The sequence below is a fragment of the Anomaloglossus baeobatrachus genome, chromosome 6 (assembly GCF_048569485.1).
Source record: "Anomaloglossus baeobatrachus isolate aAnoBae1 chromosome 6, aAnoBae1.hap1, whole genome shotgun sequence".
NCBI lineage: Eukaryota > Metazoa > Chordata > Amphibia > Anura > Aromobatidae > Anomaloglossus > Anomaloglossus baeobatrachus.
The window spans coordinates 407,617,944-407,690,032 of record NC_134358.1 but is presented as its reverse complement, the minus strand read 5'-3'; positions in this window follow the sequence as shown (position 1 = coordinate 407,690,032).

The window sequence follows — 72,089 nt, the reverse complement described above, 5'->3', positions numbered from 1 at the left end:
GCAGCGGTGAGACAAAAGTCAATAGACTAGCCTCTGATGGGTAAAAATTGGGTCTGGAGGAAACAAGGGAAAAGGGGCTGATGGATCGAGAAATTGAAGGAACAGTCAACTTCAATGGAGGAAGTCTTACAGTTAGGGATGAGTGAACCCATAGGTTTGCTAGTTAGAAATTTAGTTTTGGGCTTAGACATTACCAAAGTTGACCTCAGACCCCATATAAATCAATATTGACATGAACTTTGGTGCTGTAAAATGCCTGTAAAATGGTTGTAGTAAGGTCTAGGGGGCTGAAAAAAGGAAGCAAAATAAAGCTAAGAGTAGGAGACTGCGCTGCAAACAAATGTGTATAGGAAATAAATAAAAAAAAAAAAGACTACTGGTAATATCAGGCTGAGAAGGCCCATGGTCATTTGACCCTTTCCAGCTTAAAAATAGAAGCCTGTAGCCGCCTGAGAAGTGGTGCATCCATTAGATGAGCCACTTATGGCACTTTTCCCAGCTCTTACATACTGCCCTGGTGCGGTAGCAGTTGAGGTTATACTTTTGGGAATGATTTCAGCTGTGAATTGACAGCTGGCATCAAGACCAGAGGTGAGTAATGGAGAGGGATCTATTAGACACCCCCATTACTAACACAGTAAGTGTACAGTTAAAATAAAAAATTAAACAAGGGAGCGCATGTGAAGGTTCTGGGAGATAGCGGTGAGGAGGAGAAAAAGAATCTGCTCACCTGATGTGGTTGTGCAGCCCTCGCACAACCACGGTATAAGGCGGGAGTGTGATGTCAGAGCTCTTCTAACCTGTTAGCCCACGATGTCCATCCAGGGAAGCAAATTCCTGAAGAGCTGGTCACATGACAGATCACTGGGCGTCTCTGGTAATCTGACCTCCGTATCAAGCAGCTCTTGCCATGAACCAACAGAGGGGAAGATCAGCAGTAAAGTATAGAAGCACGTCATCCACCTGATGAAGATATTGTGTATATCGAAAAGCGTTGTGGCTGATAGAAAACAATAAATTCTAAAAAAATTAATCTAATACTGTGGCCTCCTTAGCGCCGTGCTTCTCAGACCGTGCTTCTATGCTTTACTACAGTTAAAATAAAACACACACAGAAATAAAATAGTTGATTTGAATAAAGACTTTCCCACACTCCTTTGTTCACTAAGTTTTTCATTTAATAACTTCCTCGAAGTTAGAACATAATCCAATGGTGAGAAAAGATTACCACACACTCCCTCATTTACCAGTTTATTCATTAAAAAGAAATCCTCAAAGTTCTGATATAATCCAATTGTGTAATATCCCACGATGCCCATGGAATCCTATGGAGCCTCGTTCTGAGAAATTCCCTACCTGTCACTAACTGCAAGTGATATTTGGAGTCTCATTCTCAGAATGTTCTCAGAATGAGGCTCCATAAGTCACTCATGGTCAGCCGAAGAGCCGGAATGTCTCTGAAGCATGAGAAAATTAGGGTCTGACTAGGAGTGACCTATGGAGCCTCATTCTCAGAACAAGGCTCCATGGAATTTGATGGGAATCATGGGATATTACATTATTGTGTCGGAACTTAGAGGAGTTTTTAAAATTAAGAAATTAGTGGACGAGGGACTGTGGGATAATCTATATTCAAATAGGCATTTTTTTCGTGTGTGTTTTTTTAACTATAAACTTACTGAATTAGAAATGGGTATCTGACAGATGCCTATCAATTGCTAACCCCTTGGCTTAATGCTTGCTGTCAATTCCCAGCTGATATCAACCTCAAAAATATTACCTCTATTACCACCACATCAGGGCAATCGGGAAGAGCTGTGCTGCTTTTTATTAATATTTTTTCTGATAATAGCAGCCCCCAGCTGTCTGCTTTACCTTGTCTAGTTATCAAAAATAGGGGATCCCCAATGTTGTTTTTTTTAATTACTTAAATAAATAGTTTGAAAAAACAATGTAGGATCCCCTCTATGTTTGCTAACCAGCCAAGGTAAAGCAGACAGCTGAGGTCTGCAGCCCACAACTGTCTGCTTTACCTGCTCTGGTTATCAAGAATTGGGGAGATCCCATGTGATTCTAATTTTATTTTGTTAACAGAAGCATAGAGGCATCTTTCCAATGCCAAACAACTCATTTATTGGCTGCCCTGCAGCCTTTCAACAAATTTAATTCAGAATCCAAACAGCACCTGAAAGCTGAATTCAAACACAGACTTCCATGAAAACTCTGTGTTCAGGTTTGAACCTCAGACACTAGGTGTCCAGTATGAACCCCGAACACAACAGTTAGCTACTGATGATATGGGGTTGTTTCACAGCCATAGGTGTTGGATACTTGACCTGGATTGATGGTGGTGTCAATGCTGAGCTATGTGTGAGTATCCTACAAGATGAGCTACTTCGTACCCTCAAGTACTATGCGTATGAAAAGGATGAAAAAGAAATGGTTCAATGACAATGAAGTAGAGGTACTGGATTGGACTCCCAGACCTCAGACCTCAACCCAATTGAAAACTTGTGGGTAGAGTTGAAGGAAAATCTGTGTACATATCCTGGTGAGTTGAACAGTATGTACAGTTAGGTCCAGAAATATTTGGACAGTGACACAAGTTTTGTTATTTTAGCTGTTTACAAAAACATGTTCAGAAATACAATTATATATATAATATGGGCTGAAAGTGCACACTCCCAGCTGCAATATGAGAGTTTTCACATCCAAATCGGAGAAAGGGTTTAGGAATCATAATGCTCTGTAATGCATAGCCTCCTCTTTTTCAAGGGACCAAAAGTAATTGGACAAGGGACTCTAAGGGCTGCAATTAACACTGAAGGCGTCTCCCTCGTTAACCTGTAATCAATGAAGTAGTTAAAAGGTCTGGGGTTGATTACAGGTGTGTGGTTTTGCATTTGGAAGCTGTTGCTGTGACCAGACAACATGCGGTCTAAGGAACTCTCAATTGAGGTGAAGCAGAACATCCTGAGGCTGAAAAAAACGAAAAAATCCATCAGAGAGATAGCAGACATGCTTGGAGTAGCAAAATCAACAGTCGGGTACATTCTGAGAAAAAAGGAATTGACTGGTGAGCTTGGGAACTCAAAAAGGCCTGGGCGTCCACGGATGACAACAGTGGTGGATGATCGCCGCATACTTTCTTTGGTGAAGAAGAACCCGTTCACAACATCAACTGAAGTCCAGAACACTCTCAGTGAAGTAGGTGTATCTGTCTCTAAGTCAACAGTAAAGAGAAGACTCCATGAAAGTAAATACAAAGGGTTCACATCTAGATGCAAACCATTCATCAATTCCAAAAATAGACAGGCCAGAGTTAAATTTGCTGAAAAACACCTCATGAAGCCAGCTCAGTTCTGGAAAAGTATTCTATGGACAGATGAGACAAAGATCAACCTGTGCCAGAATGATGGGAAGAAAAAAGTTTGGAGAAGAAAGGGAATGGCACATGATCCAAGGCACACCACATCCTCTGTAAAACATGGTGGAGGCAACGTGATGGCATGGGCATGCATGGCTTTCAATGGCACTGGGTCACTTGTGTTTATTGATGACATAACAGCAGACAAGAGTAGCCGGATGAATTCTGAAGTGTACCGGGATATACTTTCAGCCCAGATTCAGCCAAATGCCGCAAAGTTGATCGGACGGCGCTTCATAGTACAGATGGACAATGACCCCAAGCATATAGCCAAAGCTACCCAGGAGTTCATGAGTGCAAAAAAGTGGAACATTCTGCAATGGCCAAGTCAATCACCAGATCTTAACCCAATTGAGCATGCATTTCACTTGCTCAAATCCAGACTTAAGAAGGAAAGAACCACAAACAAGCAAGACCTGAAGGCTGCGGCTATAAAGGCCTGGCAAAGCATTAAGAAGGAGGAAACCCAGCGTTTGGTGATGTCCATGGGTTCCAGACTTAAGGCAGTGATTGCCTCCAAAGGATTCGCAACAAAATATTGAAAATAAATTTTTTTTTTGGGTTTGGTTTATTTGTCCAATTACTTTTGACCTCCTAAAATGTGGAGTGTTTGTAAAGAAATGTGTACAATTCCTACAATTTCTATCAGATATTTTTGTTCAAACCTTCAAATTAAACGTTACAATCTGCACTTGAATTCTGTTGTAGAGGTTTCATTTCAAATCCAATGTGGTGGCATGCAGAGCCCAACTCGCGAAAATTGTGTCACTGTCCAAATATTTCTGGACCTAACTGTATCAATATTGGGAATGTGTAGAAGAGACATGGGGTCAGATTTCAGTCGAGACATGCTTGAATTTTATCTAAAGCATGCTCAGAAGGAATCAGGCAGTGTTAATAGTCAAAGGTGGATTTACAGTATATTAAAATAATAAAAATAAAAATTAAGAGTTTTAGATGGAAAACAGTAACAATGCAATGACATCACAAGAATCTGCATGACTAATCATATGCTAAAAAGTTGCAAGTCACAAATTTGTATGAGACAGCCAAGATGATTCACTGCAAAATGAAGGTAGTCTCACATATAAAGCTGTAGTGCAGGGGTCTCAAACGCATGGCCCGTGGGCCTCATGCGTACCCTAGGCTTCTTTTTGCAGCCCGCAGGTCCGCGGACCACATGACGATCACGTCTATTGAGCACAGTAGTCAGCTCTTTATTTCATTTGAATAAAATGCTGGCTCCGTTCAGAGCCCTCTTCAGAGCTGTACCCAAGGCAGCCATCGGCCGATCACAGGCCAGCAGCTGACATAGAGATATGACATCACGTGCTGGACTCTGATTGGCCATTAGCCGCCATTGGTTTAGGGTACAGAGAGCTCTGTGCGTTGCCAGTAGTTCATTTAAATTAAATAAAGTGCTGACTACTGCGCGCATTGGCTGCGATCGTCACAGGGTCCATGGGCTTGCGGGCTGCAAAAAGCAGGGAGGAGTACACCGAGAGAATGGAGGACAGGTGAGAAGAATCTTTTTTACGTACATGAAGAAGCATATAAGGAGAAATTACTACAGGATGGGACCTTACTATAAGATGGGGACAAGAATGGGGCACATTACTACAGAATAGGGACCAGAATGGGCACATAACTACAGGATGGGGACCAGTATGGGCACATTACTACATGATGAGGACAAGGATGGGCACATTACTACATGATGAGGACAAGGATGGGCACATTGCTACAGGATGGGGACAAGTATGGGCCCATTACTACAGGATGAGGACAAAGATGGGCACATTACCACAAGAAGGGGAAAAGGATAATCACTATACTGCAAAAAGTGACCATGGACGAGCACATTACTACAAGGATGGGCACATGACTACAGGATGGGGACAACGATGGGCACATTACTACAAGATGGGGAACAGAATGGGCACATTTGTAGAGGATGGAGACCAGAATAGGCCCATTACTATAAGAAGGGGACCAGGATGGTCATATTACTACAGGATGGGGATAAGGATGGGGACATTACTACAAGATATTGGCCAAAATTACTATATGGGGCTAATTGTAAAACCATATTACTAACAAAAAGGGGATGAATTGTAGAAAAAAAAATTCTAAATAAAGGAAGAAAATTTCTTTCTAGCATTAAAAATGCTTTTTTTATATATCAACTAAAGTAAACAAAAAAGTGCATGTTATCGCTACATCCATAATGATTCAAGCTATAAAATTGTACTATAACCCATACAATGAATCCCATTTAAAAAAAAAAAAAAATAGCAGAAAATTAAAAAAAGTGATCCACAGGTGTATAGAAAAAATTATATAGTATTAATAAAAATGTAACTTTGTCCTGCAAAGAATACGGCCCCCAAATATTATATATAACAATGTGCGGCCCATATATACAGCCAAGTTTAAGACCGCTGTTGAAGTGGAAGGGGAGACATGTAGCCTGATACTCAAAAACAATCTAAACATTGTTACCCTGTTGCTCGTCATTGTAACATGAAGGTCAAAATGTGTCATAAAAGAAAATCATTTGACTTTTAGCTGAATCTTTGGTTCAAACATGTTCATTTCATTAGTGTGTATGTATGGCTGGTTGTAAACACTTTTGATGTCATGCAACATCTGGAAGTATTGGAGCTACTTTTTTGAACATCATGTAAGTTCTCGATCATAACTATAAGTGGTAAACGTTTTGTAGAACATAATCAGTAAATTAATAGTAAAATAGGATATGAAATTGATACAAAACCATCATTATCATAAGAAATTTATTTACATATTTTGAAATCATACCTGAGGCGAGATTCGCTGCTATTATTTTAATTGGAGGAAGAGATAATGATTGAGAGGGGAGTGTCTGAGTAGTGGATAATCGCTTAAATTTGTTATTTATACTAGATTTTAATTTTATTAAAAAACTGTACCTTCATTGAATATATCAATATTGCATCCAAATATGAGAAATTGAGCTAAGCGAATTTGTTCAAAACAGTTCGCAAATCTCAAATTTGACTCAAGCTTTGCCCATTGCGATTTGGATTTGGATTCCAGAACACTGTTCTCAAAATTGGAAAAATTCTGCCTTTTTTTTGGTAAACATTTGTATTTGCACTAATGCTTTTCTTCTACCTTATTATGACCTCGGTAGAATAGTGGTTCTGTATGATGAGCGGGGGACATGTTTAATGAAGAAACGGGGTGGGGAGATGTCAGAAGAGAGGCAGACTGCCTCTTTTTTTTAGTTCTTAACTTAATGTGTGGATGTTCCATCAGCCAATCAGGGAGCAGAAATCCTCCACAACATTCAGACACAAGGGCTTGTGTCACTGGCTGCCTAAGGTGGGCTTTGCACGTTGCGACATCGCAAGCCGATGCTGCGATGTCGCACGCGATAGTCCCCGCCCCCGTCGCAGGTACAATATCTTGTGAAAGCTGACGTAGCGAAAATTATCGCTTACCCGGCTTCTCATGCACTCACCTGCCCTGCGACCATCGCTATGGCCAGCGACCCGCCTCCTTATTAAGGGGGCGGGTCGTGCGGCATCACTGCGGCATCACACGGCAGGCGGCCAATCGGAGCGTAGGGGCGGAGATGAGTGGGATGTAAACATCCCGCCCACCTCCTTCCTTCCGCATATTCTACGGAAGCCGCGGTGATGCCGGTAGGAGATGTTCCTCGCTCCTGCGACTTCACACACAGCGATGTGTGCTGCCGCAGGAGCGAGGAACAACATCGGACCGTCGCATCAGCGTAATTATGGATTACGCCGATGCTGCACCGATGATACAATTAAGACGCTTTTGCGCTCGTTAATCATATAATCGAGCCCTTACACACTACGATGTTGCATGCGAAGCCGGAAGTACGTCATTTTCAATTTGACCCCACCGACATCGCACCTGCGATGTCGTAGTGTGCAAAGCCCGCCTAAGTCCCATGACCCTCTACATATAACAAATGGACATGTAGCGTCGGCACCATTTTGATACTGCTACAGATTGGGGAGGGTGCTACTGCATATATTTCACTGGATATAAAAAGTAATTGATAACTCTGTGCTCCTGGTACATTGAGATATGTTAGCATATACATGATTGATAATCCTGTGGTCCTGCTGTGGTGCCCTGGACTAGCCAGGTCGTCACAGGTAAAACACACTCACACCCCCACCCCCCAGACAGTAACATTAGTCAGACACAAAACCCTTGTTGCCTCCCTCCAGGGTCTGATGTCCACACCAGGTGGGGCAGAGCCAGGTGGTTGGCCCCACCCACCGAGGAGTTCCCATGCCTGGAGGCGGGAAAAGCAGACAGATAGTCTAGGAGGTTGAAGTGAGAGGAGTAAAGTGGAGAGTGTCTGGGTTTGTGGCCCAGACACTGACAGCAAGGTTGGCAGACGGTGGTGGCCGTCTGCAGGAGTGGTGGATCAATGTGGAACCGTAGGACCGGGGACCACCAACCCCTACCCATGGAGAGGGAAAACAACATCCCAGCTGCTCCCTACCATCGCTCCCAGGATCCCAGTCAACAGCAGCGGTGGTGCCCATTTTCACCACAACCCGTGGGTGGCGTCACGGACTAAATCCCCAAACCAAACCCCCCCCTTTTCACTCACGGGCGAGGAGCGCCGCTCGAGTCCTTGTATCCGGCCCACCGCTCAGGCCACCGAGCAGCAGCAGCAGCGCCGGACCCGAGCGTTAGCGAGCGCAGTGTCCCGCCGCCCGCGACAACTTGGCGTCACGAACAGGATAGAACCAATCTACCTACCGGTAAAAGTGTGCCTTGCAGTCCCCGCCGGTGGCGTCCGGCCGAAAAATTGAAAGCGCCGCCATATTTGGCACAAAGATTTCCCGCTCGAGCGTCTTCCCCAAGCAGGGAAGGCGCGAAAAGCGAAGCCCCGCCCCCAAAGCGGAAGTGCTAAAGAGAACCAAGGGGGGACGGGAAAAAGATGTCTGCGCCCGATGGAGCCGTCAGAGGAGTGGCGGTCGCAGCTGCAGCAGCGCCCGTAGATGGAAACGGGCTAGCCCATGCTCCGGCCGCAGGAGCAGGGGAGGCCGTGGGCCCAGCGGTGTCCCAGGTGATGCCGTTCTCCCTGCCCTATGTACCCGGTGCTACCTGGCTACCGCAGTACGATGCCTGATGCTTTGCAGGTGTTCCAGAAAAAGATTAGCCCGGTCCTCGATTTATATCCCATGACTGATAGGCAACGGGCAGCGGTGGTGCTAGGGCAGCTAACCGGCGTGGCTGAGCAGGAGATAGAGACCTGGACCGACGCAGATTGGGCCTCAGTGACTACCATTTTCGAGAAGCAACAAATTGCTTTTGAGACCCGCACGGAAGCGGAGCTGCGGATGCAGTTTTATCAGTGCCGACAACGGCCTGCGGACAATATAAGAGACTCTGCCCTGCGCTTGCAAACAGCCCTCTGTACCCTGAAGCGGGTGGACACTTTTAATACTGCGGACAGCAATAAGATGCTAGTGGAACAATTCCTGCAAGGGCTGGGGTCCGCGGAAGACCACAAGCAGCTACGGCTGTAGGCCCGAGAACACCCCAATCTAGACTTTGCAGTGCTGAAAGAGCGGTCCATCCAGGGCGGGCAAGAGAAGGTGATCACCTATGCCAGCAAAAAACTTCGGCCCACGGAAAGGAACCCCGAGAATTACAGCTCCTCCAAGCTTGAGTTCCTAGCCCTGGTGTGGGCCATTACCGAGTGGTTCCGCCATTACCTCGCAGCAGCCAAGTTCACCACCTATATGGACAGTAATCCGTTAACCCATCTGGACATGGCCAAGCTGGGCGCGTTGGAGCAGCGGTGGGTGGCCAGTCTGTCTAACTATGACTTCATGATCAAGTACCGAGCCGGCCGCAAGAACACCAAAGCGGACGCGCTATCCCGGATGCCCCACCTGCCGGATGAGGGGTCGGAAGACGATGATCTCGAAGAAACCGAGTTGCCCGCATTCCACCGGCCACCAGTCGAGAAGTTGCATGTCAAGCAGCAACAGGTGAGCTTGGACCCGCTACCCAGTCAGGGTTGGAGAGAAGCCCAAGACCAAGCGCCTGCCGTCCAATTGATCAAGACCATGATTGAACAAGGCTCTGCTGAAATAGACCTTGCTGCTCCTCCCGAGGCCCAATGGCTGTGGAAACAACGAGTCCGGCTGCATCTGTGCCAGGGGAAGCTGTATCAGGAACTGATCAACCCGAAGACTCATGAGAAGGTTCGTCAGCTGGTGGTCTCCCAGGCTAGCGTGCCCACAGTTCTACGAGCTTACCATGACGGTGCCGGGCACTATGGGTGGAAGAAGCTGGAAATGCTGTTGAGAGAGCGGTTCTATTGGAGTGGGATTCGGGAGTCTGTAGAGGCCTGGTGCTGAGAGTGTGGTCCCTGTGCACTGAGAAGAAAGGACGAAGCCCACCAGAAGGCCCCAATACGACCAATCATTACCCATCAACCGCTGGAGTTGGTCGCCCTGGACCATGTCAAACTCTCCCCTAGGCGAAGTGGGTACACCTACGCCCTGACCATCGTAGACCACTATTCAAAGTTCATGGTGGTTGTCCCAGTCAAAGATCTGACGGGCCGTACCGCAGCTAGAGCATTCCAGGCCTACTTTTGCCGACCGCATGGGTACCCGGAGAGGGTGCTTACCGATCGGGGCCCGGCTTTTGAAGTGGAGGTGTTTCAAGAATTCTGCCAGTTATACGGCTGTAAGTAGATTCGGACCACGCCATACCATGCCCAGACTAATGGCATGTGTGAGAAGATGAACCATCTGGTCCTGGGTCTCCTTAAGACGCTACCGTTAGAAGAGCGGAACCTGTGGCCAGAAAAGCTGTCTGACCTGGTAGACATGTACAATAACATTCCCTGTAGCTCGACCAAATGCACCCCAGCGTATCTGATGAGAGCCCGACCGGGCCGGTTACAGGTGGACCTGGAAATGGACTTGGAAGCTCCAGAGGCCCTTCCTTCGACTGCTGGTTGGGACACTCGGCGGAGAGCGCAGTACCGACAAGTCCAGGAGTACGTGGAAAGGAATCTGTGTCGGAGCCGGGAACAGCAAGAACAGTACTTCAACAAGCGGGCTCCAGCTGGTCCCTTTAAACCTGGGGATGTAGTGCTAAAACGATGATGACCAGTGGGAGAAAACCCCGTATGTCATACAACCCACTGAATGGGAGAATGAGAAGGCCTACCAGATCAGTCGTGACCAGGGGAAGACTTCGGCCACCGTTTCCAGGGACCACCTGAAGAGGTGCCCATTTCCATTGAGGGTGGCAGCTGAAGTTCCGGCCCCCAGACCAACCGGGGAGAAAGAAAGAAGGGGGTTCAACTGGGTAATGGGTGACTTCCCAGCGGACTGGCCTACGCAGAATGGCGCGGTGATTATTCCGGTGATAATGTTCCCACAACACATGGAAGAAACGGAGACGCCCGCCAGTGAACCGCTCAAACAAACGCCCAGGGACGCACCTATACCCCCTCCCCTTGGGTCTCCACTCGCCATACCTGCCATCAGGGAAGAGGAACTGACTGTCTCCTCTGTCCCCTTGCCCTCCACTGATAACATTGGGCCCAGAAGGTCCACACGCCCCAACCAAGGTCGACCCCCACTTAGGTACAGGGAAACTACCATCTAGGGGTGTCGTATGTTAATTGTGTAAATATGTGAGTGAATGAAAATTAATCAATCTGAAAAATCACCTGATTACCGTCCGAGAAGAGAACCGTCCCCGTTGGGACTGGAGTTGTCCTTGCTCAGTTAACACACCCCATACCCACATGAGAAACTCCTCATGAACATGGCCAAGAACTAGCAGGCCACCCACGAACTGGTGGGTTTGTAAAAAGTGTTGTGGGATGGATACCGTTGCCTCCTCTGGAGAGGCAGATTGGAGGAAGGGCCCGCAGCAGAGCAGGCTGGGGCCCAGCCACCACCAGGACCGGTGGCCATCCTCCGGGGGTCAGGGGTCCCCCTGGACGTGGGGTCCCCTGAAGTGACAGTCGGGTGCGAGTAACCGTACCCGTTCCCGCTTGGTCAGCCTGAACCTGGACTGGGGTCAAGGGGTACTGCCCTCTTCTTAGGGGCACCATCAGGGCTAGGTTGCTTGGGTGGGAGAGAGGAAGACATCCGTCCGTCTGTCTGTGATTAAAAATGTTTTATATGTGCAACGTTAAAGTGACCAAAAGAATGCTTATGTTTTAAATGTTTACCGTTTACATGTTATTTATATTTTTTACAGTTTTGAAAAATAATACCGGTGATGGACGGGCAGCCCGCGGACGGTCTGCATTTCACCAAGGGGGAATGTGGCGCCCTGGACTAGCCAGGTCGTCACAGGTAAAACACACTCACACCCCCACCCCCCAGACAGTAACATTAGTCAGACACAAAACCCTTGTTGCCTCCCTCCAGGGTCTGATGTCCACACCAGGTGGGGCGGAGCCAGGTGGTTGGCCCCACCCACCGAGGAGTTCACAGGCCTGGAGGCGGGAAAAGCAGACAGATAGTCTAGGAGGTTGAAGTGAGAGGAGTAAAGTGGAGAGTGTCTGGGTTTGTGGCCCAGACACTGACAGCAAGGTTGGCAGACGGTGGTGGCCGTCTGCAGGAGTGGTGGATCAATGCGGAACCGTAGGTCCCTGCAACCCTGCACCTCACCGACCCTGCCTCCCCGTCACACCACCGGGCCCCGGGACCACCAACCCCTACCCACGGAGGGGGAAAACAACATCCCAGCTGCTCCCTACCATCGCTCCCGGGATCCCCGTCACCAGCAGCGGTGATGCCCATCTTCACCTTAACCCGTGGGTGGCGTCACAGACTAGATCGCCAAACCAAACCACTCCCTATTCACTCACGGGCAAGGAGCACCGCTCGAGTCCCCGGATCCGGCCCACTGCTCGAGCCACTGAGCAGCAGCTGCAGCGCCGGACTCGAGCGTTAGCGAGCGCAGCGCCCTGCCGTCCGCGACACTGCCACAAATAGATGTTTCAGCATATAAATACTGATTGCTAATTCTGTGTTCCTGGCACAAATAGAAATTTTAGCACATAAATAATGATTGAAAATTCTGTGGTTCTGCCACTAATGGAACGTATCGCATTCAAATATTGATTGTTAATTCTGTGATCCTGCCACAAATAAACATTTAAGCATATAAATACTGATTGCTAATTCTGTGTCCCAGGCACGAAAAGACATTTCAGCACATAAATACCGATTGATAATTCTGTGGTCTTGCCACAAATAGACATTTCAGCATATAAATACTGATTGCTAATTGTGTTCCCCTGACACAAATAGATATTTCAGCATATAAATACTGATTGTTAATTCCATGGTCCTGCCACAAATAGACATTTCAGCATATAAAACTGTCGTTAATTTAATGACAGGTGACTGACAGGTGTGGACCTAGGGTTATGAAACAGCTAGTTAAAAGAGGAGAAGGATACATCAAATATGAGTGGGAAATACCAAGGTTGTGATGAAAGGGGGAATAGGCATAGCGTTGGAGGTGTCCATGGCGTAGGTGGTAATGCTACTAAAATCTCTAATGTACAAACACCGACTCGTTCTATCCAAAGACAACTGACAACTTCTGTTACTGGACAGGCTACTCAATTCCCTATCTTTGGCAGCCACACAGCGATATGACTTGTAGATGAGGCCCAAAAAGAGCATGTGCTGCACTGCAGTGTATGGCAATTGCTGCATCAAGTGGCCTCTCCTCCTCTTCCTGCAACTCAATATCCCACACAGTACAGTTCTCAGAGGTCAGAGATAGCACCCCAATTACTCTTGTTTGCCCCCTGTGTCACAGCTCTTCAACCACCCAAGTGACTGTGGGGAACCACACATGGATGAGTCAGCAGAGCTGTGCACACATTCTATTCCATCAGAGGTATGCTCCACAGATTCACAGACTCAAGAGGAGGAAAGCATCTGCGCTGATGCCCAAAATCTTTGTCAGTTGGATCTAGAGCCTCACTCACCTCACTTCACTCACTCACCTCAATATTTCTTAAGTTAATAATCTAGGAAGCTAATGGCTGTGCTTTGAGCTGTTTTTTTCAGGTGTTGTCTATGCTTTTGGTTTTGCCTCCAATTGAATTCAATGTTTGGTTAAGTTCGTCGAACTGTTCAGTGAACAACAGGAAAATCGATGAACTGACCAAACCGACCTTGGCAGATTCACTGATCTCTAATAAGAAACTTTATAGAATACTTTATGAGGCCTCCGGCACACATCCGTTAAAACCACGCACGTGTAATACGGGCCGTTTTTCAGGTCCGTGATCAGTTTTTTTGTCCATTTTTATGGTCCGTGTGGGCTCTGTATGACCGGCGTATGCTAGCCGTGTGTGCATGTGATGTTTAACTGACGTGTGAATGTTGTTTCCGTGTGAAATGTTCCGTGTTCAATGTAAAATGTCGTGTTTGATTACCCGCTGACAGCAGACAGAGTTGCGCGCTGAGAATGAACTCGGGAGAACTTCACCCGACTTCATTGTCATACCGCGGCTCTGTCTGTGTCGCGTACTGATTAGCGGTCACCCGTGAAGGACTCACCGGTGACCGCTAATCCCCTGAGTGACTGTAGTGAGCAGCGCGATTAGCGCTGCTGTCACTCAGGTTACCCGCGGCCAGCTTGAGTCCACCCCCCGTGACCGCAACTCACCTGTGACTTTATCGCTGTCACTCGGACGACTTGCAGTCACAGGTGGAGGATCCAGCGGTGGTCGCGAGTTACCTCAGTGACAGCACAGATGATCGCGATACTCACCTCAGTTGCTGCAGGATCTGGCAGGAGCGGCGGTGTTCTCCTGCAGCTCTTGTCACCTTCATGTAGCAGAGCTGGAAGCGACACGGGACCTCCGTGGATTACGCCGGACATTGATGGGTATTTGGGGCATAATAAATTGGTGAACGAGGGTTTTTTTTAGTGTTTATTATTTCAAATAAAGGATTTTTCGTTGTGTCTGTTTATTTACTGTCACATACAGATTAATCATGGAAGGTATCTCGGGGAGACGCCTGCCATGATTAATCTAGGACTTATTGGCAGCTATGGGCTGCCATTAACTCCTTATTACCCCGATTGCCAACGCACCAGGGCAAATCGGGAAGAGCCGGGTAGAGTTCCAGAACTGTCGCATCGAATGGATGCGGAATTTTTGGGTGGCTGCTGGCTCATATTGTTAGGCTGGGGGGCTCCCCATAACGTGGAGCTCCCCATCCTGAGAATACCAGCCTTCAGCCGTGTGGCTTTACCCTGGCTGGTATCAAAATGGGGGGGGACCGCACGTCGGTTTTTTTTATTATGTATTTCTTTTTTTTTACTGCACAGTATAGACCCGCCCACCGGCGGCTGTGATTGGTTGCAGTGAGACAGCTGTCACTCAGCGTGTGGGCATGTCTAACTGCAACCAATCATAGGCACCGGTGGGCGTGGAAAGCAGGGAATACGAGATTGATTAATGAGCGGCCGGCTTTTTCAAAATAGTAAAAGCCGCCGGAGCAGTGTGAACGCCGTGCAGCGCCATGCCAGTGATCGGGGATCGGTAAGTATGAGAGAGGGTGGAGACTGACCAACAGACAGAGAGAGGGACAGACAAGACAGAGAAAGGGACCGACCGATAGAGAGAGACCGACCGACGGACTGAGGGAGATTGACCGACGTATACAGAAAAAGAAGGAATAGCCGACATCATTACAAAAAAGCATAAAACGTACACGGAGCATACAGAGATGCATCCGTGTCACGTACTTGTGTGCACCAAACCATTGACTTTCATGGTGTCCGTGTGTGCGTGTTCCGTGCAGGAAACGGACATGCTGCCGTGCAAAACGGAAACACATACGGATCACGGACACGGACACATGGACATAATGAAAAATGCAAGTTTGACCACAAATATAGATTAACATTGGTGCACGTTTGTCCGGGTCTCCAGTATATACGGAAACGGACAAAACACGCACGTTTTTAACGGATGTGTGTCGGAGGCCTTAGGGAAATCAACTTTATTTCCCATTATCAGACATTTTGTCCCCTCCCCCTGCCTCCAAAACTTGTCATCCACTTTGAATTTTGAGATTAAATCCATCTTTGAGGTAAGATGGAAAGTAAGTGTCATGTGACACAGCCCATTATACACAGTGAAGGGGAGAGGAGGGAGTGAAGAATAGGGGGAGCACACATGCAGAGGGAGAAATAGAAATAGTGTAGTGTACTTTCCAACAACACTATTAATTCACACCAAAGCTGATTCAGAGCACCTTCATACACATGCCAGCTGTATCCCCTACATGGCATGTAAAGGAAGGTTCAGATGATACATAAGTGGAATTTTTTGGGTAAATACAAAAGGCTATGTGTGAAAGAAACGTAACACTGCACAGCACCCTGAAAACACCATCCCCACCGTAACATATGGTGGTGGCAGGATCATGCATAGGAGATGCTTTTCTTCAACAGGAACAGGATAACTACTTAGAGCTAATGGGAAGATGGATGAAGCTAAATCCAGAGCAATCCTGGAAGAAAACCTGTTAGAGACTGCAAAATACTTAACATTGAGGTGTAGGTTCACCTCTTAGCAGGAAAATGACCTTAAACATACTCGTGTTCGAAAGGCCAAGTCAAAGTTCAGACCTAAAACCATTGGGAATTGGTGACAAGCCTTGAAAAGCGCTGTTCACAGATACTCTCCATCCAATCTTGCTCAGCTAGAGATATTTTACAAGTAAACAGTGCTTTACATGCTGCGACATTGCTAGCGATAGCTAGAGATGTCGAGCGCGATAGCACCCACCCCCGTTGCATGTGCAACATTTGGTGATCGCTGCCGTAGTGAACATTATTGCTATGGCAGCGTCACATGCACATACCTGTGCAGCGACGTCGCTGTGACCGCCGAACAATCCCTTCTTCAAGGGGGAGGTGCGTTCAGCGTCACAGCAACGTCACCGCGACATCACTAAGAGGCCGTCCAATAGAAGCGGAGGGGCAGGGATGAGCGGGACGTAACATCCCGCCCACCTACATCCTTCCTCATTGCCGGTGGATGCAGGTAAGGAGATGTTTGTCGTTCCTGCGATGTCACACATAGTGATGTGTGCTGCAGTAGGAACGACGAATAACATCATACCTGCAGCAGCAACGATGTTATGGAAAGGAGCGACATGTCAACAATCACTGTTTTTGGCCGATTTTGCAATTGTTGATCATCGCTCCTTGGTGTCACACGCTGCGATGTCGCTACCGGTGCCGGATGTGCGTCACTAACGACGTGACCCCAACAATATATCGGTAGCAATGTCGCAGCGTGTAAAGCACCCTTAACAATGGGCAACAGTTTCAGCCTCTAGATGTGCAAAGCTGATAGAGACATACTCCAAAAGACTTGCACTAGTAATTGCAGCAAAAGGTGATCGTACAAAGCATTGACTCTTTAGAGCCAATGCAGAATACATTACAGCAGTATTCAAATGCACATCAGAATTTTCAGATTTATGCTTTTGAAATATTTCAAAACTAGCTGTACTACCCGGCTTCGCCCGAGGTAATAACTGCTGTTAATAAAATAAAATCTATTAACAAAAATGTATTCTGCACATAAAAATCACAAAACAAATAGATAGAAATGTAATTATTAAATTGTTGCCTATATTAACCAATCAGAGCTCAGATTAATTAACTGTAGCAAAATAGAAGCTAAGCTGTGATTGGTTGCTATTGGCAGCCTGAAAAATCTCCAGACAACAGAAAGCCCTCCCCCCTGACAGTATATATTAGCTCACACATACACATAATAGACAGGTCATGTGACTGACAGCTGCCGTATTTCCTATATGGTACATTTATTGTTCTTGTAGTTTGGCTGCTTATTAATCAGATTTTTATTTTTGAAGGATAATACCAGACTTGTGTGTATTTAGGGCGATTATGTGGCGAGGTTGGTGTATGTGTGGTGGAATGTGTGCTGAGGGTGGTATATGTGTTCATGCACGTGATAGTGTGTGGCGCATTTTGTGTGTGTGTTCATATCCCAGAATGTGGTGAGTATCCCATGTCGGGGCCCCACCTTAGCAACTGTACGGTATATACTCTTTGGCGCCATCGCTCTCATTCTTTAAGTCCCCCTTGTTCACATCTGGCAGCTGTCAATTTGCTCCCAACACTTTTCGTTTCACTTTTTCCCCATTATGAAGATAGGGGCAAAATTGATTGGTAAATTGGAACGCGTGGGGTTAAAATTTCGCCTTACAACATAGCACCCAGCGCTGCCTGGGATAGTAACTGTCTCTCTGTTTCTCTCCCATTCTCTGTCTGTCTCCCCCTCTGTATATATCTCTGTCTCTCTCTCTCTTTGTCTGTCTGTCTCTTTCCCTGTCTGTCTCTGTCTCTTTCCCTGTCTGTCTATCTATCTCTTTCCCTGTCTGTCTCTTTCCCTGTCTGTCTCTTTCCCTCTCTTTCCCTGTCTGTCTCTTTCCCTCTCTTTACCTGTCTGTCTCTTTCCCTGTGTCTGTCTTTTTGTCTGTCTCTTTACCTGTCTTTGTCTGTCTCTTTCCCTATATTTCCCTGTCTGTCTGTTTCCCTGTGTCTGTCTCTGTCTGTGTCTGTCTCTTTACCTGTCTGTGTCTGTCTCTTAACCTGTCTCTCTCTTTCCCTCTCTTTCCCTGTCTGTCTCTTTCCCTGTCAGTCTGTCTCTTTGTCTGTGTCTGTCTCTTTGTGTCTGTCTCTTACCCTGTCTATGTCTGTTTCTTTCCCTGTCTGTGTCTGCCTCTTTCCCTTTCTGTGTCTGTCTCTTTCCCTGGCTGCATTGTGACATGCCAACATTCCATATAAGGGCGTGGCTGCACATTCTTCTTAAGTTCTGGCTGCACTGTGGCTCCCAGCTCCATTCGCTTTAATGGAGGCAGGTTTTTTGGCGAATAACTGTAAGGAGCGGGGTTAAAATTTCCCCTCAAAACATAGCCTATGACGCTCTCGGGGTCCAGAAGTGTGAGTGTGCAAAGTTTTGTGGTTGTAGCTGCGACGGTGCGGATGCCAATCCCGGACATACACACACACATACAAACATTCAGCTTTATATATTAGATTATGTATAATTTCCTTTACGCTTCAAAAATGCTTGCTACTTAGTGTTGGTATATACGTACATAGTAAAAATTGTTGGTACCCCTCGTTTAATGAAAGAAAAACCCACAATGGTCACAAAAATAACTTGAATCTGCCAAAAGTAATAATAAATAAAAACATGTATGAAAATTGCCAAATGAAAGTCAGACATTGCTTTTCAACTATGCTTCCACAGAATTTTTTTTAAAAATAAAACTCGTGAAATAGGCCTGGACAGAAATGAAGGTACCCCTGAAAATAATGTGACAAAAGGGACATGTTAAATCAAGGTGTGTCCACTAATTAGCATCACAGGTGACTACAATCTTGTAATCAGTCAGTGGGCCTGTATATATAGGGCTACAGATACTCACTGTACTGTTTGGTGACATAGTGGGTACCCCACTCAACATGGACCAGAGGAAGCAAAGGAAGGAATTGTCTCAGGAGATTAGAAAGAAAATTATAGACAAGCAAGTTAAAGGCAATGGTTATAAGACCATCTCCAAGCAGCTTGATGTTCCTTTTACTACAGTTGCACATATTATTCAGAAAGTTAAGATCCATGGGACTGTAGCCAACCTTCCTGGACGTGGCCGTAGGAGGAAAATTAATGACAAATCAAAGAGACTACTAAAACGAATGGTAACAAAAGAGCCCAGAAAAACTTCTAAAGAGATTAAAGGTGAACTTCAAGGTCAAGGAACATCAGTGTCAGATTGCAACATCCGTCGTTGTTTGAGCCAAAGTGGACTTCATGGGAGACGACCAAGGAGGACACAATTGTTGAACAAAAAGCATAAAAAAGCCAATATATAAAGCTGAGTGTATGTATGTGTGTATATGTGTGTGTGTGTGTGTGTGTGTGTGTCCACTAAAGGAATCTGCACCAATGCATTTCTAATCACAACATTTTGCACAGCCACCTTGTTTAGGCCATGGAACATCATAGACTATGTTTTCAGGGGAAAATTTAACCCCGTGCTTTACAGTTAATAACCAAAAAACTTGCTTACATTAAAGTCAATGGAACTGGGAATGGATCTTTTAGTATAGACTCCTATTATGGACAAAGAAAGAGACACACAGAGAGATACACACACACAGAAAGAGACACATACATAAAGAGACAAAGAGAGAGAGACACACAAACAGAAAGAGAGACATACACAGAAAGAGACACACACAGAAAGACACACACTGAAAGACACACACACAGTAAGAAACACACACACACAGAAACTGTTCGGATATTTGAGATAATATATTGGCTGTTTTCACAGTTACCCTGGATATTTATCAGGTGACCTATAGCAACCAATCACAGTTCTGTTTCTATTTAGTTAGAGGGCTAGGAGCTCTAATTGGTTGCTAAAGGCAACGAAGGGCATTGTTTGTATATAACAGCTTATGTGTGAGTTAATATGATTTCGATAGTGACGCCTGTTTAGTTTGTGATTTTTATGTGCAAAATATTTTTTTCTTAACGCATTTTATTTTGTTATAGCTAAGAATAGTTACTTGCTATCCCAGGCAATCTTGGGTAATATAGGTAGTATAAAATTAGAACCATGTGACGTGGTAAGTATGTGCTTAAAAAATAGGCAAGATTGTGATGTTTATTTTACTGAGGGAATGGAAAAAAGAAAAAAGGTAAATTAAGAAAGGAAAAGGGATACAATGTTATGGCATCGTGTGTATAAAAGAAAATTAATGGTAGTGTCAATGGAATAAGTGTATATATGGTGGAGGGAATGCATTGCACAATAGTATTGTATTGTAATGACATTTCCTATGTCAGTAATAGGAAAGTCTTCACTAAATACAGATTTTATCTCAGAATTGAGAATTTTGGCAATGATGGAACAATTCTGGTAGAGAAAGAAGCAGATTTGTCTGATAAGAAATATTACAAAGTTGCATTTTTCCATGTGTAATATTGATTTATGATGAATACAAATAAAATGAAGGTTATGCTTTAAATATTAAAAATACATTAAAAAGATTTTTTTTAAAAAACTGGACAAGTTTGGTAGCGCAATAATGATACTAACATGAAGATTCAAGTTGCCAGGTTATTTTTGCCATTGAATAAACTCCATAAAAGTTAGCCCCAACCTCCCAAACAAAATTGTGGAACTATTTTTTTCACACACTTTTTTATTATTTTTTCATTTTCTTGAATGGTAAAATAAATAGCATCAGATAAAACTACAACTGGTCCCTTCTACATCTACGTTGATGGAGAAATAACAAAATCATGGGTCTTAAAACAAAAATAGGAAAAAAACAAAGTGAAAAAACTTTCCTCAACATGAAAGAGTTAGAAGGAACATGTTAGCTCCTCCAGAAACCCAGACTTCTCCCCTGCCCTGTCTTTATTAATTCCTTAATATACTTTCAACCAAGCTGCTTTTGGTGTCTTATTGGTTTGTCTATCCCCATAAAATCATTTTTATAATTTGGACTGTGATGTGCTTTTTAGAGGGTCACAAGTCATAGGGGTGTTATATTCTCCAGACTAATTGTACCACTAATCATGTTATTACGCCCCTTTGGGTGTGATTAACATGAGGCGGCACTTACTGCTAGGTCTGCAAATTTTGCATCTGGCTGAGACCTTGGTCACCGTGGTCTATATGGGAATGCGCAGTGTTCTAAAAAAAATTAGAAGGGTCCATCCAGCTTCAGTACTCATTGGGGGGTCAGTGAAGCACAAAAACACACCAATAACTCTGCTCCTACAAATTATGTCCCCAATACCTACAGAGGGAAGATACCATGATTATTGGAAAATTTAGTCTGGGGAAAGCGGAAAGCAATGCTTCCACTACTAGTTACTCACTAATTATGCAATCACAGGCAAAGATAAAAGAAAAACTATTGTATGGTAATCGTCAAAGCAATCCCTTGTTTGAAAATATATTAAAGGTAACCTGTCATTTCCCTTATGCGTTCTAACCTACAAACAGGGTGATGTGTGGCCTAGAAACGCCTTCCTACCCATCCATGTGTTGTAATATTGTGTAATATGAATTTATAAAAAAAAGTTTTATAACTTGCTTGTTGCCTATGTAAATGAGCAGAGGCTCTAGTCCCCTGGGCATCATTTTGCCCCGTGGGCATTTGCATGCTTTCCGTGGTATCACGCCCCTGTGGGCATGATACCATGGATTTACATGAGCGAAGTTACCATCAGCTCCTGGAGATCTCGTATGTGCGCACTTCTCATTCGAGCAGCACCTTATCGTTGATCGTTGACACGTCGTTCATTTTCATAAAATCGTTGATTGTTGAGGTCGCAGGTTGTTCGTCGTTCCCGAGGCAGCACATATCGCTATGTGTGACACCTCGGGAACGACGAACTACAGCTTACCTGCGGCCACCGGCAATGAGGAAGGAAGAAGGTGGGCGGGATGTTACGGCCGCTCATCTCCGCCCCTTCGCTTCTATTGAATGGCTGCTTAGTGACGTCGCTGTGACACCGCACAAACCGCCCCCTTAGAAAAGAGAAGGTTCGCCGGCAACAGCGATTTGCCCATGACGCACAAACGATGGGGCCGGGTGATTTCACTAGCGATATCGCTAGCGATATTGCTGCGTGTAAAGCCCCCTTTAGACGCTCTCTGTGCATAGTCAGAGTTGCAAGAGTCCTCTGAGCATGCACGGTGCGCTTGTGAAACCAACAAGTAAACACCCGGATAAGAAGGCTGCATGAATGGCAAGCGCGCACCCGCGGGAACTCCAGGAGCTGACGGTGATGTCACTCATGTAAATCCATGGTATCACACCCACAGGGGCGTGATACCATGGAAAGCATGCAAACCCACATGGGGTGGCGAAACGACACCCAGGGGACTAGACCCTCTGCTCATTTACATAGGGAACATATAAGTAATAAAATATTTTTTTATAAATTCATATTACACAATATTACAACGCAGGAATGGGTAGGAAGGGGTTACTAGGCCACACATCACCCTGCTTGTAGGTTAGAACGCATAAGGGACTTGACAGATTCCCTTTAAGGGTTAACTTAGGACATGGAGGTGATTTGGATCCTGGAGAGCCTCAGAGGTGCTCCATATTCTTTGCTTATTCTTTTTTCTAAGCATTTCCAGAGACACCTACATTTTTATAGTTCAGTGAAACAAGTATCTAATATATCACTTGAGATAAAAAAAATAATTGTATCTATAGACAATGTGTGTTGTCTTAATAATCATGCACAGTAGATATTATCTAGGTAACATAAATTAATTTCACTTATTTATCAGGAGTTAGTTTTTGTTTATAATATATAAATAATTAAGTGGCAAGGTGGAGTCTATCAAAATGTGTAACTTATCTAATATCTTTGTGTACTGATATTTCATTTTTTACCACTCATATTCACATTCAGTTTATGTGAAATATATTTCTGCTTCTAAATTCTGTCTTTTTTTATTCAATAATAACTTTGGCAGTTTCTCTATAGCCAAAATTATTTCTTTTCCGATTGCTTGTCAGTAGGGACAACCTCCTTGGAATGTGCACTGCTACTTCCCTTACCTCCTCTCAACACTGCAAGCCTCTGTGGACGTCCAATCTCCCATTCCCATTCCCCCACCCAATCAATTTCTTTCCAGCTTTCCATTTGGCAGCCCCAGTAAAAAATGTTATAATTCTCACACCCTTCTCCCCCAGCCGTCAGCTGAAAAAACAACCGCACTGTACAACTAAATTCCCACTGATAGTCTCTAGTAAATCCAGCAAGTTGCACTGATTTAATACAACTATAGAATCTCAGAATTTCATTGAGCCTAATAATTACTCAGTGATTGGTGGTTTACACATTACAGTTACATATATAAGATATTAAGATGGAATACATTCACAATTTAGGTGTAATGAACCAGTTTCCAAATTCACCAAGTGAAGATTAACTCACACACACATTGTGCGCATATGTGAAAAATGTGTATATATATATATATATATATATATATATGCATATATATATATATATATATATATATATATATATATATATATATATACCCAGAGAGAGAGAGAAAGAGAGAGAGAGATACTATACATGCATACCCCTATAAAATAAATAGCCAGTACACAGTATAAAATATATAATGTTTATTACTGTATAGAATAAAGAACACGGTAAAAAGTAATAGAAGTAGTGTGAAACAGCACCACAAACGGCACAGCAAGGGATAATTGAAAAATATCTCGATAACAGTGCAATGCACCACAAAAAGTATATATGTATTAGTATACAGTATGGGAGCAGTAATACAAATTGTAATACCAAGAGGGGTGCAAACAACCTCAATAAAAGCCAATATATACTATAACAATACAATTAAAATATATATATATATATATATATATATATATATATATATATATACATATATAGTTTCAGTTTTGGCTTGGACCATGAAGAAGGCGGTTTTCACCGCCGAAACGCATTGACCCTCATGCATTTGTCCTGCATTTACCTTATGTCATCAGTTCTGTAATATTTTAAATTTTTCTCTACGAATAAATTTACAAGTTTTATGCCACCTTGATTTCCTGATTCTTTGCTGGATCTCGCCTATTTTCTGCATATATATATGATATTAATCGAAAAATGTACACATCCAATTTAAAAATATCTGTATATCACAATGTGTAGTAAAGTGACGTGTGCACAAACTACAAGAAAGCTAAACATTCGATGGTAAACAGCCTAATACAAAAATATTGACACAACGTGTAACACATATATAATATAATAAAGTAATCATAAGATTGGGCATGCATATAAGCTAAATAAGGTGCAAGATTAAATATGTGTCAATATAAATGGAATCAACAAGGTGCACAGTAATACTAAGAATGGTTGATCAAAGAAACAACTAACAATGTATAGCCTAATAGGTATGTAACATATCAACAAGAGGATGATACTAGAAAACAATAGACAGTCAGAGCACAATGATATGTAGGTGGTATATACCTAAGTGGACAAGTGCTTACCTGAGGGCATCTCCCACTATTGCCGGGCCGACACCAGGACCCCACACTTGTTTCGACGTGTAGCCTTTGTCAGGGTGTGTGAGGAAAATAATTATATGATCCAATGCTGATTTTGTAAGTTTGTAAGTTTGCCCACTGACAAAGACATGAACAGTCTATAATTTTAAGGGTAGGTTAATTTTAACAGTGAGAGATAGAATATCCAAAATGAAATCCAGAAAATCACATTGTATAAATTATATCAATTTGTTTGCATTTTGCAGAGATTAGTATTTGATCCTTCTGGCAAACAAGACTTAATACTTAATAACTTAATTAAAATTTTGAGGCTGTCACTTAATAACTAGGAGGTTCAGCTCCCTCCACAAGTTTTCTATGGGATTAATGTCTGGAGACTCTCTAGGCCACTCCATGACCTTAATGGGGTTCTTTTTGAACCACTACTTTGTTGCCTTAATTGTATGGTTTGGATCATTGACGTGCTGGAAAACCCAGCCACGACCCATTTGTAATGTCCTGGCGGAGGGAAGGAGGTTGTCACTCAGGATTTTACGGTAAATGGCTCCATCCATTCTTCTATTGATGCTGTGATGTATCCCTGTGCCCTTAGCAAAGAAACAACCCCAAAATATGTTTCCAACTCCATGCTTGACAGTGGGGATGGTGTTCTTTGGGTTAAAGGCAACATTTCTCTTCCTCCAAACATGGCGAGTTGAGTTAAGGCCAAAGAGCTCAATATTTGTCTCATCTGACCACAGCACCTACCCCAATCACTCTAAGAATCATCCAGGTGTTCATTGCAAACTTCAGACAGGCTTGTACATGTGCCGTCTTGAGCAGTGGGACTTTGCGGGCACTGCAAGATTTTAAGCTATTACGGTGTAATGTGTTACCAATGGTTATCTTGGTGACAGTGGTCCCAGCTGCCTTGAGATCATTAACAAGTTCCCCCCGCGTAGTTTTAGCCTGATCTCTCACCTTCCTCATGATTCTGGATACCCCACGAGGTGAGACTTTGCATGGTTCCCCAGATCGATGTCAATTGACACTCATTTTGTATTTCTTCCATTTTCTTACCATTGCACCAACAGTTGTCTCCTTCTCACCCAGCGTCTTACTAATGGTTTTGTAGCCTATTCCAGCCATGTGCAATTCTATGATCTTGTCCCTGACATCCTTAGAAAGCTCTTTGGTCTTGCCCATGTTGTAGAGGTTAGAGTCTGACTGATTAATTGAGTCTGCGGACAGGAGTCTTTTATTCAGGTGACAATTTAAGACAGCTGTCTTTAATGCAGGTAACAAATTGATTAGGAGCGTCTAAGTGGTCTGTAGGAGCCAGAACTCTTAAATAAAATCAAGAAAATCACATTGTAAAAGTTATAAACATTTATTTGCATTTTGCAGAGAGGAATAAGTATTTGATCCCCTACCAACCATTCAGATATTCTATCTCTCACTGTTAAAATTAACCTACCCTTAAAACTATAGTCTGTTCATATATTTGTCAGTGGGCAAACTTACAAAATCAGCAAGGGATCAAATTATTTCTTTCACTGTATATATATCCAGTATATATCCATTTCCTTTCCCTCTACTAAACTATGTGGATAAGACCCTACCTATTGTGCTTTCTTTTTTTCCAACACAAAGTATCAAGTATTTGTGAAGTGTAAAGAAAATGTTAAACAATTTTCTAAATATTTTAAAACTTTAAATCTGAAAATCGTGATGTGCATTTCTTTTCAGCCTCTGGAGTCAATACTTTGTAGGACCACCTACAGTACATATGCAATTAGTGCCTCAAGTCTTTTGGGGTATGTCTCCACCAGCTGGTAAATTTAGACACTGAAATGTTAGCCATTCTTCTTTGCAGAATAGCTGTAGCTCAGCAAGATTGGATAGAGAGCGTCTGTCAGAAATTTTCAAGTCTTGCATAGATTTTCAATTGGATTTAGGTCTGTACTGTGGCTGGCCCATTCACACACATGAATATGCTTTGATATAAAGCATACATTGTTGCTCTAGCAGTATGTTTAGGGTTGTTGTCCTGCAGGAAGATAAACTTACACCCCAGTCTGAAGTCTTTTACAGCCTCTATCAGGTTTTCCTTAAGGATTGCCTTGTGTTTAGATCCATTCATCTTTCCATCAAGTTTGACCATCTTCCATGTCAATGCTGAAGAATAGCACGTATACAGCATGATGCTGTAATCACCATGTTTGATGGTCGGAATAGTATTTTCAAGGTGATGTACAGTGTTAATTTTCCAACACAATGATCTATTTGCATTTAGCCCACAAAATCCTATTTTGGTCTAATCTGACCAGAGCTCCTTCTTTCACATGCCATTGTCCCCTATATAGCTTTTAGCAAACTGAAAACTGGACTTCTAATGTTTTCAAAAATGGATTTCTTCGACTTATAAGTGTCCTGTGGGCTAATTCTCTCATCTGAGCTGTATGGATTGCTGCCAACTTCCCGAGAATGTCCATGGGCCTTTTGGCTGCTTCTCTAATTAGCGCTCTCCTTGTTTGGTATGTTGGTTTAGGTTGACAGCCATGTAATGGTAGGTTTGCAGTTGTGTAATGCTCCTTCCATTTCTGGATGATAATTGAAAAGTGCTCCATGAGATTTTCAAGAGCTTGGGCTATTTTTTGGAAGCCAATCCTGCTTTACTTTTCTCCAAAACCTTATCCCTGATTTGTCTGGTGTGTGCCTTGAGTCACTTGATGCTGGTCCCAAACAAAACTCTTCACAGAAAAGCTGAGAATAAATCACACCCAGCGGGTCTTACTGTATATATATTATATATGTGCATATATATATATATATATATATATATATATATATATATATATATATATACAGTCATATGAAAAGTTCGGTCACCCCTATTAATGGTAACCTTTTTTCTTTATAGCAATTTGGGTTTTTGCAACAGCTATTTCAGTTTCATATATCTAATAACTGATTGACTGAGTAATATTTCTGGATTGAAATGAGATCTATTGTACTAACAGAAAATGTGCAATCCGCATTTAAACAAAATTTGACCATTGCAAAAGTATGGGCACCCTTATCAATTTCTTGATTTGAACACTCCTAGCTACTTTTTACTGACTTACTAAACCACTAAATTAGTTTTGTAACCTCATTGAGCTTTGAATTTCATAGGCAGGTGTATCCATTCATGACAACAGGTATTTAAGGTGGCCACTTGCAAGTTGTTCTCCTATTTGAATCTCCTATGAAGCGTGGCATCATGGGCTCCTCAAAACAACTCTCAAATGATCTGAAAACAAAGGTTGTTCAGGGGAAGGATACAAAAAGTTGTCTCAGAGATTTAAACTGTCAGTTTCCACTGTGAGGAACATAGTAAGGAAATGGAAGAACACAGGTACAGTTCTTGTTAAGCCCAGAAGTGGCAGGCCAAGAAAAATATCAGAAAGGCAGAGAAGAAGAATGGTGAGAACAGTCAAGGACAATCCACAGACCACCTCCAAAGACCTGCAGCATGATCTTGCTGCAGATGGTGTCAATGTGCATTGGTCAACAATACAGCGCACGTTGCACAAGGAGAAGCTGTATGGGAGAGTGATGCGAAAGAAGCCATTTCTACAAGCATGCCACAAACAGAGTCATCTGAGGTATGCAAAAGCACATTTGGACAAGCCAGTTACATTTTGGAAGAAGGTCCTGTGGACTGATGAATCAAAGATTGAGTTGTTTGGTCATACAAAAAGGCGTTATGCATGGAGGCAAAAAAACACGGCATTCCAAGAAAAGCACTTGCTACCCACAGTAAAATTTAGTGGAGGTTCCATCATGCTTTGGGGCTGTGTGGCCAATGCCGGCACCGGGAATCTTGTTAAAGTTGAGGGTCGCATGGATTCAACTCAGTATCAGCAGATTCTTGACAATAATGTGCAAGAATTAGTGACGAAGTTGAAGTTACGCAGGGGATGGATATTTCAGCAAGACAATAATCCAAAACACCGCTCCAAATCTACTCAGGCAATCATGCAGAGGAACAATTATAATGTTCTGGAATGGCCATCCCAGTCCCCAGACCTGAATATCATTGAAAATCTGTGGGATGATTTGTAGCGTGCTGTCCATGCTCGGCGACCATCAAATTTAACTGAACTGGAATTGTTTTGTAAACAGGAATGGTCAAATATACCTTCATCCAGGATCCAGGAACTCATTAAAAGCTACAGGAAGTGACTAGAGGCTGTTATTTTTGCAAAAGGAGGATCTACAAAATATTAATGTAACTTTTATGTTGAGGTGCCCATACTTTTGCACTGGTCAAATTTTGTTTAAATGCGGATTGCACATTTTCTGTTAGTACAATAAACCTCATTTCAATCCAGAAATATTACTGAGTCCATCAGTTATTAGACATATTAAACTGAAATAGCTATTGCAAAAACCTAAATTGTTATAAAGAAAAAAGGTTAAGATTAATAGGGGTGCCCAAACTTTTTCATGACTGTATATGCACAGTATATATATGCATTGTACCCTTAGTGAATATATATTTATATATATATATATATATATATATATATATATATATATATATATATATATATATATATATATATTCATACATGTAGTGTTTGCTATGTACATTGTACACAATACATAGATTTTTTTCAATTATATCTGTGTGTGTGTGTGCCTTGTATGTGATGAATTTTTATTTAGTAAATAATATACATGCATGTGAGATATAATCAGTATTCTGTTTAAAAGAAAGATGAGGAATTCCATGATGCAAGTGTACTGTGTGTCAGTTGAACAGATGTTGGACTTTTATGTGTTGGATTCTTTTGGATTTTTTTATAACTCATAAAAATGTTTTTATGAACCCTGAGGAACTTGGAGATGGCACCATCTACATAATATTTAATATTTTTTTAAACTGTTGAACTCAAATAATTTAACACATGCTTTTTTTCTTTCTAAAAAATATTTAAAAAGATAAAAGTACATGAATAAAAATTACAAAATGAAGTTTAGCCTACTGTATAAACTTTTAGAATGTAACTCCTTATTGACATTTACCGTACATGCACGACATAAGTGTGTAGCCAGGTGTGTGGAGTTTGCCCCATACTTGGCAGATAATGGTTGTGTGTCACAGATCTACCTCCACCTGCTGTAGGTGGAGTGGAGTTGTGCCTGCGACTGTTAACTTGTTAAATGCCGTTATCAAACTTTGACAGTGATATTAACAACCTATTGTCATGGGGGCGCGTCATTCTATGTGCCGGTGCTCCTGTGATTTGATTGCGGGGTGACAATGGGTTAAAGGGAACCTGTCACCTAGAATATGCGTTCTGAGCTATCAGCAGACGCATGTGTGCCCTAATTACACCTCCCTACCTCCTTGTGTTGTAAAATTGTACATAATGAAAGTAATAAAAAACGTTTTATTACCTTCATATATCCTATATAAATTAGAGAGCCGCTGACCACATGGGCGGCGCCTTGCCCTATGGATGTCTGCATACTTTCCGTTGTATCACGCCCCTGTGGGCGTGATACCATGGAGTCACATGAGCAACGTCCCCGTCACTCATTCTATCCTGCGCGGGTTTCTACTTACCATTGCAGCAGGCTTCTCTTCCGGGTTCTCCTTGTCAGTTTCAGACACGCACTGCGCATGCGCAGTGCGCGTCTGAAGCCGGTGCGTGAACACCCGGAAAAGAAGCCTGCCACAATGCGCGCAGGATAGAATGAGCGACGGGGACATCGCTCATGTGACTCCATGGTACCACGCCCACAGGAGCGTGATACCACGGAAAGTATGCAGACACCCATAGGGCAAGGTGCCGCCCATTTCCTTTGGGTTCTCTTGAGTTGCTGTGTTTCGTGATGCCATGATTAAAGGTGATTGTTTCACCTGAAACGCGTAGTGCTTCACTTTACCCCTCAAATCTTGCACAATCCCACTGACCCTTTTGGAAAAACTCCCATCCTGCACTGCATCCCCACCAACCGCACATTAACGTTTCCTATTAAACACCATCTACTGGCTGAAGATATACCGCTATTTTTGATTTAAAATGAAACAACTGTGATGCAATTGAAGTGTAGAATTTTAGGTTTAATTAAAGGGGTTGAATAAAAATATCATGTGAAACATTTAGGAATTGCAACCATTTTTCTACAAAGCCTCCTCATTTCAGAGACTCAAAAGTAATTGGACACATTTTTTTTTATCATAAATAAAATGTTCATTTTTAATTCTTCATGGAGAATCCTTTACAGGAACTGACTGCACAAAGTCTAGAAGACATGGACGTCACCATTGCTGGGTTTCCTCCTATGTGATGCTTTGCCGAGTCTTTACTGAAGATAACTTCAGTTGTTCTTTGTTTGTGGGTCGTTTTTGTTAAGTGTGTGAACTACATGCTCCATGGGGTGTTGATCTGGAGACTGACTTGGCCATTGCAGAATATTTCACTTCTTTGCTTTAAAAAACCTCCTGGGTTGCTTTCAAAGTATTTTTGGAGTTTCCAAAGCACTGTGCATGGCAAATAGAGTATACCAATGTCTCTTCAGGTGGTCTAGTTGTCTAGCCAGCCAAAGGTATGGATCAGTCTGGCGTAAGAACACATACTCTTTCACCATGTTTGCTGATCACTGACACTTGGAAATATGCACCATAGCTGATGGTGTTGCTGGATGGTGTGAAGGGCTGCGCATGAATTGTTGCTACATTGCGGTCATGAAGACCCTCCCGAGGTGTGACAGGTGAAATTACTGCATTGTTTACTTCCTACTCCTAATTTTCCTGCTATGTCACCTTATTGTTCCACCAATGCACCTATGTTTGGTGGCAATGCCATAAGTAAAAAGTTACACAGCTTAGCCTTATATTCATTCAACTTTTGATCTCGCTCCAGTGGCAAAAGTAGTGATGCTATGTTGTTTTTTTAGCATGGATCCAGCAGGGTTGCCACCCAAAAATCACTACTGGTCAGAATCCTTGAAACTCATGGGTCGTTACATGAGCACAGGAGAAAGTATTGGCTCATGTGTGCCAGGCTTCCCAGAATTGACAACAAGCTGTCCTCAGTTGCAGATGTGTGGACTGACTCATCTGTATTCCCCCAGCCATGCTGCAGTGATACCCCTGACCTAACTTCCCGGCCACCCTGCTGGGCAGATGGTTCTTCCTCCTCCTTCGAAACAATTGGGGACATGGCCGCTTTTAGCCCAAGAACCCTACCTCAGAGCTTTCTGTGGATGAAAGACCAGATAAATAAATCAATGTTTCCTCCTGCTCCACTTCCTCCTGTGCCACCACCTCATCCATCATGGTCTCCAGCATTTTTTCCAGCAGGCATAAAATTGGTATGGTAACACTGATTATGTCATCATCAGTGCTAGCCATGTTACTAGAGTATACAAAGCAGTGCAACATAGCACAAAGCTCATTCATTGAGGCCCGTTCAGTAATGAAGTGGTGTTGGTCCACACAAAGTGATTCTGTTGTGCATGCTGCAGCTGAAACTCCATTATTGACTGCTGATGCCCATACAGTCTTATCAAAGTAGATCACATGCAAAGTACATTATATGCAAAGTAGAATTCCACCTTGTCAGTACATCGCATATGAGGCAGTGAGCAGGAAGGCCGAAGTGATTTTGCAGTGCAAACAGTTGAGCAGCATCAGGGTGAGAACACTGAAAGTGCTCACATACTTCCCACACTTTCAGCAGAAGCTCTGACATATATTGGTAATTTTTGAAGAAGCTCTGCACCACCAAATTTAGCACATGCACCTGGCAAGGGATGTGTGATAAGCCACCTAGGCCCAGAGCTGCGATGAGATTTCAGCCCTTATGGAACACACGCCGCGCTGTCAGCTTATTATCATCGGCCACTCATCTGTTTGTTCTTTTATGACTGTCCACAGCTCCTGCTCAGTGTAAGGTTTGTCCTCAAGCATATGAGTTTAAGAATAGTCTACTGTCTTTAACCTTTGGTTATGCTGTGGTTGGTGGTACAGGTCAAAAGGCCGCTTTACACACTGCGATATCGGTACCGATATCGCCATTGTGCATACCCGCCCCCATCGGTTGTGCGACACGGGCAAATCTCTGCCCGTGTCACACAACATCGCACGGACCCGTCACACTACTTATCTTCCCTGCGACGTCGCTGTGACCAGCAAACCACCTCCTTTCTAAGGGAGCGGTTCGTTCAGCGTCACAGCAGTGTCACTGAACCGCCGCCCAATAGAAGCGGAGGGGCGGAGATGAGCGGGACGAACATCCCGCCCACCTCCTTCCTTCCTCATTGTGGCCGGGAGGCAGGTAAGGAGAGGTTCCTCGTTCCTGCGGTGTCACACGGAGCGATGTGTGCTGCCACAGGAACGAGGAACAACTTCGTTACTGCTGCAGTAACAATATTTGAGAATGGACCCCCATGTCGCCGATGAGCGATTTTGCACGTTTTTGCGACAATGCAAAATCGCTCATAGGTGTCACACGCAACGGGATCGCTACAGCGTCCGGATGTGCGTCACAAAATCCGTGACCCCAACGAGCCCGCTTTACTCTTATAAGATCAGAAGGTGGTAGAGGAAGCGGAGTGGGAGGAGGAAGCAACACTAACCGACAAACGTCTACTAATCTTAGGTGGTGGTAGGACACGAGCTTGAATGCCTGGCGCATCATGCCCAGCCACCACTACATTTACTCAGTGTGCAATTAGAGAGCTATACTGTCCTTGCCTGTGCTTACTGGTCCAAATATCATTAGTTATGTGGACCTTTCCACTTATGGCATTGCAGAGTGAACAATGGATTTGTTCCACCATATGTGTGTGCAGGGCAGGAATGGCACACCTGGAAAAAATGGCAGTGGGAGCAACATACTGCAGCACAGCCATAAACATACAGTAATTTCTTGGAAACTCTCTGACTAACCAGCCCAAATTGCAGAATTTCAAAGGCAAGCATTTTTGAAATGCTGTCATTCAGGGCCAGGGCTTATGGGTGGCTATCAAGTGTTTGGGGGATGGTGAGCTGCAGACTTCCATGAGACAGTGTGCATATAGTAGGCGATGCTGGTGGTGGTGGTGTTGATGCTGTAGGTTCAAATACAAAATATGGCACTCCTGATATGGTGAGGTGCCTGGATAGGATCCAACTCTGTAGTACAAACAATACAAAGAATCTGGCACTCAGATTTTGCACAAGTCAAAAATTTTAATATGGCAAACATGGTGTACAACAACGTGATATTTCGGTTTCAAAGAAACCTTCCTCAAAACGTACTCTGTCAGGAAAAATACATCTTACGGCCACAACAGTTTGTCCACCTGACATAGTGATAGTTCTGCTTCACATAACCTGTCTTATTAACTGCTCCATTCTATGTCCTGTTGTGTATAAATATGTGACTCTTCAGATTTTGTATTATACTGAGCCTGATGAAGAGACCTGAGTAGTCTCGAAAACTTGCTATTATTACAATCTTTTCAGTTAGCCATTAAAAGGTATCAACCACTGAGGACTTCAGTTCTTTTAAACAATTTTTTTTCATCACTGTCAGGAAAGTCAGAAAATGAAAAGGCTACTACAGGTCAGTGGGAGTGATCAGGGCTGGATGCAGTGCAGTCCAGATGCCACGCTAGTTGCAGGATGAGAGCACCGTGGAAAAGTGATCTAATCACTAGTAGTGCTGACACCCATTTTCACCCATCAGAGCCTAGTCTATTCACTTTTGTCTCATCAATCCAAATCACCGCTTCCCAGTCTTCTACTGTCCAATCTTCAGACTTTTTTGTGAACTTGAGCCAATGCTTCTTATGACAATATAGAAGTTGAGGCTTCTTCCCACCATTCCAGACTTGTGTAACGTGCGGCTCATGATGCTTGCACAAATATCTCTGATATCACTATTATGAAGCATGCAAGCTACCTTTACTGCCGTGTTTGTCGCTCAAGAACTGTGATAAGCTGTCTTGTTGACTCCAATATTTTGCCTGTAAGTACACTTCTTGGCTTTTGAATGGATGGACTCCTCCACACACCCTTGTTTGCCAATTTATAAAATAAAAAAAAATCCTTGAAGTTCCGACAATAATCCAACAGGAAATGTCCCAAGACTAGTGATGGGCGATCCCGAACTGTAAAGATCGGGGATCGTACCGATCACATAGTGATCATATACATGATCACAATCACAAGCTTTCTAGGGAAGCTCGTGTTACAGATCTGGTCCAGATCGGGTCCAAAGGCTGTAAAAAAAAGCACATTGTAAAGAAAAATGGCATTATACTTACAGGTCTCGCGACGCATCCTGCAGACCCTTTCTTTTGGCGCTTGTGCTTCCAAGTCCGATCATTGATGTACCCCCGGGTTACAGGACCTTCCATGACACCATGGTCATGTGACAGTCAAGTGTGAATGTTGTATTACCTTGTTGGTTACAGACTGGTCAAATGACTATGATGTCATCAAAGGTCCTGTTACCTGATTGTCACTGTTGATTGTTGCATTGTATCATGGCGTACAATCTCCCGACAGCAGTGGGACAGCCACATACATTCCATGTAGCTCCTGTCCGAAGAGCATCAGGCTTTGCGGGGTGATGCATTGCTCTGCGCAAGTGCAATCATACGCTCACTGTCAGGCTTCTTCTCGCTCTGTACAGAGTGATGTAGCAGATCTGACAATGCTCTCTCTGTTTATCACTTTGTATACACTGTTGCTGTCCAGAGTGATGAAGCTGACATTGCTCTCCCAGGGGAATGCATCGGACAAAAGATTTTTTTTATATTAACGATGGAGTCTCTAATTTTTTTTTGTTTTATTTCTAATACAAGCAAAAGTCCTCTGTGTTGTGTTTTTTTTTACTATTTACTAGAAATTCATGGTGGCAACATCTATTTTGGATTGACACCATGAATTTCGGGCTTAGTACCATCTGAGAATTTAAAGCTGGTATTAACCCCTTTATTACCCAGCGTGCCACCACATTAGGGCCGCTGGACAAGCCAAGTAAAGCGCCTGGAAATAGTGCTAAGAAACAATGCACCATTTCCAGGGGCAGCTGCGGACTGCAAAGAATCCCAGCCCTCAGCTGCCTAGTTTTACCTGACTGGTGATCAAAATACGGGAGCCCATGCATTTCTTTCAATTATTTTTTTAAATAATTAAAACAAATAAATAAAGGGCTTCCCTGTACTTTGATTGCCAGCCAAGGTAAACCCAGGCAGATGGGGGTGGTAGCCCGTAGCCGACCGCTTTATCTGCGCTGAGAATCAAAAATACAGCAGAGCGCTATGTCATTTTTTTAATGATTTATTTATTTTTACAGTACTGTGATGTGAAGCAATCACAGACCCCGCACAGAGAATGGGTGTCTGTGATTGTCTGTTGGAGTAACCTGAAAAGAGAAAAATTAAAAATTAAGAATAATAAAGAGAAAAATATAGAGAAAAATCTGAAAAACTGAACATTTTGCAGTTGTCTCTTAATTTGATTCTTAGCGCAGATAAAGCGGATGGCTATGAGTTGCCACCCCCATCTGTCTGGGTTTACCTTGGCTGGCAATCAAAATAAAGGGAAGCCCATTTTTATTTTTTTAATTATTTAAAAAAATAATGAAAAAAATACGTGGGCTCCTGCCGTATTTTGATTGCCAGTCAGGCAAACCAGGCAACTGTTGGCTGGATTTCTCGGCAGCCTGCAGCCGCCCCTGAAAATTGTTTATTAGCGCAATTTCCACTTTACCCGGGTAGTCCAGCTGCCCTAATGCGGTGGTAACTTCGTAATAAAGGTGTTAATACCAGCTTTGTATTCTTATACTGTTACGGTTCCCGTTCTGGGTATCTGCGTGTCTCCTTTCCCTTTGCTGGAGACTAAGTCCTATCTTGGAGCCATTGCACATGTGCGAGTGACATCATCACTGACACGAGGTCACATGTCTCTGACACCTTCTAAGCTGATTGGCCGCTGGTCATGTGCTTGTGACACGAGGTCACATGTCTCTGACATCTTCTAAGCCGATTGGTCGCTGGTCATGTGCTTGTGATGCCTTACTGTGTGATAGGCCAGCGTGATGTCATTGCTGTCGTTCTGGCAGCGGATTGGCTCTGGTGTCCTCCATCTTGGATGAGGCACAGAGTCTATATAAGACCCTGACGCACGCTGCTCGGCGCTCAGTCCTCTTGGTTCCTGCATAGGAGTAGACGCTCTGTGCATGTCCCTTGCGGCACCTATTCTGTCTAGGTGAGCGTTATCGGTAGGGTAACGCTCTTGTACCTTGCAGCTTATGCTGTGGTCCGTAACCTCGCACCTTAGTGGAGAGAACATAGGCAGGGGCTTGCTGCACATGGTCTGACTGGGCCTTATGGTTCTACTCTGATGTGAGCACTATCGGTAGGGTAGCGCTCCTGTACCTTTCAGCTTATGCTGTGGTCCGTGTCCTCGCACCTTAGTGGAGCGGACATAGGTAGGTTAGGTAGTCGTTGCCTTCTAGGGTAACGCTCAACTACGCTGCCTCCTGCAGCAGTCCGTATCCTCACACACTAGGGGAGCGGTCATAGGCAGAAGTTTCAAGCTAGCAGCCTTGCTGCTGTCCATATCCTTGCACCACAAGTGGAGCGGACATAGGTAGGTGCCATATTGCTCACGCTACACCTAGTCTCTGTGACTGTTAACTAAGACAGGTGCCTTCACGCTCACAGATGACTTTTACGCACTTTTATGTTGTATTGCTCACTCTTTTGCATTTCCACTCTTATGTTATTCTAATAAGGTAGCCGCTGTGACTTAAACAGTATATGCTGCTATTGGTCTTGGTGACACTGTGACGCAACAGTGTCAGTACCGCTTTGGTGGTACAGGTTTCCCCTATCCTCTGCCATACTCTGCAGCAGAGCTCTGCACGGTGGACCCTGACTGTCGGATAGCCTTCCATTCCCTTATTATCCGGGAGCCCCCGTAACATTAGGACTGAGCCAAGGGTCTGGCAGAGATGGCAGAGTATCAACACTTACATCAGTATATACAGGTTCTTGAAGCAAGGCTCAAGACTGTAGAGGATAAACCTCAAACTTTGGTGTCTTCGTTACATGACCAACGACTTGCTCTACCCAACAGATACTCCGGCGATGCCAGGTCTTGTCGTGGGTTTATAAGCCAGTGTCAGATTCACCTTGAGGTTAATTCCTCTCACTTCTCTATGGAGAGGTCCAAAGTAGGCTTTATTATATCCCTGCCTCAGGATAAAGCCTTAGAGTGGGCTACTCCCTTATGGGAGCGCTCTGATTTGGTTACTCAGAGACATCAAGACTTCCTTGATGCTCTTAAAGCGGTGTTCATGGGACCGCAGGTTACCCATGATGCAGCTTTGAGACTGCTAGATCTGTCTCAAGGTTCGCTATCTACCAGCTCTTATGCCATTGCTTTTCATACCTTGGTAGCAGAGTTAGACTGGCCTGGGAAGGTGTTAATACCTATCTTATTTAGGGGTCTTGCAGGCTATGTCAAAGATGCTCTTGCTATTCGGGAAGTTCCTCCTTCTCTGGAGGACTTAATTGCAGTAGCAACTAGGATCGATGTACGCCATAAGGAACGTAGACTCGAGGTTACCTTGTCACGTCCCAAGCGTCGAGTTGGTTCAGATGCTGTGGTTCCTTCTCCATCTTCCTCAGCATCTGAGACATCTCCTACTCCTATGGAGTTGGGTTATACTACTTCCCGACCTCGTAAGGCGGGCTCTCCTATCTGTTACATATGTCGTCAGGCTGGGCACTATGCCAACAAGTGTCCTAGCCGTCAGGGAAACTCCCAGGCCTAGTAACCATTAAAGGGGGGTTACTAGAGACGCCTTCTGCACCCTCTAAGTGTAGTGTCCCAGGTCAGCTCTCATTCTCTGAGAATACATGGCCATATATGGCTTTTGTGGATTCTGGAGCTGACGGGCCTTTTGTGTCCTCAGGATTTGTAAAGAGACACAATATTCCCTCTATCATGTTAGAGGCGCCTATTCCTGTCCGGGATGTTAATGGGACTATGTTGTCTGACTCCATAAACATTAAGGACAGTTCTTTTGCGCCATTCCCTGTCTCATGGTCACATAGAGGAGATTTCTTTTCTTGTTTTGCCTGAGGGTATAGACGACGTACTTCTGGGTCTCCCATGGCTTCGGACTCATGCTCCTCTAATTGACTGAAAGTCTGACAGCATTACTAGTTGGGGTTCGAAATGTCAGTCCCGATGTCTTCCCTTACCACCTAAGGTTGTTGCGGTTGCATCAACTGATCTCTCTCCCTTACCTACACCCTATGTGGATTTCGCTGATGTGTTTTCCAAGCAGGGTGCTGAGACTCTTCCACCTCATAGGCCTTATGACTGTGCTATAGACCTCTTGCCTGGTTCTGTTCCACCAAAGGGCAGGGTCTATCCCTTGCCTATCCCAGAATCCGAGGCTATGTCGGCCTATTTAAAGGATAGTCTGGAGAGGGGCTTCATCCGCAAGTCTGTCTCACCTGCAGGGGATGTTTTTTTCTTTGTGCGGAAAAAAGAGGGTGATCTGTGTCCCTGCATACACTACAGGGGTCTTAACGCCATTGGTGTAAAGAATAGATACCCCTTGCCCCTAATTTCTGAACTGTTTGACAGACTACGGGGAGCTAAGGTATTTACGAAGTTGGATCTGCGAGGTGCTTATAACTTAGTGCGAATTCGAGAGGGTGACGAATGGAAGACCGCTTTTAACACCAGAGACGGTCACTATGAATACCTCGTCATGCCTTTCGGTCTGTGTAATGCACCCGCAGTGTTCCAGGACTTCGTAAATGACGTGTTTAGGGATTTTCTGTTATCATCGGTGGTGGTATATCTGGATGATATACTAATTTTTTCTCCCGACCTGGAGACACACCGGTTGGATGTGATCAGGGTTCTGTCACGTCTAAGGGAGCACTCTTTGTTTGCCAAACTCGAGAAATGTATATTTGAGCAAGCCTCTCTACCCTTCTTAGGCTATATCATTTCTCATGAGGGATTGGCAATGGATCCTGCGAAGCTTTCTGCAGTTATGGAATGGGCTGAACCTCATTCCTTGAAAGCAGTACAACGCTTCCTGGGATTCATAAATTATTACCGGCAATTTATACCACACTTTTCTACCTTAGTAGCTCCGTTAGTGGCTTTGACTAAAAAGGGCGCAAATCCTAAGATCTGGTCTACTGAGACATCCCAGGCTTTCAAGGCAGTTAAAGAACACTTTTCATCTGCTCCTGTCCTCCAAAGACCTGACGAGAATAGGCCCTTTCTCATGGAGGTGGACGCGTCCTCTGTAGGAGCTGGAGTAGTTCTATATCAAAAGAACAGCTCAGGTAGAAAAAGTCTGTGTTTTTTCTTTGCAAAGACGTTCTCTCCTGCTGAGAGGAACTACACTATTGGTGACAAGGAACTACTTGCCCTAAAATTAGCATTGGAAGAGTGGCGTCACTTGCTCGAGGGAGCCAGGCAGCCCTTTCAGGTCTTTACAGACCATAAGAACCTGACATATTTGCAAACTGCACAATGTTTGAATCCTTGGCAAGCTCGCTTGTCCTTGTTTTTCTCTCGGTTTCACTTCTCCATTAATTATCTTACCGGGAGTAAGAATAATAAGGCCGACGCACTCTCTCGCTCTATAGAATCATCTCAGGAAGAGAATGAGGACCCTCGTCTCATTCTTCCATCTAGGGTTTTTCACACACTCTCTCCTGTAACGTTAGACCAAATCCCACCGGGCAAGACCTTTGTTCCGCCTAATCGACAAAATGATATATTGTCGTGGGCCCACACCTCAAAGGTGGGTGGGCATTTTGGTATTAGACGGACACGAGAGTTACTCGAGAGGTGGTATTGGTGGCCACACTTAGCCAGCCACATCAAGAGATATGTCGGTTCCTGCTACTCATGTGCTCGCAACCGTCTGTTACGGCAGAGACCGGCTGGGCTCTTGCATCCTTTGCCAGTGCCAGATAGACCATTGGAGGTGGAAGGCATGGACTTTGTGGGTGATCTTCCATGTTCACAGGGACATCGATTTGTGTGGGTCATTATGGACCATTTCTCCCGGATGGTTCATCTCGTACCGTTAGCAAGAATCTCATTTTCCAGGGTACTAGCCAAACTATTCCTCAAGCATGTCTTTAGGCTTCACGTGATTCCAGATCGTATCATTTGTGATAGAGGTCCGCGATTTGCTTCCCGTTTCTGGCGAGATCTTTGAAGCCTTCTGGAAATTGAGTTGAATCTCTCTTCGGCATACCATCCGGAGACCAATGGTTTGGTTGAGCGTACCAATCAATCCATGATTATATACCTTCGACACTTTGTTGCTGAGAACCACGATAACTGGTCCTCCCTCCTACCCTGGGCAGAGTTTGCGCTTAACAATTCTCTGGCTGAGGCCACTGGGCAGACACCGTTCGTACTCAACAATGGGCAACACCCTAGGGTACCGGTACCGTTTCCCGCTGCTGCACCTCCTCCTCTTGTAGCCGACTGGGCAACTAATGCCAGAGAGGTCTGGGATCGGACTCAAGAGTCAATCCAAGCAGCTAAGGACCGTATGAAGACGGTGTCCGATCGGTTTCGTCGCCCGGCCCCTGTCTTTTCTCCTGGGGACTTTGTGTGGCTCTCTGCAAAAAACGTGAAACTTAGAGTGAGCTCTGTCAAATTTGCTCCTCGCTTCCTGGGTCCTTATGAGGTTCTTCGACAGGTAAATCCTGTAGTCTATCAATTGAAGATACCCGTCCATCTTAGGATCCTTGACAAATTACATGTTTCACTGTTAAAGCCGGCTATTTTACCTCATGCTCGTGAAGTGCACTCTCGTGCCTCTGATTCCTCTTGCTCTAGCTACGAGGTACGAGCCATAGTTGGTTCTAAGATGGTTCAAGGCCGCAGATTCTTCTTGATAGATTGGAAGGGCTACGGCCCGGAACATCGCTCTTGGGAGCCTGAGGAGGCTGTCCATGCTCCTGACTTAGTTGCCAATTACCTGCGCCACCGGTAGGGGAACCCTTGAGGGGGAGGTACTGTTACGGTTCCCGGTCTGGGTATCTGCGTGTCTCCTTTCCCTTTGCTGTGGCACTGGAGACTATGTTCAGATTTCTTGCTACTGCACATGTGCGAGCGCTGGAGACTAAGTCCTATCTTGGAGCCATTGCACATGTGCAAGTGACATCATCACTGACACGAGGTCACATGTCTCTGACACCTTCTAAGCTGATTGGCCGCTGGTCATGTGCTTGTGACTAGAGTTGAGCGCGGTTCGCGGTTCGTGGTTCTCCAGTTCTAGGCTCGAGTGATTTTGCGGGCTGTTTGAGATCGAACTAGAACTCGAGCTTTTTGCAAAAGCTCGATAGTTCTAGTTACATTCGAGAACGGTTCTAGCAGCAAAAAGCAGGGCTTTTTACAGCTACAGTGTACAGGAGCCATCGCTGGCAGCCTGCCAGAAGCTGGTAACCAAGATAAACATCGGGTATCCAAGCAAAGCGCTTTGGTTAGTAACCCGATGTTTATCTTAGTTACGTGCAGGAAGCCCACACTTCCCCGCTCAGCTCACGCCGCCCCCTCCTGCCCGCGGCATGTACACATATACACACACACACACACACACACACACACACACACATGCTCCCGCTCGGCTTACCTGCGGTGATGAAGTCCCGCCATCCCGACCTCAGCGCTGTCACTGTCCTCCATGGCCGCCGCTTGTCACATCACCTTCTCTCGCTTCCGACCCGAGACTGACTAGCGGTGACGTCACGGGCCTCTCGCGATATTTGGCTGTGAAGGCGATGGTCACTGAACTCAGTGACAGGTGCTGTCGGCTGTGCTGGAGATCAGCGCAGGTAATGTACCTCGCTGACAGCAGCACTTGTCATGCCCTGCAGTGACCTGGGCTGACCCATTGACGTTAGCTCAGGTCACTGCACTGCTCTCCCAGCCAATGGGAACATCCTGCTCTTCATTGACTGGGACAGTGTGGATCGTCATGGCAACTCCTTGGATTACAGCAGACCTGGGTTTGTTTTTCATTCTAATAAATTGGTTAAAGAGGGAATGTTTTGGGGAGTGTTTTTTCAAATAAAAATGTGTTTGTCGTCTATTTTTTTTTATTACTGACTGGGTTGGTGATGTCGGGTATCTGATAGACGCCTGACCTCACCAACCCCAGGGCTTGATGCCAGGTGACATTACACATCTGGTATTAACCCCATATATTATCCCGTTTGCCACCGCACCAGGGCGCGGGATGAGCTGGGGCGAAGCACCAGGATTGGCGCATCTAATGGATGCGCCACTTCTGGGGCGGCTGCGGCCTGCTATTTTTAGGCTGGGGAGAGTCCAATAACCATGGACCTCCCTAGTCTGAGAATATCAGGCCCCAGCTGTCTGCTTTACCTTGGCTGGTGATCCAATTTTGGGGAACCCCTACGTGTTTTTTTTTTAAATTATTTATTTAATTTAAAATACCAGCGTGGGGTGCCCTCAGTTTTGGATTACCAGGCAAGGTGAGGTTGCCAGCTGTGGTCTGCAGGCTGCAGCCGTCTGCTTTACCCTAGCTGGCTACAAATTTAGGGGGAACCCTACGGCATTTTTTTTTTTCATTTTTTTGGCTAAATACAAAGCTAAGCACCCCTTAGTGCCACATGAAAGGCACCAAAGGGTGCTCCACTTTTTCTCCACTTTTTCTCCATTTTTTCTCCACTTTTTCTCCACTTTTTCTCCACTTTTTCTCCACTTTCTCTCCACTTTTTCTCCACTTTTTCTCCATTTTTTTCTCCATTTTTATCCATTTTTTTCTCCACTTTTTCCTCCATTTTTTCTCCACTTTTTCTCCACTTTTTCTCCACTTTTTCTCCATTTTTTTCTCCACTTTTTCTCTACTTTTTCTCCACTTTTTCTCCACTTTTTATCCATTTTTTTCTCCACTTTTTCTCCACTTTTTCTCCACTTTTTCTCCACTTTTTAACCATTTTTTTCTCCACTTTTTCTCCATTTTTTCTCCACTTTTTTCTCCACTTTTTCTCCACTTTTTCTCCATTTTTTTCTCCACTTTTTCTCCATTTTTTTCTCCACTTTTTCTACATTTTTTTCTCCACTTTTTCTCCACTTTTTCTCCACTTTTTATCCATTTTTTTCTCCACTTTTTCTCCAATTTTTCTCCACTTTTTCTCCTCTTTTTCTCCACTTTTTTCTCCATTTTTTATCCATATTTTTCTTCACTTTTTCTCCACTTTTTCTCCACTTTTTCTCTCCACTTTTTCTCCACTTTTTATCCATTTTTTTCTCCACTTTTTCTCCATTTTTTCTCCATTTTTTTCCACTTTTTCTCCACTTTTTCTCCACTTTTTCACCACTTTTTTCTCCACTTTTTCTCCACTTTTTCTTCATTTTTTTCTCCATTTTTTCCCCACTTTTTCTCCACTTTTTATCCATTTTTTTCTCCACTTTTTCTCCACTTTTTCTCCACTTTTTCTCCACTTTTTCTCCATTTTTTTCTCCATTTTTTCCTCCATTTTTTCTCCACTTTTTCTCCACTTTTTCTCCATTTTTTTTCTCTACTTTTTCTCCACTTTTTCTCAACTTTTTCTCAACTTTTTCTCCACTTTTTAGCCATTTTTTTCTCCACTTTTTCTCCACTTTTTTTCTCCACTTTTTCTCCACTTTTTATCCATTTTTTTCTCCACTTTTTCTCCACTTTGTCTCCACTTTTTCTACATTTTTTCTCCACTTTTTCTACTTTTTTTTCTCCACTTTTTCTCCACTTTTTCTCCACTTTTTCTCCACTTTTTCTCCACTTTTTATCCATTTTTTTCTCCATTTTTTCTCCACTTTTTCTCCACTTTTTCTCCACTTTTTATCCACTTTTTCTCCACTTTTTCTCCACTTTTTATCCATTTTTTTCTCCACTTTTTCTCCACTTTTTCTCCACTTTTTCTCCACTTTTTCTCCACTTTTTTCTCCACTTTTTCTCCACTTTTTCTCCACTTTTTCTCTACTTTTTCTCCACTTTTTCTCCACTTTTTCTCCACTTTTTTCTCCACTTTTTCTCCACTTTTTCTCCACTTTTTCTCCATTTTTTTCTCCATTTTTTCTCCACTTTTTCTCCACTTTTTCTCCACTTTTTCTCCACTTTTTCTCTATTTTTTCTCCACTTTTTCTCCACTTTTTCTCCACTTTTTCTCTCCACTTTTTCTCCACTTTTTATCCATTTTTTTCTCCACTTTTTCTCCATTTTTTCTTCATTTTTTCTCCATTTTTTTCTCCACTTTTTCTCCACTTTTTCTCCACTTTTTCTCCACTTTTTTCTCCACTTTTTCTCCACTTTTTCTCCATTTTTTCTCCACTTTTTCTCCACTTTTTCTCCACTTTTTATCCGCTTTTTCTCCATTTTTTCTCCACTTTTTCTCCACTTTTTCTCTCCACTTTTTCTTCACTTTTTATCCATTTTTTTCTCCACTTTTTCTCCATTTTTTCTCCACTTTTTCTCCACTTTTTCCTCCATTTTTTTCTCCACTTTTTCTCCACTTTTTCTCCACTTTTTCTCCACTTTTTTCTCCACTTTTTCTCCACTTTTTCTCCATTTTTTTCTCCATTTTTTCTCCACTTTCTCTCCACTTTTTCTCCACTTTTTATCCACTTTTTCTCCATTTTTTCTCCACTTTTTCTCCACTTTTTCTCTCCACTTTTTCTTCACTTTTTATCCATTTTTTTCTCCACTTTTTCTCCATTTTTTCTCCACTTTTTCTCCACTTTTTCTCCATTTTTTTCTCCACTTTTTCTCCACTTTTTTCTCCACTTTTTCTCCACTTTTTCTCCACTTTTTCTCCATTTTTTCTCCATTTTTTCTCCACTTTTTCTCCAGTTTTTCTCCACTTTTTCTCCACTTTTTCTCCACTTTTTCTCCATTTTTTCTCCACTTTTTCTCCACTTTTTCTCCATTTTTTCTCTCCAGTTTTTCTCCACTTTTTATCCATTTTTTTCTCCACTTTTTCTCCATTTTTTCTCCATTTTTTTCTCCACTTTTTCTCCACTTTTTCTCCACTTTTTCTCCACTTTTTTCTCCACTTTTTCTCCACTTTTTCTCCATTTTTTTCTCCATTTTTTCTCCACTTTTTCTCCACTTTTTATCCACTTTTTATCCACTTTTTCTCCATTTTTTCTCCACTTTTTCTCCACTTTTTCTCTCAACTTTTTCTTCACTTTTTATCCATTTTTTTCTCCACTTTTTCTCCATTTTTTCTCCACTTTTTCTCCACTTTTTCTCCATTTTTTTCTCCACTTTTTCTCCACTTTTTCTCCGTTCTTTTTCTATGGTCGGTCTACCCATTAGCTCTGCCATGCATACTGTAGCTCTACACCTACTGCACATGTTACTTTATTATTGACATCTTTTTCATACCAGAGCTGTCTAAGCCTACTCTGACCCCATATTTGTCATTACTATATTGTCCTTGTACTGTATTATGACATTTGTATCATGTGTTTCATTTCTTGCTGTGTTGCAATTTTTTTGCTGCATCCCAATTGTACCTCTACATTGTTCGAGTTTATGTTATTGTTCTCTCACTCTTATGTGATACTGATTATTGTCATTTTTCATGATTACATGCAGATAAGTCCAATCTGACGAAGGCTCAGGCCGAAACGTCATTTGTAACTTGTTTTGGACAAAAACATATATGCTTATGAAAAATTTTTTTTTCTTAATACGGACCAATAAAGAGTGATTTTGCATTACTATCCGTTGTGACTTACTGACTTAGTCTGGGAGATTTAGAGTGCCGAGGTTACTCACTAATTTTATCTATTATTACCTCTGAGCACCTATATACCAGTGAGCAGAGCTTCCTCTACAGTAGTTCTCCTGATTAGGCATGCCCTTACCTCATGAGCAGGGCATTGCAGCTTTGGTAGTAACCATTACGACATGGACTCTGCTGCTGTGGACCCGAGAAGAGTGAGTGCAGATTCATTGCACCCACACTCCTCACATGAAGGGTCCGCACTCCTAGAAAATGGGGGATACGTTCCCTGAGTGTCTCCCCCCCATATTCTAGATGGTCCAGAGTCGTCGTGGGACCCCTTTTTTTTTTTTCTTACAATAAATTGGTGAAAGAGGAAATGTTTTGGGGACTGTTTTTTCAAATAAATTTCTTTTGTCGATTTTTTTTTTTTGTTAGTACTGACAGTTTATGATGTTGGGTATGCAATAGACGCCATGACATCACAAACTGCTGGGCTTGATCTCAGGTGACTTTACAGCTAGTATCAACCCGATTTATTACCCCGTTTGCCACTGCACCAGGGCACAAGATGAGCTGGGGTGAAGCGCCAGGATTGGCGCATCTAGTGTATGCGCCACGTCTGGGGTGCCTGCGGCCTGCTATTTTTAGGCTGTGAAGGCCCAATAACTATGGACCTTCCCACCCTGAGAATACCAGACCACAGCTGTCCGCTTTACCTTGGCTGGTGATCCAATTTGCGGGGGACCCTACTTTTATTGTGTAATTATTAATATTTATAAAATAATTATAAAAAAGAGCCTGAGGGGACCTCCACATTGGATCCCCAACCACGGTAAAGCTGCCAGCTGTGGTTTCAGGGTACAGCCGTCTGCTTTACCCTAGCTGGCTATCAAAAATGGGGGGACCCAACGTCATTTTTTTTTTAACTATTTTTTAAATAGAAAAAATTAATGGGCTTCCCTGTATTTTGATTGCCAACCAAGGTAACGGCAGGCAGATGGGGGTGGCAACCCATAGCTGTCTGCTTTATCTGCGCTGAGAATCAAAAATACCGCGGAGCGCTACGTCATTTTTTTAAAGATTTATTTTTACAGCACTGTGATGTCCAGCAATCAAAATACAGGGAAGCCCATTTTATTTTTAGTTATTTAAATAAATAATTAAAAAAAATATATATGGGCTCCAGCTGCATTTTTTATATTGCTAGCTAAGGGTAATCCAAGCAGCTACTGGCTGCTAACCCCCACTGCTTGGTGTTACCTTCACTGGCAATGGAAAATCCAGGGAAGCATTTTTTAATTTTTTGGCCAAAAAACTACAAAAAAAGGACGTGAGCTTCGCCATATTTTTGTATGCTAGCCAGGTATAGCAGGCAGGTGCTGGAAGAGTTGGATACAGCGCCAGAAGATGGCGCTTCTATCAAAGTGCCATTTTCTGAGGCGGCTGCAGACTGCAATTCGCAGCAGTGGGGCCCAGAAAGCTCAGGCCAACCTGTGCTGCGTATTCCAATCCCCAGCTGCCTAGATGTACCTGGCTGGACACAAAAATGGAGCGAAGCCTACGTCATTTGTTTTCTAATTATTTCATGAAATTCATGAAATAATAAAAAAAGGGCTTCCCTTTATTTTTGGTTCCCAGCCGGGTACAAATAGGCAACTGGGGGTTGGGGGCAGCCGTACCTGCCTGCTGTACCTGGCTAGCATACAAAAATATGGCGAAGCCCACATAATTTTTTCAGGGGGCAAAAAACTTCTGCATACAGTCCTGGATGGAGTATGCTGAGCCTTGTAGTTCTGCAGCTGCTGTCTATCTGTATGGAGAAGAGCAGACAGCAGCTGCAGAACTACAAGGCTCAGCATACTCCATCCAGGACTGTATGCAGAATTTTTTTGCCCACCAAAAAAATGACGTGGGCTTCGCCATATTTTTGTATGCTAGCCAGGTACAGCAGGCAGCCACGGGCTGCCTCCAACCCCCAGTTGCCTATTTGTACCCGGCTGGGAACCAAAAATATAGGGAAGCCCGTTTTTTTTAATTATTTCACTTATTTCATGAAATAATTAAAAAACAAATGACGTGGGCTTCGCCCCATTTTTGTGTCCAGCCGGGTACAACTAGGCAGCTGGGGATTGGAATCCGCAGCACTGGTTAGCCCGAGGTTTCTGGGCGCCTCTGCTGCGGATTTAAAAAAAAACACCACACAGAGAAAAAATACTTTAATAGAAATAAATACACAGACACATTAGAGACTCCATCTTTATTACCCACTGTCAGCCCTCCACGATCCTGCTCTTCTGTCTTCTTTCTTTCTAGTGTAGTAGTAGTGACGATTGTAGTGAGGAAGGATGAGGTTCACCAGCTCATCACTTGGGGCTAGGGAACCACATCCTCACTACAATCCTCACTACAATCGTGAAGCAGCGTGCAGCCTTCACTCCGTGAGTGATTAGTGCTGGCTGCTAGCGGTAACAGCGGTAACGCTGACAGACGCGTTACCATAGCAATGGTGCTCTCAGAGCCGCGGTTAGCGGTGACATCACCGCTAATTGCATTGCTATGGCAACGGTGATCTCCGTTAATGACCGGCTGTGTCAGCCGGTCCCTAACGGAACGGGGAGTCGACCGTGTGCTAGAGCATGTCGCCGGTACACGGCGATACACATATGTGCACCTTTTCCCGGAGAGATGCACTCGCAGGTCCTACATGACGCGTCATAGTCATGTGACCAGTCTGTAGCCAATGAGATAATAGCCACGTGACTGGTCACATGGCTATTTTAACGTCACGATAGGTCCTGCATCTCTGCTGGCAGTGCAGGTCACCGGGAGGATTAAGCGATCATCGGATGAAATAGCGGCAGGAGACAGAGTGCAGAAGGGATCGCGGTAAGTGTTATGGCAATGTTTATTAACTGTTTGTGTACATTTATAATGCATTTTTATGTGTTTGTGATTGCCTCCCATTATAGCCTATTGGTTCGAGTTCGGTTCGTCGAACGTTCGACGAACCGAACTCGAACGGGACCCCCGTTCGGCGAACCGACCTCGAGCTGAACCGCGACCGGTTCGCTCATCTCTACTTGTGACACGAGGTCACATGTCTCTGACACCTTCTAAGCTGATTGGTCGCTGGTCATGTGCTTGTGATGCCTTACTGTGTGATAGGCCAGCGTGACGTCATTGCTGTCGTTCTGGCAGCGGATTGGCTCTGGTGTCCTCCATCTTGGATGAGGTACAGAGTCTATATAAGACCCTGACGCACGCTGCTCGGCGCTCAGTCCTCTTGGTTCCTGCATAGGAGTAGACGCTCTGTGCATGTCCCTTGCGGCACCTATTCTATCTAGGTGAGCATTATCAATAGGGTAACGCTCTTGTACCTTATGCTGTGGTCCGTATCCTCGCACCTTAGTGGAGCGGACATAGGCAGGGGCTTGCTGCACATAGTCTGACTGGGCCTTGTGGTTCTACTCTGATATGAGCACTATCGGTAGGGTAGTGCTCCTGTACCTTTCAGCCGTACTGTTGTCCGTGTCCTCGCACCTTAGTGGAGCGGACATAGGTAGGTTAGGTGGTCGTTGCCTTCTAGGGTAAAGCTCCACTACGCTGCCTCCTGCAGCAGTCCATATCCTCGCACACTAGGGGAGCGGTCATAGGCAGGAGTTTCAAACTAGCAGCCTTGCTGCTGTCCGTATCCTTGCATCACAAGTGGAGCGGACATAGGTAGGTGCCATATTGCACACACTACACCTAGTCTCTGTGACTGTTAATTAAGACAGGTGCCCTCACGCTCACAGACTGTGAGACTTCTATGCACTTTTATGTTGTATTCCTCACTCTTTTGCATTTCCACTCTTATGTTATTCTAATAAGGTAGTCACTGTGACTTAAACAGTATACGCCGCTATTGGTCTTGGTGACACTGTGACGCAACAGTGTCAGTACTGCTTTGGTTGTACAGGTTTCCCCTATCCTCTGCCATACTCTGCAGCAGAGCTCTGCACGGTGGACCCTGACTGTCGGATAGCCTTCCATTCCCTTATTATCCGACAGCCCCCGTAACATTAGGACTAAGCCAAGGGTCTGGCAGAGATGGCAGAGTATCAACAATTACATCAGTATATACAGGTTACCGTATATACATCAGCATATACAGGTTTGATCTTATGTCAAAGATGCTCTTGCTATTCAGGAAGTTCCTCCTTCTCTGGAGGACTTAATTACGGTAGCAACTAGGATCGATGTACGCCATAAGGAACGTAGACTCGAGGTTACTTTGTCACGTCCCAAGCGTCGAGTTGGTTCAGATGCTGTGGTTCCTTCTCCATCTTCCTCAGCATCTTAGACATCTCCTACTCCTATGGAGTTGGGTTATACTACTTCCCGACCTCGTAAGGCGGGCTCTCCTATCTGTTACATATGTCGTCAGGCTGGGCCCTATGCCAACAAGTGTCCTAGCCGTCAGGAAAACTCCCAGGCCTAGTAACCATTAGAGAGGGGTTACTAGAGACGCCTTCTGCACCCTCTAAGTGTAGTGTCCCAGGTCAGCTCTCATTCTCTGAGAATACATGGCCTATTATGGCTTTTGTGGATTCCGGAGCTGACGGGACTTTTGTGTCCTCAGGATTTGTAAAGAGACACAATATTCCCTCTATCATGTTAGAGGCGCTTATTCTTGTCCGGGTTGTTAATGGGACTATGTTGTCTGACTCCATTACATTGAGGACAGTTCCCTTGCGCCATTCCCTGTCTCATGGTCACATAGAGAAGATTTCTTTTCTTGTTTTGCCTGAGGGTATAGACGACGTACTTCTGGGTCTCCCATGGCTTCGGACTCATGCTCCTCTAATTGACTGGGAGTCCGACAGCATTATTAGTTGGGGTTCGAAATGTCAGTCCTGATGTCTTCCCTTACCACCTAAGGTCGTTGCGGTTGCATCAACTGATTTCTCTCCCTTACCTACACCCTATGTGGATTTCGCTGATGTGTTTTCCAAGCAGGGTGCTGAGACTCTTCCACCTCATAGGCCTTGAGACTGTGCTATAGACCTCTTCCCGGGTTCTGTTCCATCAAAGGGCAGGGTCTATCCCTTGTCTATCCCAGAATCCGAGGCCATGTCGGCCTATTTAAAGGATAGTCTGGAGAGGGGCTTCATCCGCAAGTCTGTCTCACCTGCAGGGGCTGGTTTTTTCTTTGTGCGGAAAAAAGAGGGTGATCTGCGTCCCTGCATAGAATACAGGGGTCTTAACGCCATTACTGTAAAGAATAGATACCCCTTGCCCCTAATTTCTGAACTGTTTGACAGACTACGGGGAGATAAGGTATTTACGAAGCTGGATTTGCGAGGTGCTTATAACTTAGTGCGAATTCGAGAGGGTGACGAATGGAAGACCGCTTTTTACGACAGAGACGGTCACTATGAATACCTCGTCATGCCTTTCGGTCTGTGTAATGCACCCTCAGTGTTCCAGGACTTCGTAAATGACGTGTTTAGGGATTTTCTGTTATCATTGGTGGTGGTATATCTGGATGATATACTAATTTTTTCTCCCGACCTGGAGACACACCGGTTGGATGTGATCAGGGTTCTGTCATGTCTAAGGGAGCACTCTCTGTTTGCCAAACTCGAGAAATGTATATTTGAGCAAGCCTCTCTACCCTTCTTAGGCTATATCATTTCTCATGAGGGATTGGCAATGGATCCTGCAAAGCTTTCTGCAGTTATGGAATGGGCTGAACCTCATTCCTTGAAAGCAGTACAACGCGTCCTGGGATTCATAAATTATTACTGGCAATTTATACCACACCTTTCTACCTTGGTAGCTCAGTTAGTGGCTTTGACTAAAAAGGGCGCCAATCCTAAGGTCTGGTCTACTGAGACATCCCAGGCTTTCAAGGCAGTTAAAGAACACTTTTCATCTGCTCCTGTCCGCCAAAGACCTGACGAGAATAGGCCCTTTCTCATGGAGGTGGACGCGTCCTCTGTAGGAGCTGGAGAAGTTCTATATCAAAAGAACAGCTTAGGTAGAAAAAGACCGTGTTTTTTCTTTGCAAAGACGTTCTTTCCTGCTGAGAGGAACTACACTATTGGTGACAGGGAACTACTTGCCCTAAAATTAGCATTGGAAGAGTGGTGTCACTTGCCCGAGGGAGCCAGGCAGCCCTTTCAGGTCTTTACAGACCATAAGAACCTGACATATTTGCAAACTGCACAATGTTTGAAGCCTTGGCAAGCTCGCTGGTCCTTGTTTTTCTCTCGGTTTAACTTCTCCATTAATTATCTTACCGGGAGTAAGAATAATAAGGCCGACGCACTCTCTCGCTCTATGGAATCATCTCAGGAAGAGAATGAGGACCCTCGTCTCATTCTTCCATCCAGGGTTTTTCACACACTCTCTCCTGTAACGTTAGACCAAAACCCACCGGGCAAGACCTTCGTGCCGCCTGATCGACAGAATGATATACTGTCGTGGGCCCACACCTCAAAGGTGGGTGGGCATTTTGGTATTAGGCGGACACGAGAGTTACTGGAGAGGTGGTATTGGTGGCCACACTTAGCCAGCCACGTCAAGAGATATGTCGGTTTCTGCTACTCGTGTGCTCGCAACCGTCCGTTATGGCAGAGACCGGCTGGGCTCTTGCATCCTTTACCAGTGCCAGATAGACCATGGGAGGTGGTAGGCATGGACTTTGTGGGTGATCTTCCGTGTTCACAGGGACATAGATTTGTGTGGGTCATTACGGACCATTTCTCCCGGATGGTTCATCTCGTACCGTTATTGAGAATCCCGTCTTCCAGAGTCCTAGCCAAACTATTCCTCAAGCATGTCTTTAGGCTTCACGGGATGCCAGATCTATCATTTGTGATAGAGGTCCGCAATTTGCTTCTCGTTTCTGGCGAGATCTTTGTAGCCTTCTGCAAATTGAGTTGAATCTCTCTTCGGCATACCATCCGGAGACCAATGGTTTGGTTGAGCGTACCAATCAATCCATGATTATATACCTTCAACACTTTGTTGCTGAGAACCACGATAACTTGTCCTCCCTCCTACCCTGGTCAGAGTTTGCCCTTAACAATTCTCTGGCTGAGGCCACTGGGCAGACACCATTCGTACTCAACAATGGGCAACACCTTAGGGTACCGGTACCGTTTCCCGCTGCTGCACCTCCTCCTCTTGTGGCCGAATGGGCAACTAATGCCAGAGAGGTCTGGGATCGGACTCAAGAGTCGATCCAAGCAGCTAAGGACCGTATGAAGATGGTGTGCGATCGGTTTCGTCGCCCGGCCCCTGTCTTTTCTCCTGGGGACTTTGTGTGGCTCTCTGCAAAAAACGTGAAACTTAGAGTGAGCTCTGTCAAATTTGCTCCTCCCTTCCTGGGTCCTTATGAGGTTCTTCGACAGGTAAATCCTGTAGTCTACCAATTGAAGATACCCGTCCATCTTAGGATCCATGACAAATTCCATGTTTTACTGTTAAAGCCGGCTATTTTACCTCACGCTCGTGAAGTGCACTCTCCTGCCTCTGATTCCTCTTGCTCTAGCTCTGAGGTACGAGCCATAGTTGGTTCTAAGATGGTTCGAGGCCGCAGGTTCTTTTTGATAGATTGGGAGGGCTATGGCCCGGAACATCGCTCTTGGGAGCCTGAGGAGGTTGTCCATGCTCCTGACTTAGTTGCCAATTACCTGCGCCGCCGGGAGGGGGGCCCTTGAGGGGGAGGTACTGTTACGGTTCCCGGTCTGGGTATCTGCATGTCTCCTTTCCCTTTGCTGTGGCACTGGAGACTGTTCGGATTTCTTGCTACTGCACATGTGCGAGCACTGGAGACTAAGTCCTATCTTGGAGCCATTGCACATGTGCGAGTGACATCATCACTGACACGAGGTCACATGTCTCTGACACCTTCTAAGCTGATTGGCCGCTGGTCATGTGCTTGTGACACGAGGTCACATGTCTCTGACACCTTCTAAGCCGATTAGTCGCTGGTCATTTGCTTGTGATGCCTTACTCGGTGATAGGCCAGCGTGACGTCATTGCTGTCGTTCTGGCAGCGGATTGGCTTGGTGTCCTCCATCTTGGATGAGGTACAGAGTCTATATAAGACCCTGACGCACCCTGCTCGGCGCTCAGTCCTCTTGGTTCCTGCATAGGAGTAGACGCTCTGTGCATGTCCCTTGCGGCACCTATTCTATCTAGGTGAGTGTTATCGATAGGGTAAAGCTCTTGTACCTTGCAGCTTGTGCTGTGGTCCGTATCCTCGCACCTTAGTGGAGCGGACATAGGCTGGTGCTTGCTGCACATGGTCTGACTGGGCTTTGTGGTTCTACTCTGAGGTGAGCGCTATCGGTAGGGTAGTGCTCCTGTACCTTTCAGCCGTACTGTTGTCCGTGTTCTCGCACCTTAGTGGAGCGGACATAGGTAGGTTAGGTGGTCGTTGCCTTCTAGGGTAACGCTCCACTATGCTGCCTCCTGCAGCAGTTCGTATCCCCGCACACTAGGGGAGCGGTTATAGGCAGGAGTTTCAAGCTAGCAGCCTTGCTGCTGTCCGTATCCTTGCACCACAAGTGGAGCGGACATAGGTAGGTGCCATATTGCACACACTACACCTAGTCTCTGTGACTGTTAACTAAGACAGGTGCCTTCACGCTCACAGACTGTGAGACTTCTATGCACTTTTATGTTGTATTCCTCACTCTTTTGCATTTCCACTCTTATGTTATTCTAATAAGGTAGTCACTGTGACTTAAACAGTATACGCCGCTATTGGTCTTGGTGACACTGTGACGCAACAGTGTCAGTACCGCTTTGGTGGTACAGGTTTCCCCTATCATCTGTCATACTCTGCAGCAGAGCTCTGCACGGTGGACCCTGACTGTCGGATAGCCTTCCATTCCCTTATTATCCGACAGCCCCCGTAACATATACCAGCTTTGTATTCTCAGATGTTACTAAGCCCGAAATTCATGGTGTCACGCCAGTTAGACATGGCCACCATGAATTTCTAATAAACAGGAAAAAAAAACACAACACACAGAAACATTTATTTTATTAGAAATAAAACAAAAAACATTTAGAGACTCCATCTTTATTATAAAAAAATTCTTTAGTCCGACGTAATCTACAGGGAGAGCAATGTCAACTTTGCTTCATCACTCTGTACAGACAGTCTATACAAAGTGAGAAGCGGGGAAACATTGCCTGCTCTGCTACGTCGCTCTGTACAGAGCGAGAAGCAGCCTGACAGTGAAGACCTTCGATGACATCATAGTCATGTGATTAGTCTGTAAGCCAATGTTTGTACAACATTTACACCGACTGGTCACATAGCTATGATGTCACGGAAGGTCCTTTAACCTGGGGGCACAGCAATGATTGGACTCGGAAGCAGAAGCGCCGGAAGACAATGTCTGCAGGACACATCGTGGGAGCAGAAAGTATAATGACAATGTTTATTATTAACTATATTCTTTATTTTACAGCCCCCCCGCACCATCCCATAACTGTAAAGCCCAAGATCAGTGATCGGACGCAAGATCGTGTTATCTCGATCCCGATCTCGTTCATTACTAAACGATTGGGCAAAGCTCCCCTTCCTGACCATTGGGTAGATCGTTCATCACTACCCACGACACCCATTAATTTTCATGGAATGTCATCTGAGAAAGTTCTCAGAGAAAGGATCCATAAGTTACTGGCAGTTAGTACCAGCCCTGGATTTTCCCACGGCAGCTGACATTAGTAACCTTACATGACCTCATCCCTCATGGCAAAACTCCAGGTCTGTTGCTGCCCTCTGCAACCGCGATACCTGGCAAGAGCGGTGAGATCATGTAAGGTTTCTGACGTCATAGGGCTCCAAAAAGAACAAGCACAATGATATTATTTCATATGAACTGAATTTGCAAGGAAAGAAATCAACGACCCGTGGAACAAGAGGATTGAAAGTAAACCTGTTCAACCACATCATTAAGGTCATCCAGATGTAAGCTTTTAATTTGTATATCTAATAGGATTCTTTCATGTCTTATGGTTTTTTCTTATTCTTAACATCGCTATTTATTTGTTCCAAAGGCATAACCCTGACCACATCAAAATTACTATTATGCTTAATAGTGAAATGTTGAGAGAGGCTCTGTTTCAAAAAAACAAACATTTTTTGTATTATGTTTATGTCCACTCATACTGGATCATGGGATTTATATAGTACTGCCAATGTATTGTAGACCAGAGATACAGTTAATAGCACAAATAACATAATCCCAGTTACAAGACAGTTTCTAATTAATAACATAAATCTTACCTGTGCTATTAGATTTTGTTTTGAATTGTGACTAATGATTTTACAACAGCATTTTTTACCCCACATTAAAAACATCTAAAATCTTCTTGTTTTCTTTAGAAAAATACCTTTACAATTATTTATTTTTTACTTTACTAGGCGCAATCATATTTTTTATTGTAATTTCACTACAAACTGTAATATTTAGTTAATTTACAATTATCTCTGTTAGTATTGGATCTTCTTTCAAAATACACCAGTATTTTTTTTAGAATATTTTTAATAGTTTGATTACCTTTATTGTAAGAAGTAATGAAATTGAGTTTTCATTGGTTACTTCTCTGACCCACATTGCTCAGATTATTATTCAAGTCCATATCACCTTTTACATGTGACGATTATCACAACCATATTGTATATTATCTTCATTGTATCGACGACCTGTTTATAATTTAACTTGGCACCCAGAGGCTTATCATGTTGTTGAGATATTGAACAAAAATGAATTGGGAATATTTTTTACTGCAAATATCTCTGTGAAAAACATTGTTTTTTGCATTTAATATTATCGCATTAAGACAAAGTAATAATTACCAAAACACACTTCAAAACCATAGATGGAAATGGATATCTGATTTTTTACAGTGCACATTTCCCTAAAGGGAAAAAATCCCTTTGAGATAATTTTGTCATATCAGTATAATAAGATAATATATAAAACCAATGTGGAACAGGTAAATAATGGAGGGAAACTCAGTTTAATTACTTCTTACAATAAAAGAAATCAAACTATTAGAAATATTATCAAAAAACATTAATATATTAAGAAAAAGGATATGATATTAAAATTGTTAATTCTGACAGAACAGAATATTACTAGTGATGAGTGAATGTATTTGACACTATTTGCAGAATAGTGAATTATTCGGGGTATTTGTTATGTAGCGAGTAAAGGTGTATAGTGATGAGCGAGTACGCTTGTCACTACTCGGTACTCGCACGAGTATCACTGTACTCGGACTACTCGGCGGGTACCGAGTAATCTCGCGATACTCGTGCTGTACTCGTGGTCTTCATCCCTGCATGTTGGCGCTCTTTTGAGAGCCAGCCCTCATGCAGGGATTGGCTGGCAGACCACTGCAATGCCACAGCCCTGTTAGTTGTGGAATTGCAGTCATTGGCCGGCCCGCCCAGCGTGACCGAGCCTTTATACCGGCGGGCGCTCTGTGCTCTGCACACAGCCATCCAGACAGTCAGTGCAGGGAGAGTGTTGCTGCTTCAGGGAAAGGTTTGCGGCCCTTTATAGTTATTTCCGTAGCAGGACTGCAAACAGTGTGACCAGAAGTCCTTCTCAGTACTATTGTAGTTGGACACCCCCATACTTTGCACTGACGAGGGGCAAGCACCCCGAAACACCGTGTCTGCAAATTGGGATTCTGATCTGGCTTATATATCCTGAGTCATATTGCAAAGGATTGTTAAAAATCCACTTGTGACTTTTAGGATCGCTACTTCCAATAGGTGGCGCTGTGCTAGAGTTTGTCTCCTTTACTGGAGAGACAATTTGAATATTTCTTAGAGGGGCGTGGCAGCTATAAGTCCCCTTACTTGGCAGCCAGACTGGCTTGCAAAGTCAACTTAAGGGGAATAGTGTTCCCCCGTGGTCCCCACATAGCTTTCTCATGAGCCAGATCAGACACCCCCATACTTTGCACTTACGAGGGGAAAGCACCCCGAAACACCGTGTCTGCAAATTGGGATTCTGATCTGGCTTATATATCCTAAGTCATATTGCAAAGGATTGTTAAAAATCCACTTGTGACTTTTAGGATCGCTACTTCCAATAGGTGGCGCTGTGCTAGAGTTTGTCTCCTTTACTGGAGAGACAATTTGAATATTGTAGTTCTATACAGGCAGGCAGGGTATAGCCAGGTCGGAGTACAGGAGCAGAGTCCTTCTCAGGACTATCGTTGCTGTACACAGGCAGGGCAGGCAGGGTAAAGCCGGTCGGAATACAGGCTAGTGACCAGAAGAGTCCTTCTCACGACTATTGTTGCTGTATACAGGCAGGCAGGGTATATAGCCATTCCTAGTGGTGACCGTATACCAGCCTTCATCATATCTGGGGCTGTTGTACACAGTCTAAAACAGTCCTGATAGTGTCAGACTTCTCAGTAATTGTCGCTCCTAAAAACCTGTTAGGTTCTTAGTGCGTCCGTGCTTGCATTTAAAAACCGCACGTGTGTGCCTGTCGGTGGCAGCATACAGGTGCACTTGTGTGCGTTTTTCACAAACTAGTATATAACGCACAAGTCTAGTGAATAATACACGTCAGTCAGCAGTGTCTGATAGTGTCAGACTTCTCAGTAATTGTCGCTCCTAAAAACCTGTTAGGTTCTTAGTGCGTCCGTGCTTGCATTTAAAAACCGCACGTGTGTGGCAGTCGGTGGCAGCGTACAGGTGCACTTGTGCGCGTTTTGCACAAACTAGGATATAACGCACAAGTCTAGTGAATAATACACGTCAGCAGTGTCTGATAGTGTCAAACTTCTCAGTAATTGTCGCTCCTAAAAACCTGTTACGTTCTTAGTGCGTCCGTGCTTGCATTTAAAAACCCCACGTGTGTGGCAGTCGGTGACAGCGTACAGGTGCACTTGTGTGCATTTTACACAAACTAGCATATAACGCACAAGTCTAGTGTATAACACACGTCAGCAGTGTCTGATAGCGTCAGACTTCTCAGTAATTGTCGCTCCTAAAAACCTGTTAGGTTCTTAGTGCGTCCGTGCTTGCATTTAAAAACCGCACGTGTGTGGCAGTCGGTGGCAGCGTACAGGTGCACTTGTGTGCGTTTTGCACAAACTAGGATATAAAGCACAAGTCTAGTGAATAATACACGTCAGCACAGCATTGCAAAATGCGCAAGGGCGTTGGCAACGAACAAGGAAGTGGACGTGATGGTGGTGCAGGCAGAGGCCGAGGTCGTGTGCAAGCTCTAATTTCGCCACAACAAAGGGCCACATCTACTCGCTCGCACGTCCTGTCCAAAATTCTTGGGGACTGCAGCAGTATACCACTCTTGAACCAAGACCAGTGTCAACAGGTTGTTAGTTGGATAGCGGATAATGCTTCCAGTCAGATTGGCACCACCACTAACACTCTGTCTTCCACATGGTCAAGTGTCAGTAGCCGTGATACTGCACCGCACATTTCAGAACCTGATCCTCCTTCCTACCACCAGGCCGAGTACACGTCCACGGACATTACTGATCCCACACTTGGACACTCAGAAGAGCTGTTCACGTTTCCATTCGCACATTCTGGCCTCTCGCCAGCTCCTGTTGAAGTGGGTCATGAGGAGATCGTATGTACAGATGCCCAAATATTTGAGCAGCCACGTTCTCACGAAGTTGGCAACGTGTCTCAACAAGGGGTGGACGATGATGAGACACAATTGTCAGGAAGTCAGGAGGAGGAGCAGGGTGCGGAAGAGGAAGACGACGACAGTAGTGGCATAGCATCCCAACAGGCAGTAAGAAGCAGGGTGGTGGCCCCAGGCAGAAGTCAGGCAACCGTTCCCCGGAACAACAACACGACACAAGGTGCCTGTACAAATGTTAGGTCTTCCCGAGTCTGGCAGTTTTTTAAGTTGGCTCCAGAGGATTCTAAAAAGGCCATTTGCAACACCTGCCATGCCAGCATCAGCAGGGGTACCAAAACTAGCAGCCTGACCACCACCAGCATGATCAGGCACATGTCAGGCAAGCATCCGACTTTGTGGGATGTACAACAGAGTCGAGAAGCAGTGCTTGCTGATGTCACTGCTACGTCTTCGCTTGTTGTGCATGCGAGTCAATCCCCTGTCCATGATGCCCGCGAACAAGCCTCCTCCGGCCCTGCACATGCAGTTGCCCACGCAGAAATAACACCATCATCAAGCACGTCCTTGTCCCAGCGCAGCGTTCAGTTATCCATTCAGCAATCCTTTGAACGTAGGCGCAAATACACTGCCAACGCCCCACATGCTACACTTCGAAATGCTAACATTTCGCGACGGCTTGCGCTGGAAATGTTGCCTTTTAGGCTGGTGGAGACAGAAGCATTCCGCGACCTGATGGCGGCAGCTGTCCCATGTTACTCGATCCCCAGCCGCCACTATTTCTCCCGGTGTGCCATCCCCGCATTGCATATCTACGTGTCACAAAACCTCACACATGCCCTGAACAACGCTGTTTCAGCCAAAGTCCACCTAACCACAGACACGTGGACAAGTGCTTGTGGGAAAGGCCGCTACATCTCGTTGACGGCACACTGGGTTAATATTGTGGAAGCTAGGACCCAGTCTGAGCGAGGGACGGAACACGTCCTTCCCACACCAAGGTTTGCAGGCCCTACCTCAGTCAGGGTTTCACCCACACTCTACAGCTCCGGAATGTCATGCTCTTCAGCCTCCTCCTCCTCCTGCGCATCCTCATCCACTTTACCCTCCACACCAGTCCCAAGCTGGAAGCACTGCAGCACTGCCTCGGCAAAGCAGCAACAGGCTGTGCTGAAGCTAATCTGCATAGGTGACAAACCCCACAATGCAGAAGAGGTGTGGACAGCTCTGAAACAGCAGGCAGATCACTGGCTCACACCTCTGAACCTAAAGCCAGGAAAGGTCGTGTGTGACAATGGCCGGAACCTGGTGGCGGCTTTGAGGCGAGACCAGCTGACACATGTTCCATGCATGGCCCATGTGCTCAACCTCGTGGTTCAGCGGTTTCTAAAGTCATACCCAGAGCTGTCTGATCTGCTGGTAAAAGTTCGCCGCCTGTATGCACATTTTCGAAAGTCACCTACTGCTTCAGCCGGCCTTGCCGGCTTTCAGCGTCGTTTGCATCTTCCGGCTCACAGACTGGTGTGTGATGTCCCCACGCATTGGAATTCAACTCTGCACATGTTGGTCAGGATATGTGAGCAGAAGAGGGCAGTTGTTGAGTACCTGCATCACCTAAGCCGTCGGGAAATGGTTCAAACTCCACACATAACACCTGAGGAGTGGAGATGGATGTCCAACCTATGTACCATCCTCCAAAACTTTGAGGACTCCACCAAGATGGTGAGCGGCGATGACGCCATTATTAGCGTCACCATACCGCTTCTCTGCCTTCTAAAATGGTCTCTGCTCAAAAACAAACATGATGCATTGCAGGCGGAGCACGATGAGTTGGAGCAAGAAACAGTAGTGGGTGTGGGTGATAACACAGCCCAGCCTCATCTCATCACAACGTGCAGTGGAGGATTATGACGAGGAGGAGGATGAAGACATGGAGCAACTCTCCGGCCAAATTGGGGATATGACATGCACACCAGTCATATCCTCGGTTCAGCGTGGCTGGCCAGAGGACAGGGTAGATGAGGAGGAGAAGGACAGCATGTTCAGTCATCGTGTTGGTCAGGATACTGAAGTGATGGCTGTTAAGAGTCTGGCGCACATGGCTGACTTTATGGTAAGCTGCCTGTCTCGTGACCCTCGCGTTAAGAACATCTTGGCCGACAATCATTACTGGTTGGTAACACTGTTAGACCCACGCTACAAGGAGAACTTTATGTCTCTTATTCCCGAGGCGGAGAGGTCAGCCAAACTGCAGCAGTTCCGGAAGGCCATAGTCACGGAAGTAGGCAAAGCATTCCCCTCACAAAACGCTAGCATAATAGGTCAGGAATCAGTGGACAACCAAGGCGTACAGCCGAGAGGGGCACAAGTCCAATCGGCCAGAGGTAGGGGAACAGTCTTTAAGATGTGGGACAGTTTTCTCAGCCCCTCACATACCACAGCCCCTGAGGTGCGGGGTAGTGCCACAAGAAATCCTAAGTTTGCCCAGATGCTCACGGAGTACCTTGCAGATCGAACAACTGTACTCCGACATTCCTCTGTGCCTTACAATTATTGGGTATCCAAGCTGGACACGTGGCATGAATTGGCTCTCTATGCCTTGGAAGTCCTGGCCTGCCCTGCCGCTAGCGTTTTGTCAGAGCGTGTTTTTAGTGCCGCAGGTGGAATCATTAGAGATAAACGCATCCGCCTGTCAACTGAAAATGCTGACAGGCTGACTCTGATCAAGATGAACAAGGGTTGGATTGGGCCATACTTCACCACACCACCAGCAAATGAGAGCGGAATTTAAATTTTGTAACGGGAATTTGCCATGTACCTCCACTCACCCATGGGTACACACTTCTGGACTTTGGATAATCGTTGGACTGCTCCTCCTTCTCCTCATGCGCCACCATGATGATCATTACAATAGTTAGGCTGTTGTTTCAGGTATGCCCCCAGTGGTAAATTTTTTCACCCATTCTTTCAGAATGGACATTACAACGACAGGAGACCCGCTCCTTTGCAATGGGAACAATGTTTTGAGGCCCTCATGCACGTCTCTATCCAGGGACAATGTGGAGCCTCCCAATTTTTGGCTGCCCTGCCAAAGGGCTATACTACAATAGACCCACTTCCTTACAATGGGCACTTCAGGTTTATAGGCCATCATGCACGTCTGTATGCAGGGGCATTGGTGAACCTAACAATTTTGGAGTGCCCTGGCAAAGGAAAATACTACAAAGACTCACTTCCTCAAAATGGGCACATTAGACTCAAGAGGCCTTCATGTACGTCTCTTCTCAAGGACATCGGAGTGCCACACAATGTTTTCATGTAAAATCTTTCATGTAATCTCAAAAAGTAACATACACCAACTCACTTTTATCCCACTTTTGGGTATGTGCCCTTAACATTTCCGCCATGAAAATTCATTTTGGTGTCATTTTGGAAGTTTTCTGGCGAGTCCGTAAAAATGGCGTAAAACTCTGATAAAATTGTTCACAGCTGTGACTTTTGAGTGATAAATGCTTCAAGGGGTCTTCCGCATGCTGTTGCCATGTCATTTGAGCACTTTTCTGAGACTTTTGTGACATTTTTAGGGTTTCTACATGCTGCCGGGGGGTCATTTAATAAAAAATACTCGTTCCTCCCATAGGATAACATTGGGCTCGGTGATCGGGCCGAGTACACGAGTATCTTGGGATGCTCGGCCCGAGCCTCGAGCACCCGAGCTTTTTGGTACTCGCTCATCACTAATGGTGTATTCACCTCGCTATATTCGGATGTCTCACCCAGCATGTTTGACGCCTGATTTGCAGCCACTAAACATCTTGGGCTTCTTAAACATTAACAGTAATGCCGCAGCCATCTTGGTTGTGGCATTACTGTGATTGGCTGGCCCCGCAGCATCATAGAGTCTATAAAAGACCTTCCGCTGCCATTTTGCACACATTGCATCCGGAGACAGGTTGTATGAGCATAGAGATAGACTGAGCAGCTGCTATGGAGAGTGTAGGCTTATTACTAACACAAAAAACCCTTTTCAGGGCTACCTGCAGTGTATAGGTCAGTGTAGTGTAGGAAGGGACATATTTCCGAGCAGGGACAGTTTTTAAAGCAGCATGTGTCACTACCTTTATAGTACCATCCAGAAAACAGAATACAATAGCTCTTTTAAGAGCTGATAGCACTGATGTAAGTCACTGCAGGCAAGGAGAGATTGTGGATTAGGTAGGGGATTGGGTCCTGTTTCCAAAATATTTAGGGGTTCACAGCTTGCCTTGTGGCATCCACATTAGCCACATTAATATATTGCCAAATAGTTACGAAGCAGTACTCTAGCATTTAGTGCTGCCTGATAACACAAACCAGGACAGTACTTCTACTCCAGCCTAACTACTATTTGTCATTGGAGGCCCTTGTGATGGGGACTTCCTGCGTCAACCATGACTCAACCCATAGGGCTAATTTTTGTAAACACTATTCACATTGTGCAGTGGCAGACAAACCAAGACAGTACTCCTACTCCAGCCTAACTAATATTTGGAGGACTTTGTAATACGTCAACCATGACTCAGGCAATGTGGCTAATTTTTGTAAATAATGCATATCCGTGTGACAACCGCATTCATTCCATATATGGTCCGTTTTCCGTTTCCTTTTTTTTGCATACCACCAAAAAAAAGAAGGAGGGTTACATACAGTCAAAAGCTAGAAAGATACCTGGATAGATAAATAGCTGGATGAATGGATAGATATATAAGAAAGACATATATAATGTCCCACTCCACTGCATTTTGTAATCTTGTACCCTTTAGTGCCTTTCATGTGGCACTAAATGGTGTTTAGCCTTGTTTTTAGCCACAAATTCAATATTTTCTCAAAAAAAATTGATGTGGCATCACCCTATTTTTTGTACACAGCTAACGTGAAGCAGACAGTGGCAGTCTGCAGTCCACGGTGGCAGCTCTACCTTCGCTGGTAATCCAAGACATGGGGTCCCCCCCAATTGGAACACCAGCCAAGGTAAGGTGGACATCTGTGGTCTGGTATTCTCAGACTAGGGAGGTTCACGGTTATTGGACTATCTCAAGACTAAAAATAGTAGGCCACAGCTGCCCCAGAAGTGGCGCATCCATTAGATTCACCAATCCTGGTGCTTCGCTCCATCTTATCCAATTGCCCTTGTGCGGTGACAAATGGGGTAATATATGGGGTTGATACCAGCTGTGTAATGTCACCTGGCATCAAGCCCTGGCATTAGTGATGTCATGGCATCTATCAGATACTAGACATCACTAACCCAGTCAGTAATAAAAAAAACAATTCTCCGAAAAATCATTCCCTAACAAATTCCCTCTTTAACCAATTTATTAAAAAGAAAAAACAAATCCGAGTCCGGTGTAATCCAATAAGGGGGTCCCATGACGATTCATACTCACTGTCCCAGTCAATAAAGTACAGAATGTTCCCCATTGGCTTGGAGAGAAGTGCATTGACCTGAGGCAACATCATTAGGTCAGGCAAGGTTACTGCAGGGCATGACAAGTGCCGACATAATGAGGTTAGCTGAGTTTATTACCTGCGGTGATGAATTCCGCTGAACTCGTGATGTCAGTCTCATCACTGAGTTCAATGGCTGCCGAATTCTCACGCAAAGTATCTTGTGAGCTCGTGAAGTCACCTCTAGTCACAGTCTTGGATTGCCTGCGAGACTTGGTGTGAGAACACAGCATCATGGAAGTCAGTGACAACCACTGATGTCTCAAGTTCAGCAGAGATCATCACAGCAGATAATGATCTGAGCTAGCCTTTTGATATTGGTGCTCATCCTTCTCGCAGCTGCTCGTACACTGGCCAGGGCAGTATGACATAGACTGCAGGGGCACCGATAGACTAAAGCCACACAGAAGTTCTTGTGTCTTCAGGGGATGCCAGACACTATATAGGAGTCAGAAATGCATGCAGTCATATTCTACAGGCTCTCTCCATTCAGTTTCATCACTTTCCCATCCATTTCAGCCTTTTCCTCAGGCCCCAGACCTCTTTGTTGGGTCCAGATATCCATGTCATTGAGCATGTATTTCACATACTTAACACAAAACGTAAGGCAGAAAAACCCACAAACAAGCAACAACTGAAGTCAGCTGCAGTAAAGGATCAGCAAAGCATCACAAAGGAGGAAATCCAGCATGTCTATGTCTTCCAGACTTTAGTCAGTCACTGCCTAAGGATTCTCTATGAACAATTAAAAATGAACATTTTATTTATGGTAAATTTGTCCAATTACTTTTCAGTCTCTAAAATGAGGAGGCTTTAGAAAAAAATGGTCACAATTCCTAAATGTTTCAAATGGTATTTTTGTTAAAGACACTTAATTAAACCTGAAAGTCTCCACTTCAAATGCATCTCAATTGTTTAATTTTAAACCAAACATAGCAGAATGCAGAGGCCAAATCACGAAGATTCAGTCACTGTCCAAATATTTCTGTACCTAACTGTATATTAATGCCAAGCTAAATAACCCACACAAATAAATGCATCAGCATAATAGGAGCATAGTGTGTCATGAATGTAATAATTAGACCTATTTAGATAATATAATTCCCAAACAAATAAAGACAAAAAATGAAAAATGGTAATTTGGTGAAAGACATAAAAGTGAAATTTTATTAGTGACAAGTATTCATGTGTTAGCAATAGAGTCAAAGGGGCAGCCATACAATGTAATCATATGATGTTACAAATAAATAATGACACTTGAATACAGAGGTAATCAATAATGAGCTACAAAAAGATATACACAATGTCCATGCAACAGGTGATGCTTAGTGATGAGTGAATATACTCAGCACTATTCATTACTCGCACAAATATTAAGGTATTAATGATATCCGTTACTCAATGACTATTTTACTTCTCGCCTCATGGGTTTTGAGTCTCCTCGTCGCATGTTTGGAGCCTCATTTTCAGTCACTAAACAAGCGGTGATTGCCTGTCAATCACAGTAGTGCTGTATCCATTTTTACTACTGAAATTACCATGATTGGGGGCACAGTGAAAAAAAAGAAAAATTACATGCGGTCAGGAGAATAATACTAGTTTCCTTTGGCCATCACACTGCTTCGGGGTCTATCTGATCACTAAAGTTCAAACCTCTGTGCTGGCATTTGTGATTGATTGTCCTACCACTAGATTTCTGGGTCACCTGAGTGGAGTTTAAAAACAAATAAATAATTGGAAAAAATGGTGCAGGGTTTCTTGTATTTTGATACCCATCGCAGATAAAGCAGAAAGCTACACACTGCAGCCCCCAGCTGTGTGCTTCATTTTGGCTGTGTATCAAAAGACATGGGACTCCGTGCAATTTTTTAATTATTTAAATAATTTAAAAAATTATCCTGAGGTCCCCCCCAATTTTGATACCCATCAAAACTAAAGCGAACAGCTGGGGACTGGTATTCTCAGGATGGGGAGGCCCATGGTTATTGGCCCGCCTCAGTCTAAAAATAGCAACCCGCAGCTGCCTTAAAATTGGTCAATTTATTAGTTGCGCCAATTCTGTCACTTTATCCGACTCATCCCAACTACCCTGTTGCTGTGGCAATCGGGGTAATATAAGGGGTTAATGACATCTTTAAATTGTCAAAAAAATCACAGCTGTCATCAAGCCTGAGGTTAATAGGGAGATATGAGACCCTCCATTAGTAACCCTGTAAGTCAAAAGACAAAACACAGAGAAAAAAGTTTTATTAAACAAAAAAACAAATATCCTCCTTCTGCCAATTTATTAACCCCGAAAATACCCCTGCAGGTCTGATTTAATACAAACCACGATGTCCCACTACAATCCCAGCTCTGCTACATCTGAGGTCACAGTGCGTGGTCACATTAGAAAATGTGACTGCGCACTACAGCGTCAGTGACACACTGATAGAGCTGCAGCTGTGAGCGGTGACTTTATTAAGTTCACCTTACATAATAGCTGGCTGTTCCCACGGTACGCCAGCTGTGGTGTCAGGTGAAATGACCTAAGATGAACTCATTGAACTCAGTGACCTCACCTCAGGTGAAATCATTGAACTGAATGATTAGGATTAGGATTAGGCAATGTGCGCACATTGAGTATTTGATTGTAGACATTCCTGCAACAAATTTGCAGATCCTGGCAAATAAGCAATGTGACAACTGTGCAGAAACTCTAAATATTATTCTCCTAATTTAATCCCCAAAATACTCTGAGAACATTATTCCCAAAAAACAGCTGGGAGTGAAAAATGCATTCCAGGAATCTTCCCCATACCGTTCAAAATCACTTTCAGCACTTTTCTAGCCATTCCAGCATTTTTACAGCCTTCCCAGACCTACTTCCAAAGTTCTCAAAAAATTATTTGAGCTTCCCATTGACTTGTGTTAGGTTCATTATTTGGTACGAATACACGAATAATAGAAATTGTTCGGATTGATGAATCCACACCTGAATCTTTGGCTATTTTCCCATCTCTAGCGATGATATATGTTGTATTTTAGATAGTGATGATCGAACTCGTGTCTTTTCATGTTCAGCAAGTGATCTAGACCCCAAACTTGACCACAAACAATAATCTCAAGCAAGTCAATGGGGAGCCCAAATTTGGGTCTGTAAAATGATTGTAGTAAGGGTTAGGGAGCTGCAAAAGGAAACTACATGGAGGTAAGAGCATGCTAATTGCTCTACAAACAAATGTGGATAATTAAATGACATAAAGGGCTTCTGTCACCATAGCAATTATGGTTGCACAGCAAGTAAGTGATGAAAATAAAATTTTTAACACTGACCCCACAGAGATGGATTTCAGAAATTCTCCACAGACCAACAATTTAAAAAAGGGCCCCGTACAGAGTCTGTATTTCCGGTTCACCCACACAGTCAAGATTGAAATACTGTCCCCAAAGAGAAACAAGTTTAATTTTTCTCCCTATGTAGTCTGTATTCCCAGTTCACCCACACAGTCAAGATAGGCAAACCCTTGCACCATAGAGCAACAATTTTTAAAGGCCCATATGGAGTCTGTCCACAGCTCCAGCTTGGTGGGGAATTTCAATGCCAAACAGCTGAGTCTCAGAACAGCCTGGTGTTGTTTCCCCCTGGCTGTGCTGAGCTGAGGTTGATTATGCAAGTGTTACACTAACCGGACGAGGAGGAGGTGGACGAAGCAGAGTAATATTAATAGGAAACACAGACAGAGACATGTGCACCAATCCTCAGTGGTGTTAGGACATGCACTAAAACTGCTTCTGCCTAGGATGCAGCCCACATTACATTACACCCTGCCGACCCTGTTTTCACATTTCACCATCACAGCCAAGATTGGAATGGTACCCTCACAGAACAACATTTTTCCAAGATCCTCCTACAGAGCCTAATTTTCATCTCTTGTTGTGTACAGTATAGCTGTTACAATTAAAAAGCTTGTAATTGAATTTGTGATAAAGCTGGTGTTTTATCAGCTAGCCTTGCTAAAGCACGTCCCAGACATTTAGACTTGAAGTGGTCCCCCACTCTGTGTCTATTTCGCAAATCCAAAACATTTAATTTGAAAATTTATTTTTCAAAATAGGCAGACATAAAACATTGGCATAGTTTACCCAAAGAGCAACACGTTTAACAAATAATGTCCAGTATATAGCCTACATTTCCAGTTCACCCACACAGCCAAGATTGACAAACTTCCCCCACGGACCACCAAATTGTAAAAAGACATAAAAAGCATGTTTACCCAGTTGACCCTCACAGCTCTCATTGCCCGAGAAGTACCACACAGCACCCAATTAAAACAGAGATGGGTCATGGAATCCCATCCAACAGAGTGCTCAGAAACCTGAAGTGACAGGTGTATTGCTCATTTTTAAAGGGGCAACGTTGACAAAAGATGCCCATGATCCTCAGGTGCCAGCTCTGCTGTTTCAGCAGGGCACTGAATCTTAGACTGCCTGTATTAAAAGTGCTCACACAGTAACCAAGTAACCAATTTTTTGCTACAGTGGTGGACAGTCTAGTTGCAGCATTTAAATAGCTCACATTGGTTGATTAATAATCGAGCAGGAAGTATGCCACGTAAACTTGAAGTGGCTCACCCATGCTGCTCATTGTCTATCCCGGGAATCTGAAGCATTAATTTTGAAGAAATAATTGTTCAAAGCAGGCAGCTCTGTCTGAATACGACAGCTTTGAATAATGAATCACCAACAAGAAAAGGAATCAATATAAAAAATTAATTTTTATTAGTTATAAAATATAAAAATATACACAGGATGTTTCAGGAAAAGTAAGCCCCACAGAAGGGGTAAAAAATATAGATCTTAATATAATGTTGGGAACACCATAATTTCACATAGTAAATAACTATCAACTCGTGTAACGAATAGTAAGAATGTAACTATAGCGATATATGAAAACACAAGTGTGCTGTAATGATAGAAAGCTAAAACAAAAGTAGCAGAGTCACAATCAAATTACCTACGGGGTATAACAAGGAATGAATGGCTGTCCCGCACCCTCTCCGACGCACGTTTCGCACTGTGTAGCGCTTTTTCCAGGAGAAAAAGCGCTACACAGCGTGAAACGTGCGTCGGAGAGGGTGCGGGACAGCCATTCATTCCTTGTTATACCCCGTAGGTAATTTGATTGTGACTCTGCTACTTTTGTTTTAGCTTTGTATCATTACAGCACACTTGTGTTTTCATATATCGCTATAGTTACATTCTTACTATTCTTTACACGGGTTGATAGTTATTTACTATGTGAAACTATGGTGTTCCCAACATTATATTAAGATCTATATTTTTTACCCCTTCTGTGGGGCTTACTTTTCCTGAAACATCCTGTGTATATTTTTATATTTTATAACTAATAAAAATTAATTTTTTATATTGATTCCTTTTCTTGTTGGTGATTTATAATTTCATCGTGGTTTTTTTCTATATATTTAAAAAAAAAATTTGGTGTTAAAGCTTTGAATAATGGAATAAAACTCTGTTTTCATTTTTGGGTTTGGTAGTAATGTGGCCATTAATAGATTACACTGCCTGTACGCTGCGGTTTTGTACCAATATGCAAAGCTGCGTGATGCAACACATTATAAGACTTCAGAGATACTCACTCAGCAAGGCACGCTGGCAAAAACTCTGATGTTTGGTTGCTTGGGCTAATAGATTACAAGGCCTGTACACTACTGTTTTTGACCGCAACGCAAAACTGTGTGATGCGGCTCTGTATAAGGTTTCAGAAATATTCACATAGCAAGGCCCACTGTTTTTTTTTCAAAATGATCTAATACCTGTACGCTGCTGTTTTTGAACACTACGCAAATCAGCGTAATGCAGCTCTGTATTTGACATGCATATATCACTGTCCCTCACTCATACTGCTTCATATTATGATATATTCATATCATAATGTATTTTCTTTTTCTTTTCCTAACTAAACCTATCACTGTCCCTCAATACAACAGCATACTCTCCCTATTCTAGTGAAGTCAAAATGGCACCCTGGCCCGTTATCCGTCATTTATATAGGCCAAGTCACGGGGTGCACCAGTCAATCACAGACATGCCAATACTTGTCATTGTTGCAATAGCTCCAAAAGTGCACCAAGCTAAAAGCTTGCTGATTTCCTGCTCTGCAACCTTACAACAAGCTTTATTCAGGTGACAACCCGACACAGGAACTGGACATTAAGTCAAAAGTCGCTCATTCCTAATTGTAGATACAATGGCTACTATATCTGAACCAAGGAGGTATAGAAAATAAATAAGGGTTATAATGTGCTTACATTGCCCTGTGACAATAAATGAACCTATATATTTGAACCATGCATATCAGAAATTCACCTGCTGAAATCATCATCTTTCTGCCATCTTTGAACCTAAAGGAACATTCCACGCCTTTGCTCTATTTGTTGTTTTGAGTTGCTTAAAATCTTCTGGTTTGATTGCTTCTTTGTAAACTGCAGAACATTTGTACATTTTGCTAAGAAACCTATTATGATGTGGAGATTGAA